Raw genomic sequence first — 67,624 nt, 5'->3', positions numbered from 1 at the left:
TAATAATATAATAAGAAAATGATATATTTATACAAGTACATAAAAATATCTATACATATATGTAAATAATAACAATAATATAAAAAAAGTAATAATAGTGAAAATAATAAAAAAATATGGTATTAAGAGTATACATGTAAAAATATAATATTAAAAGTATATACATAATAAAATATAGAAATATAAAAAATACATGTAAATAACATATATAAGAAATATATTCATAATATAGTATTAAAACATGTACATAATATATACGTATTAGAAAATAAAAAAAACTACTATTAATAATACTACATAAACATGTACATATGTATTCAAGATATATACACATATAATAAAACATATACTAGTAATAATAATAATAATAATATAATAATAATAATAACATAATAATAACATAAAGTAATGAAAATAAACAAAAGGTACTAAAATCGAATTAAGAACAGAGTTCTGGGGTGGATTTAAAAGAGGAATAAAGAGAAGATGGTTTATTTGAATGCGCGTGCAACCTGGAGGGACCAAGGGCGCAATATCTCCAACTATTATAACACCACGCTTGGCCGAGGACTAAATTGAAAGGCGCAATAAAGTCCAGGGCCGAATTAAAGGTAAAAAATATCTGATTGTAAATGCACGAAAAAGCGGAAGGGCTAAATGCGCAAATAGCCCTTCTGTTTTAAAAAACACGCGGATCTAATTGGAGCGGGTCGGGTCGACCCGACCCGGGGCCAAAACGGCGCCGTTTTTGGTTAAAGGGGGGACCAAAACGCACCGTTTTGGTCCCCTACAAAAGATAAATATTTTAAAAAAATCATTTGAGAGGGGAGAAGAGAAAAAAAAAAGAGAGAGAGAAAGGGAAAGGAAGAAGGAATCCCGGCCAGAGGGGCACCGGTCCGGTAGCCGGAAGTTCAAAAGGTAATTTTTTTTTTTGAAAATTTTATTTTTATGTTAATATGTTATATATATATAGGTAAAAAAAGGTCTGAAAACGAAATTAAAAATAGAAAAAAATAAAAAATCACCTTAATGTTTGATGCCTGTGTTTTGACTACTAGATTAATGCTATTCTTCTGTTTTCCTTGTATATTTTTTTGAATCTGCTTGTATATTAGAATCCTTGGTATTGAGACAAAATCCCTTTTTTATTGATGAAAAATCCTCCCCCCCTTTTACAACTTCTCATTCGGGCTTTATAACCCTTTTACATCCATTTTTATATTATTTCTATTTTGTCTTTTTTATGGATTGCAGAGGATGGGCACGGACGGTGGATTGTGTGATGGCTCAGCACGCGCGGGGCGTGGTGGCCGACTTGGTGGAGCAGTGTCAGGCGCACATGGGGCAACGGCGCCAGAAACCCTAGGGTTTCTGGCTTTCCAAAATTTTTTAGAGTCTTGGGCCTATCGGACTTCACTGTTTTGGGCTGGTGTTGGGTTTTAACTGTTTAGGTTAGTTTGGGTTTTGGTTGTAACTGGGTTTTGAGTATTTGTATTTGGGCCTGGGTAATTTAAATGGGTCATTTGGTTTTGATTGTAAACAGGCCAAAATTGGCCTACAACAGGTTGTATTTTATATTTTTATTATATATTTAAACTTTAAATAAAATTATCGTCTAGGTTTGTGTTTTGTTCATTGGTGGATCAAATCAATAAACTATGAAGTTTAGTATTCATATAGACAAAAAAAAAAAGAAGTTGCGAAAACATCAACAATAGTCTTTGTGAAATGTTCAATGAAGGAAGTGTCATGATGACGATTAGGTACAGTGCCGGAATTAAGGGGTTTGCCTCCTTAAAATAGAAAAAAAAATTCTATTTAGGTATTTATAAAATTTTAAATTAGTAATGATAAATTTATATTTTAATCTCTTCAAAAAATAATAAAAAATTAATTTAATCTTTTAAAAATTATAAATATATAAACAATTAAAATAATAAAAACTTGTTATAAAAATATATAATTTAATTCTTTCCAAAAATATTTTTTTAGCTCTGTCACTGGTCAGGTATATGTGAAAATATATAATGCAAAGCTTGGAACAGAAGCATGAAAACTAAGCAACGATGACCATAATTTTTGTATAATCGTTTTTACATGGCAACTAGTATTACTATTGTCAACCCTAGCTAGGATGGTTTTACTTTCGCCGTTAATTTTTATGGCGTTCAAATATTCTTCATTATCGGATTATCTACTTGAATATTTTAGAATTAAACGATTGAACCAAAAATATGTTTATATTTATAAATAAATAAAATTATTCGTTCAATATTTAAAACATTTTAAATATCTTAAATTAGTAAAAGTAAAATTATATTTTGTCTTCTTAAAAATAATAAAAATTTGATTTAATCTTTTAAAAACTATTAAAGTATAAACTATTAAAATGATAAAATTTTATTTTTACTATGGTAAAAATTACAATTTAATTTTACCCCTAAAAATATTTTCACTTATTTTTTTTATGACTTTGGTAATTTTATTTGTCCTAAATAAATAAGGATGAAATTAAATAAAAATATAAAGATCGAGTAGCAAATCTATTATATGTTTTATACATAAAATATCAATATAAAGTATTTCACATCATAATTTTAATGGAGTGACAATTTTGCTTCCTATTTGAATGACCGAAAAGGAATGGTCGTGTTTTTTGGCATAACATACTTGCTACAAGTTCTTCTTTATTGAATCCCGTCCAATATCCACACTTGCATTGGTATCAAAGCAAGGTTAACTTAAAACTAATAATTTTGATCTTCTCTAAAAAGGATAATTTAGAGAGAAGTGTTTTCAAGCTATGGCAAATAAAATATTGTTAAAATCTTCTACTTCTTCAACTTCCCTTTCAATGCCTAATATTCCCTTAAAGTCTCATTCTGCAAAAAAAAAATATTTCTTCTTTGTATGAAATAGACTATCTTAAGGAGGAAGATAAAGTTCAACCAATAGATCTTCTTACAGTAAATCCTTACTCTGCTTATAGAAAATCTCCTTTTTCTCCTATCAGATCTATAAAGTCTTTAATTCATAACACCTCTAAGTGAGTAAAGGAGTATATCTAAGCTTCTCGATTTGATAGTTATCCTATTTCCGCCTCTTTTTCTGAATAGTTTGTTACTCTTGAAATTCCATCAGAATTTCCTAGAGAATGGATGAAACCAGGGTACTCTCATTTCATTTTGGAGCAATTCGTCTTGCATTAAATTATCATGGAGCAGAAGGCAAGCTCATTGTAGTAAGAATTGTTTTGTTAGATTCCAGATATTCGGAATATCAACATGCTTGTATTTCTACATTGAAGCTACCTTAAACTCTGGCCTTGTTATGGTTACTCTTTTTCTAAATTTCCCTATAGCACTAGCAAACCCAAATCTGCTTGAAGCTCTTAAAGTTCAAATCCAGATTGTTGGAGTACCTCAAGTACCATCTGCAATTGTTGCCACCTTGCACTATATTGGACATGATTCAAGAAAGAACTTGTAGCAGGTTTGCTATGCCAAAAAACACGACTATTCCATTTCGGTCATTCAAACAGACACTGCCTTTTAGCTACAAGTGCTTAATTTAATAAACTTCCACAATCCTCAACAATATTGACATCTTTGACCAGAGTTTTAACATTTCTGATGTGCAGGATCCATATATATATATGGCAAGTACAAAGCATACTCTATTTTAACTCATATTTGACTCATAAGCTCAACCTCGTCTAGAAGTAAATTCAGCGAGAAAGCAAGAGAGTTTAGAAAACCGTAGATAAAACACACTGATATTTTATTAGATAGAAAATTTGATGACCCTACAAGATAAAAAACATCTCTTTTTATAGATGAAGGAGATGAGAAACAACCAAAATAGTTACAATGCAAATACTAATAAAGCAAAATAGCACACAATCATAAAAGCAAAAGCAAAAGTAAAAAAACACAAGTAACAGTAAAGATTCTTAATAGCACATACTCGTGACACATAAAGTAAGAGCAAAAGTAAAGATTCTTCAGAGTGCTTTAGCTGTTGGCATTGGAATGAGGAAATTGTGCACTGTCTAGAGAGCTTTCACTGTGATCATCTTTATACATATCTTCATCTTCAAACTTATCTTATTGTTCATCTTGAATCCTTATCTTGTTAAGATTAATTTGACTTGCAATACCAATAATAGTCTTGAGGCTATTCTGATGGATCTGGAATATTCTCATAATATTCTTGGATAGCCTTCAAAATTTCTCTATGATAAAGTTTATGTTGAACTGACCAAGTATCCTATGGAACAGTGACATCTGAAGGAAGGCATATTTCAAATGGGATAATCTTTTTAAGTTAACAAATAAATTTATAAAATTTTCCATAATGAAGATTAGAATTTTTGATATCATCAGAAGGACTAGGAAAAATTTTTAGCTGAGTTGATTTCCCACGTTCCATGAAATATTGGGGCTTGTAATCATTATAGGGACCGAAAAATGAAAAATATCTAAATTATAGTATAGGAATTATTATGGTACTTTTCCCCATTGCTTGCATCACATTAATTAAGGCGAAAGAAAGTCACGTGCACAAAGAAGAGTAAAATCTCATCAAATGCTTCCACGTGGAAGAATCTCGGAAGGACTTGCACTGTATTATTGTAGGACCATTTGGTGAATTGCCAATTCATCATGCTCATCATGGGTTCTGCCTAGAAAAGATTTATTATAAATAAATATTTTATTAATGCGTTGTCCGCGCTCATTCCCTGTGCGTGAGGTAAAATAAAATAATACCCCCCAAAATAATTCTGGGTCCCACCAAGTTGGGTACGTGTATGGCTTGGATTTTATCAAGTCCCTTTCATACCGGACCAACCTCGAAGAACCCGAGAAACTCATCAACGGCTAGTATCTCCTCAACGGCTACATCAAATAATTGGATCCAACGGTCAACATCGAATCGGCGGCTGCCGCCCAAACGTTTGTCTTCCGGGTATTGTCGGTAAATTAGGAGTAAATAGTAACATTTTAGTTATTAAAATAAAATAGCCGTTGGAGCTATATCGCTTCTATAAAAAAGAGGCAGAGTTTTAACGTTCATGAAAGTTTGCCACAGAAAAATTACTAACCAAAAAAAAAAAGAAAAAAAAAATCCAAAAACCTCCCCTTACATACAAAGGGATCTTTCAGATCCGTTTAGAATCTCTCATCAATATTTTCTCTGGATGAAGATATATTTTGTATGTATTACTTGATCAGCTTTAAAAAAAAAAAACTTGTTTCCTCCTTTTCTGCTCTTGGCATTTTCTTTGTAAACATATGCTTTTAAATACTTATTCCTTGAGAAAATCTGTAAAGCTCTGTGAAATATAGACTTTTAAAGGTTTTGGTTTTAGGCTTTTGATCATAATATTTCAAAGATCATCGCCTGTTTTTCTTTGTAAAATTTTTGCTAAAAAAAATTTGTTCCTCGTTTTCCACATAGATACCTTTATTTTTTCAAGTTTCAGTGGAAACAAAGAGGTTTTAAAAGAGAAAAAGAAAACCCAATATTATGGAAGCAATTTTCATATCATCTTCAGGTGAGAAATCATTTTCTCCTTACAAGCAACTCAGGAATATTCCAAAGAGAAATGTCGGAGCTAACTTCGTTTCGAATCCAAATGAAAACTTAGCTCCAACATACACCATCAATGGAGGAGGAGGAGGAGGACGAGGCGTTTTGTTTGCTCCGCCACCGTCTCTCTCCTTTTCTTATCCTCCTTCAGGTTCTCTTCTCAATCCAATATTCTATCAGCAGATGCAGCAGCGGCAACCCCCTCTCCTTCCATTTCCATCCCCTAATAAACCTCCCCATAGCTCTCTTCCTTCTCGAACCCGAAGCCTCTCTTCCTCTCCTTCTAACAGGAAAAACCACAGACCCAGAGATCAATCCCTCACACCCAAGAGGTCGAAATCAAAACAACTCATCCCTGGGAAAATAGAGGACCATCCAAATAAAGATCATTTGAAGCCAACAGAAGCAACAAAAACACAGGCCATAAGTAATTCTCCCCTCACGGCATCGGTTAACCCGTTAGGACCAGACCCGAGTGATCTCCCTAAGGTTTTAAAGCCATCGTACATAGCAACAGGTAGCGTCGCCAAAGATTTGGAGAAGTTTTCAGGTTCCGTCTTTACACTCTCTCCACCGCCTAGCAGCTTGCCTTTGCCCAAGTTCTCGCTTAGACCGAAGCTCGGATGCAACGCTGAAGCCGCTGAGTTCGATGTGGGAGCCACTGACAATCTCCGACGGCTCCTACGTCTCCATTGAGTAAACGAAAGCTTGTGTCGGTTTTAGTTCGTGGTGCAGTTTGAACTTTGAAGGGTCCTTCGCTTAAAGGGCCTTATTAAATTTAAGGGTATGCTTTCCTCAATCGACTAGCAGTTTTCTATTTTCCGTCTTCTCGTTTCTCTACTTGGTACTATTATTATTTCATGGGAAATATTGTGATCACCTCCTGTTTTTTTTTTTTCCTGAAATGAGGTGCACGAAAGGAAAAAAAGAAGAAGAAGAAGGGTCTTCGTCTTAGATTGTTGATGATTTTTCTTCTTTTTATATCAATGGTTGTGTGTAATATATATGTGTTTGTAATTTAGATCCGCATATTGTGATCACCACCTTGTTTTTGGAATGGGGTGAGCATAATTATACTGGCGGATGATTGTATGGTTGATTTCTAGTAGAAAATTGCCAAAATTATTGTTGTTGTTATTATTATGAAAATCAATACTCCTACTACTAGTATAAATTCTTACATACCTGTAGGCTAGTATTTTGTAACGAGAATTTTGTTTTTTAAAATTAAAAAACGATTAATTAGAATTGAGGCCTGATTTACGTAAAGGATCCCAGTTGGTGACAATATCAATTAGCTGGACGGCATGAACAATGAGTAATAATTTTCAAACCATATAATTCCGGTAATAAAGGTGGAATAAATCTGTAGAAAATTTTAATAAAGGTAGAATAATAAATCTGTAGATTTTAATGACCAAGCAATCCAGTTTAACATGATGTTTGTTGAAGTAGGAGCTTATAAATTGGAAAGGGTAATGGTAAAAATGATGGAATAGCAAGAGGGGCTGGCCAAGTCGCATCCGTTGACTGCTCAGATCCGATTTTTCAGCTGGTCTGATATTGGAGTCGTTAGCACCTTTTTCTCTTGTGAACTGCTTTGGCAATGGCTTCCAAGAGAAGGGTTCCTTCTGCTTGCCACGTGGTCTGATATTGCTAGAAATTAAGGCTTATGCCTAAAAGAGAGTGCTGGTGCGGAGTTCAAGCCATTTGGAGTTCAATGAAAGCGTGGTTAGTGGGCTTCAGCCCGTTTCTGCGGGTCTAGCAATGGGATAATGGATAATGGATAATGGATAATGGCATATTTAGGTAAAAACTATATTTTAAAGTAAATAAAAAAATAAAAAATCATCATTCCGGGAGATAACTCTTTACTTAACGCAAATTTCAGTTACCATGCAGTGGTAAACCCTATAGTCAACCAACAAAGAACTATCCAATTTGATGATAGCCATGACAACTATTCTCGGTTCCTTACTTATGGAGGTGGCTTTTACTTTCTTTTCTGTTCAAGTTATTTCACAGATTCGCCCCAACATTTTTCTGAAATTGATCGTCTTTTATGATAATAAAAAAACAAGCGTTTTCATTTTTGCAGTGGGATCTAGCAACAGCAAACCTTGCCCTGCCATTGCTAAAGCCCCTGCATTGACAAGAACTGCCAAGTAGTTATAAAACAGTAGGTTGGTGTGTTCTTGTTCTGATGATATCCAACTACATTCTTTAATTAGGAAGATCCCAACTCTGGTTTCAAATAGTAAAAAAAAAAGCCATGTCAATTAATGATGGTTTGACAGTTTTCCGAATTCAGGTTTGAAAAGGAGGCACTCAGCTTTCTGGAGGGCAGAATCAGAGTTCATAGTTCAGCAGGCAGTAGATGGTGTCAAATCAAATAACAATTATTGTGCTACATCGAGACGTTGAAACCATCATTGTTTTGAAGAATGGTCAAGTTGTTGAAAGTGGAAGCCTCATGAATTTGATATCTAAGAAGGAGAATATGCCGCTCTTGTGAGATTTCAAATATCAGAAAACATTGCAAATTCAAGCTCTATGTGTCGTTTATATGCTTCTTGAAGTTCTAGCCTTTGACAAACTCCCAGAAGTCAATATTTTGGGCAGGATTCAAGGTCAATTACAATGAAAGAATGGTCTCAGAAAACCTTTGGTGCTAGTCCATCAATATGGGAGCTGCTAAAACTAAATGTGCCAGAATGGCCCTATGCACTGGCTTAGCTCGATCGGTGTAATTTCATGAGGCATGGGAGCTCCACTCTTTGCCTATGGAATCACGCATGTCTTGACTGCATTGTGCTCACTACTCACTCTCCTGATGATTCCCAAATTATGAAATTAGAGGTTGAAAGGGCCGCTTTTATATTTGATGGTCTGCCTATTCTTACCATTCCAATATTTCTGCTGCAACACTTCATACACCATGGGAGAGCACTTTTTACATTCCTCCCATTTTAGTTCTCCTATTCAGAATATGTTCCTTCAAGTGCAGCTACCCTTCCTAATCCTATTAAGGTTCAAAAAAGCTGCTGATGCAACTATAAATGCTTTGGCTGATCGGTTGTCCACAATTCTGCAGAATGTAGCAGCTACAATGATAGCATTTGTAATTGCATTCACTTTAAGCTGCCACATGGGCCTCATTTCCCAGGCTTGGCTCCAAAAATGTAAAATTGTTGCATGTTCTCTCTAAAAATTGTGAAGTTATAAATTAACACAAAATTATATTTTGGTCCCAAAAAAAATAAAAAAGACTTTGCCCCTGCGCTCCTAGGTGCTTCCACAACCAAGTTAAAAAGCAGCTTAATTGCAATTAAGCTGTTTCAATAGTATGCCTATGAACGGCACAGTAGTCATCCTTGTATTTCATTTTTCATCTCAAGATTGGAGCAACAATTTCAATTATGCGTATGAAGCATTCGTCAACGGTCGTACTGTTGCAGAATCCGGTGTTGAAGACCGGATCTCATTTTTGGGTGAGTATGGGTTGATGGTAATGATATTAAAGTCACTAAAAATGGAGATCATTAGGGTCGAAAACGAGTTCAGCATTGTGCTTGACCACAATATACAAAAACATCAAGTGTGGGAAAGGAGGAAGCATCAGAAATAGTGATACTGAAAGCAGCCAAGGGCAAGGCTCATCCATTCATCCGCAAAATGCCACAAGGAAACTACAAACCACCTTATTACTATCTGTTTTAAACAACGAAAATCTCGAAATTTCCACCAACTCCATTTCTTCTTGATAATGCCACTAACCAAAGGTTCTTGATCTAGCTTGTTTCAAGTTTATAATCTTTTTATTTTATTTTAAGTAAATTATTTATATTTTTTAAATTTAACAGAAATATCTTTTAAAATAATAATATGAAAGAGGTAAATATATAAACAAATTTGAGTAAAATTTAGAAATTATATGCCCTCCAGATCCATCAACACATCCACTCTGAAGTGATGATTCTCTGCTGTTTCATTAATGATATCTTAAATGCCCCTAAACTGACACCCCTAGAAAGCAAACTAGCTGGAATTAAAATTTGAATGAAAAATATTTTAAAAAATTAAGAAAATTGAAGATGAAGTTAAGAAAAAGGCTACTACGAAAAGAGAAGAAAAGAAAAGTAGGGCAGTAAAGATTTTCCCCCCATAACAATGATCCAAATTGGGTGCAGAAATTTAAAAATTGAAACAGGCTTTGCTTCGCTTTATTCAAAATTTAATAACTGTTTGGATATAATTAATGTTACGTCATTTCCTATTACTATTTTTATATTGAGATTATCAATCATTGGCGAGAACAGATTGCAAAAAGTTAAAAAGAAATGGTATTTTTTAAAAATGGAAAAAGGATAATAATACGTGGAAGATGATGAGAGGCTTAGGTGGCGAGGTCAGCTTAGCATTCAGTTCAAACTTAAACCGCATTTGCTTCCCCTTCTCCATCTCCTCTCATTTTGCCATTTTTCCCTTTTCTTTCTCCATTTCCTCTGTCATTCACTTGCTTCAACTTTCCAATCTATCTCTTTCCTTATGATTTGATTCGTGGACATAAGCGATGAAGCCTGTAGATCTCACTCTTCGTTCCATAGCTACCACCACCACCACCACTGCGTGAACCCCCATCTGAGCCCAGAACCTTTGAAGAAGGATTTCAATATTCCCTACCCTTTAATTCTCACGGCGGACGAAAATGAGCGCCTCGAGATTCATAAAGTGCGTCACCGTCGGCGATGGAGCCGTCGGAAAGACCTGCTTGCTGATTTCCTACACCAGCAACACTTTCCCTACGGTCAGCTTTCTCCCTTTTTTTTTCGGATCTTTGATGGATAATGATCGCATGATTCATCAGGCATTTCCTTTTTTATGATTTTTCTTTTTGGTTCTCAGATAGATAAAGAAAATAAGATTTAAAAAAAAAAACCCCCTGAATAAATAACGTTTCATTTGTTGCATAAATGAAAGAAGAATTATTAAAAATGGTTGTCTTTCATAAATGCTGCTATAATTGGGCTTAATGTCGTACATTGTAGACAGATCAGCTATAACCAGATCTTTTCATAGTTAATTGAAACCAAAGTTGGGGGCGATTGCGCTATGTCAGGGTCAGATCATCTTTTAATACCCATTTTCTTATTCATAACTGTTTGCTTTAACAATTGCTTTGTTAACAGGACTATGTCCCGACTGTTTTCGACAATTTCAGTGCAAATGTCGTCGTCGATGGCAGCACTGTCAACTTAGGTTTATGGGACACTGCTGGTAATTTGGAAATGGCTTCTGAAATTCCCTTTTTCATATATTATTAGTAAATCCTTGTTATTTTTAGATTTTGGTCTGAAATTAATTGCCTTTGGAGCAACAGGTCAGGAGGATTACAATAGACTACGACCACTGAGCTATCGTGGGGCTGATGTGTTTATTCTTGCATTTTCTCTCATCAGCAAGGCCAGTTATGAAAACGTTGCCAAGAAGGTTTAACCATTGAATAATTTTGTCTCTTGAGATAATAACTTTGTTGCTGATCACGTGTTTTCTTGCTTCCCATTTCAGTGGATTCCTGAACTAAAGCATTATGCCCCTGGTGTTCCGATAGTTCTTGTTGGAACTAAGCTTGGTATCATTGTTTCTCCCCCAGATAATTGTCTTTGTAAATTGTTATTGGGTTGATTCTACTAGTGGCCGAAAATCTTTTCAAATAGAAGAGGAGTGTCCTTTTTATGCTAACGGTTTTGAAATTCTTGCCATTTCATGATTTTTTCTTATGTTTTCAACTCTTTAATGCTGCAGATCTCCGAGATGATCAACAATTCTTAACAGACCATCCTAACGCAGTGCCCATTTCTACAGCTCAGGTACATATTTATAGATACATTAAATTTTTTTTTCTTTCAAGGATAATAACATGTTCCACTTAATTTTTAAAAGTATTTGTCTTGGATAACTTATTTTTTTCCTCAAGGGAGAGGAATTAAAGAAACAGATTGCGGCTCCTGCATACATTGAGTGTAGCTCAAAAACACAGCAGGTTCAATATTTTCTACGTCGTCTTCATTATCTTTGAATTGAAAATTTATGTTTAATTCTAATGGAATCTTGTGCAACGTGCAGAATGTGAAGGCAGTGTTTGATGCAGCCATTAAGGTAGTGCTGCAGCCTCCGAATAAAAATAAGAAGAAAAAGTCAGGTGGTTGCTCAATATTATGATCAGATGAAGATTCTTCAAGTCTGAAAAAGATGGAACCAACTGCCAGCTTCTCGCTGCTCGTATCTCTATATCAATTTTACTCTTATTTTTTTTCTAGTTCAAGGAAAACAGCAAGCCATCATGTTTAGCATCAAGTCTTAACCTGACTTTCTATGGACTTTCTGTGAAAGCATCAGGTGATTTTGTTTCGTGTTTTTACTTAGATGACAAGTATTCCTTGTTAACATGCTCGCTTCTTCTGCTTTTCATGTTTAAACTTCACTCATGTTTTAACCAGATGTGAGGAAGATCCTAGTAGCAATAACTGGTTTCTTGCATTCTTTCTTTTTTTCTTTTTCTTTTTCCTTTTTTAATTTAAAGCATTTTTATTTAATTATATGCTCTATTGATGCTTCCAGTCATAGATTTAAGTGTTATGTGATTTTTAATATGTACAAATACCAAATCGAGCAAATCCTATCACCATTAGCCTTGTATCTTCTAATATCCACCCGTCACGAAAACACCCCCCTAACGATTTGATTTAATGTGATAGAATAAAAATAACTTTTTTGAACGGCTATCATCCTTTGCTTCCTGTAAATTATGGATCATCTTAGTCTGATCAAATTTATTGGTTGCTGGGAAGGAATTAAGCTAACATCTACTCTTTATTAATTTTTTAATTCAAAATTTTAAATTGCAAAAACTAACTTGTTAGAGAATTCATATTTTAACATCCCTAAAGCCAGAAGGTGAAAAATAAACCATATTGTTCTTTAAACAGCCTCTAGAAAGGGAAAAACTATTTGCTTTCAAAATTTTTCAAACTTAAATAGTAAATATAAAATAAAACCTTGCTCGACGCCTTCCTTTTTTTAGATTTAGAGAAGGAAACAAGTAACAGAACTCGAGAATAAAGACCATTTCATAAGGCGTTTAGTTCGATAGTAAAATCAAAATACTCTCCAACTTCAACCATCAACTAAGCAAAACTAAACAACATGGTTGCCCCTCCTCACAACGATAATTCTTTACATTCCCAAAAATTTACTTACAATTTAATGGATTCAAATTTGGCACCCATTACACCTCCTCTTTGTTTCTGGAATTGAATGTAACGCAAGGTACTGGCAAGGAAAGCATCTGAGGTTGCAGAATCACTCTGCATCTCTGTATTGATTAATTCTATCAGGTGTTGGATCGCAGCAGCGGTGATTTGTTTATTTCCTTTTTCAAAGTAATAGAGGTACCTGAACCAAGTTCCACCAAAATACATGTTTATATTGTAAAGATTAAGCTATTTGGTATCAGAAAGGTTCGATCTTGTACAGCTCTAAGCACTGACTTGTTCAATATCTCAACAAAGAGCGTGAGTGGCCCACTGCTATCTCGTGCAATACTAGCCATCTGTTGAGCAGCATTTGCGATCCTCAATGCTCGCTTTAGGCACAGCAGGACCCTGCAACCTCCCTTAAAGTTTTTAGTTCTAACTATTGAAAGGAATTTATTGTTTATTAAAAAGGATAATAAATAAACCTGAAGGGTTAGTGTGGACATGCTGAAAGAATAATGTTTTCAAGCTAAATCAGGGTAAGTTTTCAGGTCAAACCTCTCCCCATCCCTAATGCCGTCCTGACCATCAACCCAAAAAAGATGTGAACATGCGTAAACAGCTCTGCACTGATCGGGCTTCTTCAATAGTCGAGCTGAATACTGACCAAAGTAGCACATAATTAAATTTGGTATAAACAGATCAATAAAGCACAATGATCGGAGAAGAGGTAAGCATTATTACTCCTGTGGTCTTGTGTGTCAAAGTATCTCGGTTCTCGACATTAAATACATTCATCCTCTGTAGAGCCCCAATTATCAGATGAATTGCAGTCACTTGGGCTTTGGAGTTCTAAGAGCAACAAACACTCGACAGAAATTAGAAGACAAGAATGTGAATAATTTCATGGCTCTTTTATTGAAACATTAGCTGATGAGACTGAAATTACCGCAATTTCTTCTTCGTACAATACAAACACTTGAGTGAAAAATTCATAAGCAACATACTCAAGATCACAGCCATTAGCTGCCTGATAGTCACCAGGAAAAAGACAGGACAAAATAGAGGTTAGAAGGTTCAAACTAAAGTTTAAGGTTTTCATACAAAACTAAAGATTCTGCAATACTGTTCATGATGCATGAATTGCCATTATCATAATGATAGAATACCATCAAATTTAAGCCATTATGAGGGGAGATTAGAAATGACAACACCCTCTTAGCATCTAAAACGAAAATATAGATCCATAATGTATGGAATCGATAAAACAAGACCCTAAAACAAGAAATATCAACCATGACCCTAAACCTTGTCACATGTAAAGCTGATTCTTCTTGTATGCACCTGCTTACATCAGATATTTCGTACTCCTTACAAGCAGGCATTGTAAATCTCTGTGTGTCATTGCCCCAATACCAATTAGAAAAAAAGGCATGTTGTTGCTCTTAAAATGTAATCAAAATTTATTATTATACAAAGGAATTCTTGAGATTCAATTAATTATTTAATGAATGACTTTTTTGCTATAGTTGTATAATCAAGACCCAAGATTATATCTTCATTAAAAGAATAAAAAAAAAAGGAACGAAGATTACCTTAGCACATTGTAGGTACAACCTTAAAGCAAGTTCAGGTGATGGAACAGCTGAAAGTGCTTCAATCATCTGAAGGAAGAGTTCTTAAAGTGATTTTTTGCAGGATAATATAGGTTTTTTTTTTTTTTTTGTGGGGGGAGAGGGGGGGGGGGAGAATATGACCACAGCATAAACAATGATAAATCCCTAAACTGCAAAGAAACCTGACTCAAGAGCTGAAAAATTTTCTTTGGTGTTGCTGGCACTTCTTCTCCCACTATGTCTCCCTCCTGACCTTGCATTTGCCTAACCAACTGCACACAAGCACCACAATATGTCTGAATTATGTTCACTACCAATATTATCAAGTGTTATATATATATAATTTTTTCCTTCCCTTTTGGCCTTCAGTTTCAATAAAACCTGAACTACTACATATATAAATCACACCAGATCTTTAGTTGTGGAAAGGGGGTGGGGGAATGAGAGGGAAGGATCTAAGAACAAATACAATGATTATGCTCCAAAAACCAACTGCCTGCATGTATAGTCTTTTAGAATTTTATCAATAAGCATTTAATACTTCCTCGTTGTAGATAGAAATAAGATGAGACATAGGAACATAACAATATGGAAAAGGAAGAAACCTACCCGAAGTGCAGAAAAAACAAGTGAAGGAACTGTAAAGGGTAGGCGTTTTGGTCCCCCAGCCATGGTATGCTTCCAAACAATACATATAATCTGAAAGGAAGTCAATTATAATAATCATTCAGGGGATAAAGGTTTTGAATTGGTTATAAACAAGGTAAATGAAAACACTGTAATTAAACATAACATTATCCCAACTATGGTACAGCGGTGATGTTCTATGGGAAATGAACAGGCATTAAACCTAACTCAAAGAAGATGGTGAAGTTCCCATTTTTCTATCCCTCAAGAATATCCACTTACATATTGTTCTGAAAAATGTCACAGAAATTAGCATAAAAAGAAATATTAGAAAAGCATACCTTCAACATTTCCTCCGGTTCATTATTATATAGCATGTGAATTAGCTTAGCAACAGAATTTTGCTCATCTTTGAAATCCTCTTCATCAAGCTATGGCAGATACGTAACACATGAAGAGAATAAGAAAGAAGAACCATAAGTTGATAACTTATTCACACTCTCAAAAAACATGACACACAAATAAGCAAGAGAGGAAAGAAATAATTGAATATGGATCTGGAAACAGAGTAATAGAAACTTATTCACATTCTCAAAAAACATGACACACAAATAAGCAAGAGAGGAAAGAAATAATTGAATATGGATCTGGAAACAGAGTAATAGAAACTTATTCACATTCTCAAAAAACATGACACACAAATAAGCAAGAGAGGAAAGAAATAATTGAATATGGATCTGGAAACAGAGTAATAGAAACTTATTCACATTCTCAAAAACATGACACACAAAATAAGCAAGAGAGGAAAGAAATAATTGAATATGGATCTGGAAACAGAGTAATAGAAGTTATATAATTCAAATATTTCAATCTTAATAGAATATCAGGAAATTTATAGTTTCAGTATGCACCTCATCCGTAGCACCATCCAGGTCCTTAATGAGTCCCTTTATTAATTCAAACAACACCTCAACCTACAAAAAGCAATGTTACTTTCTTCAAGAAAAGAACTTGATACAAGGAGAGAAACAGAGAAGAATAAAGAGGCATGCCTTGTCCGCAGTTGATATGCATGTATTATTCTTCATAATGCTTTCAATGATAACCATTGCCATGACTTTATTTGTTCCATTATCAAGATGGTCCATTACTCGTGGATAATTAGAAAGTGTCAAGGCTGTTACTGTATCATTGTATTTCTCCAATGGAGCACTCAAAAGAGCAACCAATTGTTTTGTTGCCCATCTATCTTCAAGTTTTGGTATGCTCGACAGCTTCTTAACACAGGCTCCCTGTAACAAATGACCGACAATAAACAATGACCAATATTACTCTGACATGTTCATTGTTCCCAAATGCTGAAAAATAGCATGGCTGAAGTACAGCACTAAAGGAGAAAATTTTTAAACAGATCCCCAGATGAAACATACCAGTACTTGATCCACATAATCAAGCCGATCAGGATGAACACGAAGAGTAAAGGTAAGAAGAGAGACGTACAAAGTTATAGCTCCAACAGCAGGCATGTCTACCTGCATTTCTATGACCTGCCATTGAATCATACCCAATCAGCTAGCAGAAAATGACTCACTATTCCACATTAAATGCATTAAAATAAAGGAATGTGTTTACTGGTAGGCAAATGAAAAAGGGGCAAGATAGGAGTCAACATCCGCAGTTAAGTTCAGGGGGCCACCATCTGACTTCATTATGTCAAAGCATTTACATTCTTTAACAGAATCATTCCTTTATAACATTGGAATAAGTTTCAAGGTACTATGCAACTTCAGGGTGAGAATAATAGTTGTTTTACCTTCTCAATTGCATTGCTCAATTTAGTGAAGGCTTCAACTTGTAGAAATTCAGTTAATACCTGATGTAGAAAAGGTCTGTCAGCAACTTGCAAATGCAGGAAGAGTAAAAGTTGTTATACTGATAACTTACATCAGCACTTGAAGCAGCATACTTTGACAGTCTGTCCATTAGTGGAGACAAAACTGTCTTGATGTCAACTGTTGGCTGTGATATAAAAGAAGAAAAATGTATTCATCAAGCTTAGTGCCTCATAATAAAAAAGACTATAAAACAAAATGAAAGCCAAAATGGTTCTAATGAACAAGGTCCTCCCATACAGGAGGAGGTCACACACTAAGAGACCCAGTCTCTACCAGGCTACTCTACAATGAATGCTCACTTTATAGGACATGGGGAAAGTTTAGGTACATAGGTCTTGTTAGAAAAACAATAGTGGGAACTCCTATAGAAACAATCAGGTTATCCAGCACATAAGATAAATTGTGTTGAGAGATGTTAGGATAGGTGGCCTAGTGGGAAGGGCAAGGCACAAGTTAAAATAAGATCATTTCCATTACCCACCTGGACCTGGGGGAAAGCTGCCAATAACATCTCAAGAGTCTGCAAGTGATACTCATCAGGGAACACCTGAATTATGCAATCCATCAAATAATATTGGGAAAGATCATCTTTGCAATTTACAACCTGCAAAATAACCAGATAAAATCCTTTAATGCTACGGACCTCTCAATTTTATATTAAAGAGAGAAAAAGAACAGAGGAAAAAGAAGTAAAATTACCTGCTCTAAGACTCTTGGAAGAACTGTTTCTTTGTAAATCTCAAGGTCCACCCCTTCTATCTGACTGAGAACATGGAGATTTTTTCCTACCTAATGAGAAAGTTCAATACAGAAGCATGAATTCCCCTAGAATGTGCATCAAGCACACTGATGCAGAGTTTAGCCAATTGAAAATTTTAGATTATTGATATTACAAGTTCTTGAAGTGCGCTCCTTTCTTTTTCCCGCTTCTCTCTAACTCTACCAGGTCCCTGCAGACCAGAAATTGGAATTGAAGTCTTCAACTCAGGATGACCAAAGAGTATGAATGAATCACAAGCACCATGACACCTGCATGGCCAAAATTTATGCTCTCATGATATATTTTCACTTCTAGGCATGCATTTACTTTGGTGCATTGCATATTTGAAAAAAGCTTGATAACAGACATTCAACAAACCTCGAGCTGCATTCGCACCCAAAGTTTATTCATCTCAGTGAAATTTTCCAGTATAAATTCCACAGCATCCATCACAGTTTCAGCATCTCTGCAGGAAGACATAATCATGTCCTGGCAAGTGGTTAATTGTCTTTGAAGCAAATACAGCACTACCATAGAGATACAACATATATTCCTTGGCCCAAAAGACAGCCAAAACAAAACAGGTTTCTAAGTGTTAACAGAGTTCAAACAATGGAATAGTGCAAAAGCTACATTTAACTAGTTCATTGTCTTCAAAGTTTTGAATAGAGAAATATGAATTTCAGCCATCTAATGTAAAAAAGCAGCCAAAATACTGAAAGGAGAAAATAATGAACAAGGACCACAATATCTTGGGAAGTGGTTCAACAACATTGAAATATCAATTCCCATCAGCAAAGACAAAGACAATGAATCAGTCATCTTATGAAATGAAACTCATTTCGAGAGGAAGGAAAAGAAAAGCTAATCAAGAGATCTCACCCCTCATAATCAGAACCAATATCTAGTAACTTGTCTCGACTGATTTGAGCAAGGTAACTCCTTAAAAAAAGTCCACGTATGGGATGTTGAACTCCATGACACATTTCCACAAGATCTTGAAGAAGTTCCTTGGCAGGAGCCTCCTTAGATTTGATATAGACAGATCCTACCGTGCATAGGAGATACCTGATAGATTTCCAAAATGACAATGGAGGTCTAACATCTGAGAATAGCCATATTCATAAGACAATTTAACTATTTGGAGCTTAATTATATGAACCAGAATGTCAAAGTTTCTTCCATATAAGAACTAGAGTCCAATTTTAGTGTAAGGGTACTACAGTTACGGGAAAAAATTGTAGCTACAAAGAATGGAAATGCATGCCTTGAAATGCCAAAAATTTGGAAATGATATATATATTATACGAATAATCACTTACAATCTAGGCAAAATATTGCCAGCATGTTGAACTAGCTCATACAGATCAACCACAGAGACACCGTGTTTGCTTTCATCTTTGAAGAACATCTCCAATATCCTCAATTCATCAAAAGCTCGCATATCTGGAATCCCAATAGCAAATACATAAAATTACATAAACAGACTGAAAATTCAAACACACTCAACTGCATCAATCAAAAGAAAAAAAAAGGAAAAAGTAGAATTACAAAGTTCGTAATATTTTTGAGGAGAGAGTTTGGAGGTCCGGAGCTCTGATAACATCTGAGCCGAGTACTTGAGAGCATCTCTAAGATTATTGGAATCCTGAAATAAGATAGATCCAAGTTAGTACCAATGGAAGAGGATTGGAGATCATGATGAGCTCAAATTCAAGTTGAGACAGTGAAATTTAGGAGATACCAAAGCTCGATGCAAGTAAAAAGCGTTGTGCTGAATACCAGCGATCCCTTCCGCCAGCCATTTCTCTTCGTCCTCTGCTCCGATTAACAACATTCTATCCCCCTGACTCTCTCTTCCTCCTCCGGTATAGTTGCTCGAGACCTTCAACGCGAGCGTGACCAACGTCCGCTCGGTCTTCTTACTTGAGCGGAAAAGAGAAGAAAAGACTAAGGGTTGATTCCTTTTAGACTAAGGGTGGGTTTGGAATGCGTTTAGCTTACTTTTTATTTCAAGCTACAATATTGATACAGTATCTCCGCTGTTTTTACACTAACTGCAAGCGAGTGACCGGTTGAAGATTCAAGGCACTGAGGGGGGAAATAACCGATTGGAGCCCAATTGAGTTAAGCCCTAGACCATTAACAATGGGCTTTTCGGAAAGACATCTGGCTATTGATACGTCTTTGTTAGCGGGACTATGTTAAAATTTTCAATTATTTTGTAAACTGTTTCAAGATCGTATTAGAAAAATGAGTACTTCAATTTGATAATTTCCTTTTAAAAAAATCAACATATTTTATTAATCACTAATCAAGAAACATAATATGGTTGAACATCTCAAATCTTAATGTAATCAAAATACAGAACATTTTAGCAAACTTAAAAGCTTCTTTGTTTGAATTTTGGAGGCATTAGATTTAATGTTCTCACGCTCATGTAGAAAATTCTTAAATTCAAGAATTACGCAACCAAATACGGATTAAATTTCCCTCATGTAGCGGATTAAAAATGATACTTCTTCAGCATCTGGCATTACTCATCCCTCTACTCTCAAAACTTTGAATCACCCACCTTAATGTCTCTATTAACATCCATGAATAGAAACCCAAAGATCTGAAGGTTTATATTTTTACAATATAAATTTTAATATTATTTATTATTATGTGTGCAACAGAAAATTAGTTATAAAATGAAATCAATAAGAAATACATAGCTTGTTTAATGAATTTACTTCTCGAGAAAAAATTCCATCTTTTTATAATATTTATTTTAGATATATAATTATTAACATAGTCTAAAATTAACATTTTATATTTAGAAAAATGAAAAGAGAAAAGGAAAACACTTTATGTAAAGGTAAACAATGCCAAAATTTTCTTCGATTAATCTAGTTCACGACTCCTATTATATTATTATAATTCAATTTGATTTTTTTCAAATCAAGTGAAATAGAATTAAAATTGAGTCGAATCAGGTAAAATTGTTCGAATTAAGTTAAAAAAAATTAAACATATCAAATAAAAATAATTATTTTAATGTTAGAGCACATGAATTTACTAATATATATTTAAAATATTTTTAGATAAAAAATTAAATAAATTATTATTTTAAAATTTTAAAAAATAAATCTTTAGGAATTTTTATATTTTTTAAAAAATTCAAAATTTAATATTTTTTATAAATATTTTAAATTTTAAAAATTACTACCAATTTACTTATTTTTAAAATTAACAAAAACCAAAAAAATATTTATACTAATCTATTATTCAAATTATAAAATTCAACACAAGTCAAATCATTCAAATACAAATAGTTTAACTCAGAAATTTAAATTTATTAACTTTTTAATCAAATTGAGATTTACTAACCTTATTAAAAATAAACACGAAACATATACAATTCAAATGTCAGAAAAGAAAGCAGAGAGTATCTTCGGTGGAAATTCTGTTTCCAATTAGAAATTTTATAAAATGATACATGTTAGTGTTTGGCCAACAAACAAAATTGTGTCACAGGTCGGGATTGTAGCCCAATCCCGGCTCTCTGCTCTTCAATACAACTTTATGAAACTGATTAAAACAATTAGGGTCGAGGAAAAAACTACCCCTCCACTAAGTGCTGTTGTCAGATTGCTATAACAATCAAAATGGAATGGTATAAGGCAGTGCATAAGTATCAGCCTCCGAAACAAACTGAGCACTTGGCCATGAAGTTGCACAACCACGACAAGTAGTAACACCACTGTCAACTTTAGATGTTTTAGCGGCCGTTTGTCCTTGCTGCTTGACCTTAAAAAGCCAGTTATCACCGTTGTCATCACTTAGCTCAACGAGAGGTGGCATCCAACCCTCGATCAAGCTTTCATATGGAAATGCAGCATTCTGCATCTCACTGTCACGCACTGAAGTTTCGGAAGAGGGAATTTGTGATCTCCTTTCATCATTGTGCCATAGATTTTGTTCAGGCACATGAGTAACTGTATTAGCTTTTATACTCCGAGATGAACATTGCTCTTGAGTGGAATCCGACCTCACAGAGGTAGAGACTGTTTCTTCACTAAGAGATGCAGCAGATTGACAAGGCTTTTTCAAGGTAAACCATATCTTTACGGCATTACCTGTTCATTGAAAAATATAACAATTAAAATCCCAAATACCTGTACATATATTCCTCTAACAAACCAATAAGCAAGCAGAACCTCTCTGATTAATCAATGAAAAAAACTTACCATTAACCCTGCATTCACTAGAGAATAAAGTTTCCCTTTTCCTCTTGTTGCTGTTTTGGCTGCCATCAGATGTGTAGCAAACAGGTGGCCCATGTTCTTCGGTAAGATCACTATTCTCCAATTGGTCATATTTATAGACATTTAGGGAATCATCATGCTTAAATTTCTTGGCGAGACCATGCGTTTTATCCTTTCTTTCTCTTTCCTTCTTTTTCTGCTTCTTCTCACTTCTCTTGTGTATTTTCTGTTCTGTTTTGGACGGTACCTTCTCATTCTCGAGCTTTATTGCACAACACAGTATGAAATTTAGATGAAACGGATGACCAAAGAATCATGATTTTTAACCTTGGAAGTTTGGGAATTTTTAAATTGATATAGCGTTCTATCAGAGATCAATCAGAAATTGAATTCAAACACGCTGGACAAACAGGGCCCACAAGTAATAAACTCTCGTCCCAGTTAAAAGAGTATAAAATTACGGAGATTTTCAATCACATCCATATAAATAAATCAAAATCAAATCCAAGGATTCAGACTTATCTACAAATTTATTTAGACACCTGGAAGTGCTATTTGTACAAATCTTTCTAATTCATAATTACAGAGTAACAACAGTCAGTCAAGCGATTCCTTTAATATAACTTAACTTATTCCAATTGAAAAAAAAAACCACAAACCCAAATCATATTCAACGAACCTTAATGGATTCCGCAAACCCCTGCCTTAAATATCCTGGGGGCGGGTAAGGAAAGCACCGAGACATTATCGGATTTTTCTTTTCGAAATCCCAAGAACTTCCACGAGAAATTTATGAATCAGTAACAAAAGATTGTTCAGTATACGAAAAAACTTATGAACTAAAAAATAATAGATCTCTTACAGAACTCTCCCTTCTAGAAAGAAACCTAAAAACCAAGAGGACTACGGCTAGGGTTTTTTTTTTTTTTGACTGACGGCTGAGGTTTTTGAAATCTCATAAAACATGAGAAAAGAGGACGGCTATATATAGTGTGAAAAATTAGTGATCGACCGATGATACCCTCCCCGCTTGGCCTGCATTACAAGCCTCTTCGTTGAAATTTTTAATGGTCTATTTGGTCGTTTTGGTAATCCAATTTCAGTCACGTATTCAAATTGGAATTGACTTTTCCTTTTAGACTTTTAGCCTTTAGTATCATCAAGCGATGTCGTTTTGTTTCGTGGACATAGCAAATGCCACGTAGACCAAACTTAAACCCTAAACCTTAGTGGTTTAAGTGTTTAACTAAGAACAGGGGGAATTCGAGAAGTTCTGGAAACTAGAACATACATCGACATCGCAATTTAGATTTGCAACCATGAGAAGAGTCAACGGACTCGCTACTGTCGGCAGAGCCTTAACCTGTGGCGGCGCCGTTGAGAAACGGCTGGCTCAAGCGGCGTTGATGAGTACATGCTCTTCTTCATCGTCAAATTCTCATATTTTCTCGCAGAAACTCGCTGATCGATTAGGGCTCTCGCGTCCTTCCCTCGTGCGCAGGGTTGCGGGGACTATGTTGTTTTCTGTGGCAGCATCTTCTATGGCTCAAGATGCTCTTGCTAAGGAGAAGCCTCGCTCTGAAAAGTTCCTTCCCAAGGAAGTCGTTCTCTACCAGTATGAAGCTTGCCCTTTTTGTAACAAGGTTAAAGGTAAATAAAATCACTCTGTCTCGGAGCGAATCCAACATTAAGATATTATCCTCGTTTCCTGGATTTTTTTTTTCCTTTGATTTCTTAATAGAAATGAGTTTCTTGTGAAGAATAAGTTCAAAAAATGGAGGGTGGACTTCAGTTTAAAATAAGCATGAACATAAAGTTAGCTTTTTTATTTTGAATTATACAAATTGTGTAATTATGGTCATATCCTTTTGTTAAGCTTTCTAACTATTTTGACGGTTTAATTGGCCGTAATATCTAAAATGACACATTTTCATAGTTTCAGGCTTATTTTATCAACATGCCTTGTAAAATTTGAGTGTGAGAAAAAGGATCGCTAGACGACTTGGGTTTTAACTTCGTTTTTCTTTTCATTTCCCTTTTCTTTTCTGATGAATATATAAAGCTTTATTTGATTGATGATTGTAAAGGGGTCTAGACAGTTGAGATAGTGATAACATACTGAATTGTGGTGTTGATCAGATAGCTTAGTTGGTATGAAGTCTTGGAACTAAAGCATATCAATACGTGTGATTTTGTTATGTTGTTTAGGAATAAATGAACTTCTTAAGTTTCTTGTAATCGGTGGAATATGTGTTTTGCTTTGTTCAGAATCTTAAAGAGTGACAGGCCATCCATTTTGCACGTGATTATTTATTAGTCAGACACTGTAATGGTTTACCATAAACTCATGCTGAAATGAAGTGAAGTGAATTTAATTTTCATTTGATCCCCAACATTTTATTAACTGCCCCTCTTTTTTTCTTTCTTTCCTTTCCTTTTTTCTGCACAATTTATTTGAGTTATTTTATTTCCCTTCAATTTTTTTTTCTGTAATTCATTTGATTGAACCTATTGTTCTTTATTACAGCATTTTTGGATTATTATAGCATTCCATATAAAATTGTGGAAGTCAATCCCATCAGCAAAAAGGAGATAAAGTGGTCTGATTATAAGAAGGTGCCTATACTTAAAGTTGACGGTGAACAGATGGTTGATTCTTCTGGTTATTTGCTCTCTCTCGAGTCTCAATCAATTGTCTACTGTGTTTTGATAGTTACATATATTTTCACCTTATAAGTTAACATTAGCATTCTTTATTTGTGTTCCAGATATAATCGATAAGCTTTTTCATAGGATCAACCCCGATAGCTCCATTCGTGATGGTGAAGAGAAGAAATGGCGTGAGTATGTTCCCATACATCTCTGATTGTTTATCATATTAGATTACAAAAGTTGCTACTGTTTTATTCAGAGGACTTCTGTGAAGATTGCCAATTATTTGTGAGAGGAAGAGTCTATCAAATTTTTAGACAAAATTCATGTTACTCCTATTTTGAAGAATTTTCTCATCATTGTTGATTTACCATCAATATGGAGTCAGGCTTTCATTATAATTTATGGTGATACTGTAATGTAGGTGGGTGGATAATCACTTGGTGCATGTTTTATCACCAAATATATATCGAAGTACTTCTGAGGCACTTGAATCATTTGATTATATCACCACTCATGGTAAGATAAACTTTTCCTCTACATTCAAAGATTTATTTGTATTTAATATAGATGGAAGATATATTAGACTTTTATATTTGTGCTACCATTTTTGGTTGTAAGTGTTATTTTATATCTTTCACAAATTTTAGTTGCTGGGAATAAAGATTAACTATGTGGAATGTATGGAAGGATATTTACAGCTATCGGCAGTTTGATGTTATTGACTCTAGGTTTATAATTAATTTTGAATGAAGTCAGCACTTTGTTAATTCATGGTTGTTGTTGCACAAATTTTAGTTGCTGGGAATAAAGATTAACTATGTGGAATGGATGGAAGGATATTTACAGCTATCGGCAGTTTGGTGTTATTGACTCTAGGTTTATAATTAACTTGGAATGAAGTCAGCACTTTGTTAATTCATGGTTGTTGTTGAGATTGATGGGCAATGCTTTGCTTTGCAGGTTTTGGTATTTGAACCTCATTTAGCATCATGTTGTTTTCTACTATTTTAAATAAATATTTTTTCTTGTCAATGTCGGTCATGCTGGGTAGTGGGTTCTCTTTAGTCGATTACTTGTACTGCTATTATTTGTTTAAATTGTAGGGAACGTAATATTTTTTTTGTGCATCTTGCTCTAAAAACTTTTAAAATCATGAGAGAAAGGATGGTATTCTGCTATTCATCTTTAATTTATGTTGTTTTCTGATAAATGTAGGCAATTTCAGTTTCACAGAGAGGTTGGTAGCGAAGTATGCTGGGGCAGCAGCTATGTATTTTGTCTCAAAGAAACTGAAGAAGAAGCACAACATTACTGATGAGAGAGCAGCCTTGTATGAAGCTGCTGAAACGTGGGTGGATGCTTTGAACGGCCGGCATTATCTTGGTGTGTTTTAGTTAACAGTGATATGCAGTCTAGTGTGTTTTTGGCAAAATATATGAAATGTTTTATTCACGAACCATTAACATCTCAGTGTAATCTCTATTAGCAGGTGGTTCAAAACCCAATTTGGCCGACCTTGCTGTTTTTGGTGTTCTAAGGCCTATCCGATATCTAACATCCGGTAAAGATATGGTGGAACATACACGTATCGGTGAATGGTATGGTCGGATGGAAAATGCTGTGGGAGAGTCTGCTAGAATTAAGGAGTAAGAGAACAATTTTGGGTGCTAGAATAGAAGTCCCAGCACAATCAACCCAAATTTGTGAGTAGAGTGTTTGAAAATAATAATGCTAGAAAGTGAAACTTCCCATTGCATAGGCAAGAGTGTGACTCGGCTTAAGATTACTTCTATATTATTAAAAAATTGGTGCTGTATGGTTAATTTTACAGTTCTCATAAACAGCTCTAACTAAAAACCAGAATTTCCTACTGTAGTTCATGTTCGTACCTCTTGTCCATCTCCTAGAACGATTGCTATTTTGCGTAATTATGTGGCTTTTTGGTGGTGACTGGTGAAATATCAAATAAAATGCGAGCATTTTACCCTAGTTGTTTTTTGGTTTTTCACTGGGAATTTTTGTGTTATGTAGATCCATTAAGTGGGTACATATTGATCATGAATTTTAAATTTGTTTCATATCTGGATTGAGGATCGTACCCTATTTAAAAGATTGAGATCCTTAAAAGTTTTATTTAGATATTAGGTTCGTATCATTTTGGGGCTTATCAATTATTATTCAATACATGGTATTTATAAGGATAGGCAATATTTAAGATTTAGTTTAAGTATTTATAAAGTTAAAATTCGATAATTTAAAAATATTAATTTAGTTATTATTGTAGTTTAATTTTTTTTTTGAAAAATATAAAATAATAAGGCCCAGAAAAAAATTTAAAAAAAAAAATCTAAAATCGGTTTAAACCGTAACATATGAACAATATTTGGTTCACAGGTTACAATGGCGAACGACATTAAACTATATTTTATTTAAAAAACTTTTTTTGTTAAAATAAATATTATTTTAATATTGTTACTATTTAATTTGTTTTCAAAAAATAATAAATAAAATTTATTTGGTTATTTTTTATTTACTTGAAACGTTATTTCTTTAGAAATATTAATACTATAAAACATTATCAATTAACATGAAAACCCATAAAACAAATCTTATTTTATAAAATAAAATTTTAAAAAAAATTTACTATGAAATAAATCAAGAACCAAAAAAAATCATCACAAATAATTAAAAAAATAAAAATATTTTAATTGAATTTAACCATGTTAGGAAAACAAAATTTGGGTGTAATTATTTGTAATTGTGATAACATATTTGAATAGTTATCGTAATTTGTGAATCTCACTTACTTGAATGTAATTGGAGCACCTTAATTATATTTTTCAATTTTTTAGAAAGCTATGTGATGATAAAAAATTTAATTGTATATATTTTATAAAAATCTAATTGTAAAAAATTATTATTATAACATAATTTGAGTAATTACACTCGAATTTAATTTTAAAAAAAAATTATTTGTATATATTTTATAAAAATTAAATGATAAGCATGAACACATATGCGTGTTTGAAATGATTATGACAAAAAAAATTATATTTTAATCTTAAAAATATATTATGAAAAAATTTTGTATGTTTTATAAAGTTATAACAAAAAAAATATTATTTTAGAATGAAAAAAATAATTTACATGTTATAAAAGTATATTTATGTGTCAATATTATATTTATAATAGTGATATACTTATTCATAAGAAAATGTCTTATAGTTTTTTTATCATAATTTATTTATAAAATATAACTTTTTAAAATTATTTATAAAATATTTATAAGAAATGTTATGAAAGTTATTGGACAATTTATAAAAGTTTATTTATAAAAGTTATATATTATAAAATTTATTTATTTTTACTTAATTTACGTACCGCAATGAGAGATATAACATAAGTCTTTATTCAAAATAATTTTTTATAATTAAAGTTATAAATTATTTGATCTGTGAACCTAAATACAATAGGTTTTCTAGCACCATATTGTAGAATATGATACCATTTGAGAGAATGTTTCCAAATAAAAGAACAATAGACAATTCATAGACTCTTTAAATTGATACATTCAATGCTTTGAAATATGATTAATAAGACATTTACCGTTTTAAAAAAATATTTCCCATATTAACATCCCATGATTATAATATATAAAAAAGAAGGTTGGATCGTACTAGCATGTAGTATATTTCGCAACTTAAATCATAGGTGAAATTGAGATGATTTATATTTTGAAAAGTACATAAAATAAAGAGATTTTAATAATATTAATGATGCATATTTAAATTCAGACGATAAAGAATTCGATCAAAAACCAACGAATAATGATAAAGAGCATAGGTTAAACATTAAAGATGGAATAACCAACCAAATATACGTTAAAACAATTAGATAAAATTGCATATGATATTTATCAGTAATCGTATTATCAACTGTGTTTTTAAACTAAATAATACATATGATGATTTGATTTTAATATTTGTTACTTATTTAAAAATTATTTTCATCATATTAATAATTTTTATAATAATTAATATTTTAAAAAATATAAATTATGTAACAATAAAATCACATGTTTTACTATCAGCATAAATAATTAGGATGAAATTAAAATTCTTTATATTTAGAAGAAAATATAATTACACATTCATTAAATGAATAATATTAAAATCGGTGGCCCAATTAAGTCTCCAGGTTCAAATCTCCAATTAGCAGCCAGGTGACTATTGAGGGTTAGAAGCTTCATCAGCCCAAACGGCCCAACAATGTCGGCATCAAGCATTGGCGTGGCATAGCAGGCTCGAATATTATCATCTAACGGCTGGCCACCTATTATTTCGCTTGAGTTAACCCTATAAGATCTTGCCACGCGTCTAGCATATACCCAAATCTCAATACATTTATGCACATATAATTTTCCCCATTCCCGACTCCTCATCGACTTTGACTCTGCAACCAATAGAAGATAGGAATCGAAGAACTAAGGCCATAGCAATTCTCTTTCGGCAAACACAGAAGAATTTTGGTTAGATCAACGATGCAACAAGGAGATTACAGCTCCTATTATCAATATCCTTACCTTTCAAACCCCAACTCCAACCCCAACCCTAACCCTAACCCCAACCCCAATCCAGTACCCTCCGAATTTCACCAAGCACCTTACGCATCTGCACCACCTTTTAGCTCCGGTTATGCCTCCTCTGATTACTCCGTTTATCCCCCAAATTACCCTCCGTATTCCCAAAATCTTGATGCTGCCCCTCCCACTGCTTCCGCTTATACTCCTCCGCCCTCAGCCACAACCACTCCACCGGCTCCGGCCATAGCTCCACAATCGTCTTTCAATCAACAACCCATGGCGCCACCCTCGGCGACCGCGGCTCCTTCTTTTCCGCCATATGATTCACATGTTCCCTATCAGCCTCCGGCCTCCCAGCCTCCTTATTTCCAGCAGTATGATCAGCATCAGACGGCTTCCAGCTACGGTCCTGCTCCTCCAAACCCCAACCCTAACCCCACGCCTAATCCGTCTTACTATTCAAATCCGTACGGCCAAGTTGGATCGTCGGTATCAGCTGTCCATCCTGCTTATGAAAACGCTTACGACAATTCCATGAAATTCGATCACGGCGGTGGCAGTTATTTCGACGATAAATACGGAGGAGGATATAATCTCAACAGATCCGATTTAGGATCCGATCTCTATGGAAAGCGATCGGATAGCTATTCACGATACGGTGATGATGGTGGGTATGGTGACGGGGTTTATGCTTATGAAGGAGGAAAGGCGGAGCCTTATGGGGCACGTGGTACAGCCCCAAAATCGTCGACTTGGGTTCAATTCGATGATTATGGGCGATCTATTAATATCCCTTCTGGGAAGGACTCGTCTGGTGGGTCAGGTTCAGCCGCTGGTAAGATTTTGAGGGCGGTGCCGAAGGATGACACCCAGCAAGATGTAAAGAGCGGTGTCCAGAAATTTCGTGTTAAGTTGTTGTCTGAAAGTGGAGCACACGGGCCCATGGACGTACTTTGCCAGGTAACTTTTAGTTAAACGTCGTCGGACTTGATTCACATTTGGCTGGAGAGATGAAGTTTCTTCTATTTGATTTAAACAATATTGGTTGTATTGTTGAATTATGTGTAAACGTAAACTGGATGGTTAAAATGCTTTGAAGGTTCTTCAAATTTTGTCTGATAAGTCCTTCAGTGCTGTATGATTTATCATCATTATAGTTCATCTTTCTATCATTGATGGATAATTGTGTCTGCTAGCCCCTTATTTGTTTATCCAGTACTTCGAACTCGTGATATAGTTTATTTTATTTGGTGACAGATTGGTTTAGATGGTATTCGTATGCTTGAGCCTAGCAGCAGTCGAATATTGAGAATATATCCTCTTGAGAACATCACAAGATGTGAAGTGAGTTGCCTAGTATTTTTATTTTCTTTCTCCTCCCTCCCTACTCCTCTCATCCCGGTGTTTTTCTCTTTGGTTTTCTTTCTTTTAATGACGTGGTCATTGTAATAAAAAGTATTTTTTCTTGTAACCTAGGTGTTGGACTCATCCACCTTTGCATTCTGGTCCAAAAGCTCTGTTGACATTGAACCAAGACGGATCAGGTTGCAGTCAAACAGTTACACTACCAATACCCTTCTGGATATTGTAACAGCTGCAACTGTACAGGTGGGTCTCAGAGAGTTATAATTTTCTTATTTTCTTGTGAGAATTAACTGTTTAATTTGAATGACTTAATGCTATCATCTTTGTCTACTTTTTTTTTCCTGTTTTAGCAAGTACTTGGTATATTCTTGATCCTTATCCAAGGTATTTCAACTTTTCAGTTAGAAGTAGTCGTTGCTTTATATCATGGAGTTGTTTTTATGATTCTTAGCACTATTCAGCATTGTCATATAGAGTTGTATTCTGACGGATTCAGCATTGTTGCACATGGACTAAAGCCTGAATGCGGACTTCATTTATTTGCAGAAATACACGTACACATACATGCGCAAAACCAGCTAATTTGTGTTCAGGAATCAGGAGGAACAAATTGAAATACAATTGTGTATTGTTTGTTGTAGCTTAAGAAAATATAACCTGCTAGAGTAAATTTGTATTTCTTGATACTGCCATTAGGAATTTGAAGTGCCCATCGGAAGAGAGTGCAATGGCAAGATATGTAATTCATTTGTATCACTCAAAATTTTTAAATAATGAGCCTTTAAGTCATGTTAAAGATATGGAAGATTGTCATTCTGCTGTGGTGCTTATTGGCAGTAAGCATATTCTGACGGATTCAGCATTGTTGCAAATGGATGAAAACCTACTCAAAAGACTGAATGCAGACTTGGTTATTAATTCATTTATTTGCAGAAATACATGTACACATGGGTGCAGAAAATTAGCTAATTTGTGTTCAGTAATCATTAGGAACAAAGTGAAGTACAGTTGTGCAGTGTTTGTTATAGCTTAAGAAAATATAATCTGCTAGAATAATTATGTTTCTTTTGATACTACCATTAGGATTTTGAAGTGCCTATCAGAAGAGAGTGCAATGTTAAGATATGTGATTCATTTGCATCACTAAAAAATTCTTAAATAATGAGCCTTTCAGTCTTGTTAAAGATATGGAAGATTGTTATTCTGCTGTGGTGCCTGTAGGCTGTATGCATGCTCAAAATGTTTTCTTCTTTACTATCTTGATCCTCATGCATGTATAACTTGATTCTTTTTTTTTTTTTGTCCTCTGATCGGCACATCAGACATGCATGCACTTTTGCATGTGTTTAGATGACTTTACTCTCCTACATTTTGATTGCAGATCAAGGAGATGGGTTGGAAAAGTCGGCCTCCTGAATCTGCCAAGGCTGCTGAACAACCTGCAGAAAAGAAGAGAGGATTTGTTGATTGGATGAACATTATAAAACCTGGTGCTGAGGAGAAAGATCACTGGGTAAAGATTAGAGTTCCACAGACGTATATTGCATGTCAAGTAACAAAAATCACATCTGAAAAGTTCATAATATGCTTATTTTATATCCTTTTTCTGGTTAGGTGCCTGATGAAGCTGTTTCAAAATGCACTGCTTGTGCAACAGATTTTGGGGCTTTTGTGCGGAAGGTACGTCAGTCCCCATGTTTGGAAAAGATTTTCAGCTTGCCTTATTTGACATTTAAGTTTAATGCGTTCTGTCCTTTTTCTTTTCAGCACCACTGCAGGAACTGCGGGGATATTTTCTGTGACAAATGTACCCATGGTAGAATTGCTCTAACTGCTGATGAGAGTGCTCCACAAGTTAGGGTTTGTGACCGATGCATGGTATGCTTATCAATCTGTTTCTCACCTTTCCTAACAAAATAGTTTCTGTTTTTATTTCTCATGTTTATAGTTTTCAGAACTTAGCATACGAGTGTTAGGCATTGGTTTGTGGTAAGAGTCCAGGATGACAAGGACCTATTATACAGATCGTACACTGTCTTGGTTGAACATGTAGAGTCCTTGTATTTCTAGTGTGTCCTTTACTTAAAGCCTCTGACCAAATGGAAGAGTCATTAAGGATATCTGTTGTCCTGTGGTTTAACCTTGAACTATTATTCTCTTCCCCTTTATAGCTTTTATTTGAAGTCTTTAGAGGCATCTGGTAAGTGGTTGAGGCAACTGAACTTGATTAGGCTGTTCAAGGGAAGGTTGAATACCTGGAAAGCATGAACGTATTTTTCATAGTTGTTTGCTGAATTATGAAAGAATGACTTTCTTTTTAGTTTTCTTGGGAAAGGAATTGTCATATGTAATATTCCTATCAGTCTTAGTACTTGTCCTCCTGCTGTAGGCTGAAGTGACTCAGAGGCTGAATAATGCTAAGGAAATAGCAAGTAAACCTACTGTATTGCAGAGCCACGAGGATCTTGCTAGGAAGCTTCAGGTATACATCGTTTTGGAACTATATGATTTTTAATGTTGATCATAAATTAATTTGTGTCAATCTGACTAAATTACTTATTTGAATTGTCCAATTGTGATCTCTTATGACAGGAAGAGATGGGGAGAAGTCGCAGAGCATCATCAGGTAACTACTTGTACCTTAGAGTGTTGTATGATACTGTGAAATGAGTTACTTGCAGAGCATGTATATTATCGTATTAGTAACATAAAATGGAAGAGCGCATAAATGTATTGAGCTCAGGGTTTTGCTTGAATAATGTGAGAAGACGGGGCTGGATCAGTTGTTTTTCACATTTAATAAATGGGGACATCTAAAGTTATGTTGAACTTTCTTAAACGGTTTCATTTTGATAGGCTCCATGTCTGATGGCTCTGGTAGGCGGATGAAGGAAGTTGCCTGTCCTACATGCACAGTTCATTTGCAGGTCTGTAATCCATGCAGAGCACCATTTCGTGATTGCAAGCTTACCGTTAAGTGTTATTATAAATTGGCTGAATTCGAGATTATTTTGCAGGTTCAAGTTCCAAGCTCAGGTTCTGAGACCATTGAATGTGGGGTGTGCCAGCATCCTTTTCTCGTTAGTGCCCATTGATCAATGCGCTTTTGTCACCAGTGAATTGCTCTTTTTCTCTATTAATTTCTTGTTGAGGTCGTGTTTATAATAAACTAATACGGATGAGCTCTCTATTATCTCTTTTGTCATCTCTTCAAGTTATTGTGAATATGGAACTTATCTCTTGATCTTTAATCAAGTCTTTTGTGTAAAATTTACGGACCGTTTTTATCTATAGTGATTGCAATGAGTGTTTCCCAGCGCCACGGTTGCGCTTGCTTTATGTTTCTGCAATTGTTGGGTGCAAGCGGAAGAATATATATACACACTTAACATTGAATACTGATAATGATTATTCTACCCCAACAATAGCCCACGACTGGTGCTTGAAACCTTGAACAAAGCCATTGAAAAATAGTTCCGGACGTAGGAATCACTTTAAGGCTAGGGCTCATACTATTTTCATTATTCATCATTACTGATATTCAACATTGTAAGAAGCACCGGCCTTCTATATCCAACTGCACAGCTGCTAAGTCTAGTATTTTTATCATGCTACGTGAGAATTGAGAAGTTGACACGGTAATTCCGCTGTAGTTCCAAAAGAAATTCAATTTTTGCCACTTTAGAAAATTGATACCAGTTAATTGGCATTGTTGCAAAATACTTGTATATTGCTTGTAGTTGTGGACTGCAGCATCCTCTAAAATTTCACTGCCTTTAAGCCACAATTCCGCATCTGTAGATAATTCAAAGATTTGGCCATAAATGTGTGTATTATACATTGACATTATTGTCAAAAATCAACATTAAAGATGGTGTTCCTTCAAATTTTTTGTTGACCAATATGATAGAAAGGAGCAGATGAGAGATCTCAACAACTGCTTGGTTTGGTTGGTAACAACTGAATGCTCTATAATTAATTCTCTTCAATTTTATAAACATTTGCAAGATTCCGTTCCTTCTTCCAAAAAGGCAGCCATAACTTTTAATGGCATTACTTGCATTTAACAAACGCTAGGTTAATGACGATACTCATGGTTTAGTTAGAGAGATTATGTTTAAGTTAAAGTTCCCAACTCTAAAATTAAATGGTTTAAATTCGGAGAATCATTCTATTTCTAGCCTCTTAGGTCTATTATCATAAATCAAATTAAAGAAGATGTATAGGAATCGAAAGGAATTAAAGATTAAACACTAAACTCTAATGTAACGTACATGTAATGTTTTAGGGATCAATGAATATTATCCAATTAATTAAGATTTTATATTTGATACATTGATATTGTATATTAACTCATCATTAAAATGAAATGAAATATATTTATTTTTTAAAATATTTGTAATATATTATTATCTGACTATTAGTATTAAATATAAATTCTTAGTTGTTGATATTGGCTGATAGAGTGGGTAAATGAACCAAGGAAAAGGAAGAAATTTGAGGAAACTACAAGATTAACACAATGACTTAAGGAATTTGAAAACTGAGATGATATGGTAAGTGAAAGCATATATATATCTAGACAAATGTAAAAGTACCTTGAGTTATGTGATCTTATGTGATAAAATTGTTCTCTTAAACCACGTGTGAACTAACCAAACTTTCATAATCTATGCGATAATGAGTCAACGTGTCTTGGCTAATGATGCAGGGTGGAATTTCTGCTACTAGTGGAGTAATACGCATTTGGCGTAATGTGAATGAAATAAGGGAGAGACGAGTTAATCAAATAAAATTGGCAATTGTGGCAAATCAGTCACCTAAGCTCCCAAGCAAGAGATACTGTCGTCTTAAAGAAGATAACTGTGGCTTGTCTTTCATGCTTTTTTCACCTATCCATGTGACCTCTTCTTCATCAAAGCTTAGCTCTTTCCTCAACTTGTACAATTGCTTCCTACCATTCTCTCCACCTGTCACGAATCTGTTGGCAGAGTTCCTTTCGTGGCTCTGGTTCTCTTAAACGCCCATCAAATAGAAATTATATAGTTTAATAATCAATCAAAAATATTATTGTTTAATACAAAATGTGATGTAATCACCACAATAATGCATTGCACTTAAGATGGAAAGATTAATCCGTAACTAATAAGAAACCCAAAACATTTCCTGCATATCTAAGCTATAAGATTTAACGTATAATTAGTGTAAATCAAACTGGCAGTGAGTATGCAACAATAGCTTTTTAACTCTAATTCTATCCAAGTTTTATTTATTCATCTAATAATTTCAAGAAATAAAAAATATTTCAAAGACTTGTAAACAATTCCAACCAACTTCATTCCCAGGTGTGGTGTTGAGCTTTAAAATAATTCAAATTTTAATTGACTTTTGGTTTCAAAGTTTACAACTTAAAATCAATCCAAAACTAGATTTAGTTGAAAATTTAAGAGATATTTGTGGTTTATATGTAGGATTAGGATCATAATTGCCAGCGGGGTTGGGCAATTTACAAACTAATTGTGGCAGTTGGAGGTTGTGATTGCGACTTTTCTTTGCCTTATTAGGAATCCTTTAATTTGCAATTTTTTTTGTACATCTGTCTTAACTTGGATAATAAATAAAATTATCTGTCAAATTTTAACAAAGAAAAATGCATTACGCACGTCTCATCATTTTCATTCACTACCATTTTGGGTATATATGATCAATGAAATTTATTTCAGAATAGTTGACTTGTTTAAACTTTTCAAAATTTTAAAGTAGGGAAGTGTAGTAAAAATATGGAGTTTTAGTTCGGTTGGTATTGACATTGTTATCGGTGTAGAAAGACGTGAATTTAATTGTTTTGAAATGTGTTTGTACTCCTATTTAGAGATTGAGACTTGAGAGAGGGTTATTAGTAATTCTAAGTATTATATAATAAATAAATAAAATATTAAAAATATATATATGATATGTTTGGGGGAATTATGTTGTTGTTGTTTTTTTTTTAAGAATTTAAGGTTTAGTATTTAAGGTTAGAGTTTAGGGTTTAGAGTATTGTATTTAAAGTTAGATAATTTTTTTCTTTAATGAACACAAAATAAATAAACCTTAAATTATACATAATAAATTAGATGAGAAAAGAGTTAAAAAATGTGAGGAACCATGGACAAGGTCCAAATGTCGTTCATGTTTGCAATGCATATATATATATATATATATGCGTGTTCTACAATATTCTTTCACTTTAGAAAAAGAAAAAAGATTCATGAAAGAAAAAGAGGGTGAAAGATGGCAGTAGATCCATGACCAAAATAAAGAGAAAGCTGGGAAATTGAACGTAGAACTGGAACGTGTAGCTTGGGTAGGTTACACAAATTTTATTTACGTGATACCAAGCATTATCTTCTTCCAAAAAGAAAAGCATTATCTAATTTGTAATAAATGTTTATTCACCTTCTAACACCATCTCTACCTTTTTGTTTTAATGGTTTATAGGAAGGTAGAAATATGAATATAAATTACATTACAAGTTTTTCTTTATTTTATTTCAATAAATATTTTTTGGCATAAACTTTTACATTTTTCTGTTAATTTGTCAATTAATCTTTTTAATTAAATTTGAATTTTAAATTTTTTAAAAGAGTTAAATTTGATAATCAACATTTCAAAAAATAAATAAATCAAATGATTGTTTTTTTAATAAAATATTGATGTTAAATTTAGATATGACAATTTGCATGACAACTTACACATTAAATTTTTAACAAAAATATTACTTTTTTTTGAATTTTTATATTTTATATTTATAAATTTTAAATTATTTGTTAAATAATTTAAATAAATTAATATTTTAGTCTACATATCTATTAAAAAAACAATTTAATCTTTTTTAAAGATTAATGATTAAATTTAACTAAAAAAATAGTAAAAATTAAATTACTAAAAAAATGTAAAATGTTGATTATATTAAAAAAATTTATCACTATAACACGAATTTCGCTGATGGCGTATAGATACAAATTTAATATTTACATTCCTTTACATACTAGTAATATAGTGTTAATGGTACAATGCCTTCTAAACAACATTTCTTAAAATAGCAGCCGCGACCACCCAAAAACATTAATCATAAAATAGAAAAATAAATAAAGTAAGTAAAATTGGCTGTGCTTTATGAAATAAAATCTTTCCTCTTTAATTTATGATCTGCTTAGCATTCAATGAAATCCTGTGATACAGTATTAATATAATACCCTATTTAGTAAACTGTGAGAAGTCTTTTTTATGTATTAAAAAATTATTTTTTAATGATGAAATGTAGCGTGATGATTGCTCAATTTATTTTTTAATTATATTGTCGGGTTCGATTCTTATTAACGAGAATAAAATATATTTTGTAGTTAGCAGTTTATCTTTTTAGAAAACACTCTATTAATCACTATGGAATTGATGAATACCCTAATTTCAATAAACATAATTTTTTTCCTTGTAATTTGAGTTTGGCACCTCTCACATTCTTTGCTTTACTCAAAATTTCAATCCTCACAACTTAGGTTTTTTTTCTTTTCTTTTGGTCATTAAATTTTCCATTATCTAATTAAGAGATTTTTTAAAAATTTACTGGAGCAGTTTAAAATCTTCTTAACTTTTTAGTAATATCTCAAAATAAAATCTTAAGAAAACACACCTTTAAAATCCCTTGGAAAAACATTAGGTCCAGATAAAAAATCCGAGAGTATTAAATTATTATATTTAACTTTCCAATTAATCCATGATGTTTTTATTTTTCTCTTCTTTGGGTTAATTAATTTTCAGTTCAAGAATTGGGAATTAAAGATAGATTGCCAGCATATTTGGATCCAGACTTGAAACCCCAAGATCTCCCAACAGGAGTATCATTTGCTTCTGGTGGCTCTGGATATGATCCTATGACTCCAAACTAGCGGTACACAATATTTCTTCTTAATTAAAACTTCCTTTTGTTCTACCCTTTTTCATTCTTATAGTTCTTACACAGGGTTCTTTTTTTACCTTGATTTCTCCCAAAATCAGTCCGTAATATCGATGGCGGACCAGTTAAATCTCTTTAAAGAATACATAGCGAAGCTGAAACAACTTGTCGGAGAAGAGAAAAAAAATTTCATCATAGCTAACAGCTTATATCTTGTCGTAGCCGGCAGTGATGACATTGCCAATACCTACTTTGTTCTAGGTGCCAGGAAAATGCAGTACGATGTTCCTGCTTATACTGATTTAATGCTGAACTCGGCTACTGAATTTTTAAAGGTATTTGAATCTTCATGGCAATTTTCTTTGGCAACAACATGTTTTAGGCATGAATTTGTTGTGAATATAATAATATTGCAAGGAACTATATGGTTTGGGAGCAAGAAGAATAGCGGTTTTTAGTGCACCACCAATCGGCTGTGTGCCATCACAAAGAACTTTAGCAGGAGGAACGGAAACGCATTGCGCAAATGAGTACAATGTAGCAGCTAGGTTGTTCAATAAAAAGCTATCTGCAGAGTTGAATACCCTTCGAACAAGCATTCCTGGTGGGAAATTTGTGTACGTAGATATCTACAAACCCCTCCTTGATCTCATTGACAACCCTCAAAAACATGGTAATTAAAAAGCTTACCTTTTAGACCCTAGACTATATTCTTTTGTTACACATGGAAAAACTATTTTAAAATTTTGGGATTTTCAGGCTTTAAATTTGCAGACGTAGGATGCTGTGGAACAGGGAACCTTGAAGTGGCAGTCTTGTGTAATAAATGGATTCCATCTACTTGTACAGATGCCTCAAAATATATATTTTGGGACAGTTATCATCCAACGGAGAAGGCATCCAGAGCCCTAATAATCCCACTTCTTCCCAAATATGTGAACAAATTCTTGTGAGCCAAATTCCTAATTATGAAGACAACCAACTAAGCTCTCTATTCCAACCAAATTCCTAATTACCGTGTGATATCAAGACTGGTGTTTTGATATATATATATATTTAAAAAATATTTAATTACCATATATTTGACTCATAATTATATTAATTATATTTTTAATTATGTTTTTAAAAGCTCACTGTACTCTATAATATCTCCATCAATAATATCATTTGGGTTACCTAAGATTGCTTCACATATACAACTCCCTCTCTTTATATTGGCTAAAATTAAGTCAGTATTTAATATAGTAAATAAATACATAATATGGTTGAGAGTTTGGATAACTTGAAAATAAAAGCAAAGACCAAATCAGGCATTGTTGCTTTCGTATTTCTTGTTCCAATGGACCATTGGCCTACACCAAGACTTCCACTCCCACCCCATGTCCCATCGGTTATCAAGTTCGTCATCTTTAGATGTTAAGAACACAAGTATGAATATTATGAGCCAAATATAAATATATATATATAACATAATTAATAAATGGATTACAAGTTAAAACGTTTATCATATGTCATTTTTAATATAATTAAAAATCACATGACAACCTTATAATCTTGATTACAAAATTGGTTTATACCATTATCACTAATAATTTATATATAAAAATAGATCCTCAAAAAATGTATTTATTTTACTCGTTTGTGATACTTCATGTAACTATTGATACTAATTATCGTTGGATCTCACAGTCTAATCTAATTTATAGTAAACAAAATAGAAACAGCAAAACAATTTGATTTTTGATAAGCATCCCTTATTATTTCACCAACTAATAACTGTGTTTCATAATTGAATAATCATGCATTTATTATTTTCTTTTAATATTTAAAGTTTAATTTTCGTTAGTGTATATATATATATGTCAAAATACACTATTTTTTAGCAGATTAAAGTGGTTGAAATTGAAATGAATTTATGAAAGATGGAAAATTGCTGTAATATGCACAAAAAGTTGCTTTAGAAATTAAAGTAAAATATATGTAATTAATTTATCCATTGACGTTTTAGTGGCGAAATTTGGGGAGGGATTTTATGAACCCAAGGTGGCCACGCTTTTTCTTATCATCAAATGGACCGTCTCTGACAAGAGCCCGAAGTGGTTGATCCAACTTGTCGATCGTACGGCAGTCCCATCCAATTCACGTATGGATTGACAAAGATTATTACCTCCTTGATGCTAGGGGGATCTAAATTCTGCCATTTTTCTATTTATCTGTAAAGTTCACATGAGTCTAAACTTCAAAGCAGATTCATCATTGCCTGATGAAGATCATACAGATTCATCATTGCTTGATGAAGATCATACAACTAAATATTTAAGTCTCCATCGTTGCTATTATAATTAACTGCTGCTTACGCCAAAGCTGGGGTCTTCTCAAGAAAATCAACTGAAAAATTATACTTTAGCTGTGCAGTGATTAATCTTTCATCATATTTGGGACATTCTAATTATTTGTTAGACAAATTTTTACTGCTACAACAATTTTTTTTTTATTTCACAAGGTAATTTCCACTAAAGCGAACTAAGTAAATAGTTTTTCACGTTTTATAAGTTCATTAATAGATAGAGATAGACGCTGGCCATTACAATATTGCTACCAAATTGCACATGAAATAGTTAAATTGGTGAAAGAAAGGATCTCTATATTTACTGATTTTACTGTGGGATATTTATTGTTATTCCAGTTGAACAGTTGGGAATTAAGGGCGTATTGCCAGCATATTTAGACCCATTATTGCAGCCTCAAGATTTACTAACGGGTGTAAGCTTTGCTACTGGAGGATCAGGATATGATCCATTAAAGCCCAAATTACAGGTCCCAGCACTTACAATTTCCACCAAAACAAAGATATTCTTCTTCAAACTTATATCTCATTTTCCTCTCTTTTATCTCTGGTGAATCAGCTGGTTTCATCAATCTCGGATCAACTGCTGCAGTTCAAAGAATACAAAGAAAAGTTGACATCAATTGCATGAGAAGAAGGAACAAAATCCATGTTGGCTACAAGTTTATACATAGTTGTATCAGGGTAAAATTATCATTTTTTTTTTTACTTTTAAGCTGTGAATTTTTGTTTGTGACTTCACCAAATTTAAAATCTTTAACATATTTCAGGGTTTGAGATTGTGGACAAAGGCTGCTGTGGCACTGGCACCGTTGAGGTGTCAATATTATGTAATCAAATAGCAAAGAAATTTTGTTAATCATTAACAAAAAAAAAAACCATCTAGTTTTTATTTACAATAGCTGATTTTAGATGGATTGAATTGGCCTGATGGGCTGTCTTATATTACTGGCGAGGTTAACATTGCTGGCTGGTATGGCAGATAATGGCATCTTTCAGAGCGGCCCAGTTCTAAATAATGAGAATGATTTTACACCGGAAGAAGGGGAGGAAGTTCGTGGCCAGAATCAGTGAGCCTTCGAGTGAACAATCTCAATTGAATTGAACATAGCTTTCTTCCTTTATTTCGTTTTCTTTTTTTCAATATGCATGGGGTTGTTCTTCTTCTCTGTTTTTACTGGCCTTCTTCAGCTCTTATGTTTCGTCCGGTCGTTTTAATTTTAATATTTTCTTCTTAGTTAATTGTCAGCCTGTATTTCTGGATGCGATTTTGCTACATTGAAGTGGAACATGTCGGAAAACAGAGATCCTGCTTAAAGTCAAGTTAAAGAGCTTCGATTCATGTTTATTACAGTGCAACTCAGAACTTGTCGATCCTGCTATTTTTTATCCAACGCTACGCTACCACTTTTACTGCTTATAGCAAATGTATTTCTGACTTTGTATTTTCCGTTCGACCATGTTATGGATCCAAATACATCTTTTTTGAGCGGATTTGCGGCTGAGAAATTCACTTGATACGATAACTTTTCATCAAATTTACTGAAGTGCAGTTTATCTGGGACCACTTGAACATCAAGACCTGCAGGTGCATCAATGCTTATGTTATACACTGTTTTAGCATCTTCCATTTTGACATTTCCGGCAACGTTTGTAAGGGTTCTGTTCACTCTCCTGCCTGCTTTTTCATCAAAATTGGAAATTGCTATTGATGGATAATTGATGTTGGATATAAGATCAATGCTTGACTCCTCTGGGCATGTAAACCCATCTGGGATAGTGTTGGCCATAATTTTTATCGTAGCTATATTATAACCATGGTAGCATAGGAAATTCAGGTAGTCAATAGCAGTAGTCTCGTAAACTAGACCAGGTTGCAATGGTCCTGTGGTGATTACTTCTCCTGCACCAAAATCATAAGGCGTTGCTGCTGTACCTTTCTCGGTCGTAATTGGGGCTTTCATATTATTTGTTTGAACCGCTGTAAATTGGTTGAAAGCAGTCATTGACTCATAGCTCAGTCAAAAGTTCCAGAAGTTACCATGTAAATGCAAGCCCAGATTTGCATTTTGAGTTCCTCACCTGTTGTCATAATGGCTGACCTGATTGCGGAGGGACTCCATGTAGGGTTTCTTGATTTAACTGCCGCGGCAATCCCGGAAACATGAGGACATGCCATGGAAGTTCCTGAGAACACATTATACAGTGGCGGGTCTTTGCCTTTTAGTGTCTGAACCGTGTCATTCCCTATCCATGCTGCAAGAATATTCACTCCAGGTGCTGCGATATCAGGCTGTGACATGCAACCCATTTGGTATAGCTTTATCAATATTAGCTTAGAGAAGAAACAAAGTGCTGTGAAACAAGACAGAAGGATTTGCCTTGAGAATATTCTTTGGGATGGTGGAAGGGCCTCCAGATGAGAAATATGCTATAGTAGGTGCCGGTTTATAATTTGCTGGTGCTGTCGTAGGCAAGATCGTGGCAACTGGATTTCTACAAATCTCAAAACAGGCAAATGGTAAGTAGATTGAATCATTGAATTAAATTCAATCTTGAGTTCCATTTGAGATGAGTAGCTGTATTACTTTGTTGAGTTGATGTAGGAGAGAACCTTAGCACCATCTTTTGAACTGATCAGAGTCATTGGAAATGTACCGAAATTGAATGCGACGCCTCTTAATTCATCGTCAATCAAGATTACCCCAATACCTCCAAGTTTCTTCACTTCATCTTGTTTATTTATCTGTGGATACAATGAATCTTCATTGTCACAGACAACAATCTTTCCTTTGATAATTTCTTGGTCCATCGAATTTGGTTCGCAGTTCCTGAACAACAGAACACGGAATAACCGATCATTTAGTGTGCAAATTGCTTGAACAAATTTGCTTCAATTATTAGCCACCTTGTTGCATTTTCGTCTACTCCACTTTTCTTGGCTGATTTTGCATATATAATTGGGTACACAGGAGAATTTTGAATGTTGGCGAAATTAATACCTGTGCCCTGCATATCAGTAAGAAGATGCATGACAAATCCGACAACATCAGAAGTCCAGAAAAGGGTCCAAGGAGAATGTGATTACCTTAATTACTTTATTGTTCCCCAGGACAACATCAGACTCAAAAACCCGGTCAATCGTGCTAGCGGCTACAGTTAAGATCCAAGGTGCAGAGTTCACAACCGAACCAGGGTTCGGTCCATCGTTTCCCGCGGAGCAAACCACAGTAATCCCATTCTGCACCGAAGGGAATGCTCCAAGGGCAATGGGATCGTTTATAAATTCTTGCTCTAGAAATGACGATGATCCAAAGGACAGTGATAGCACATCAACCCCGTCAGCAATCGCATCATCAAATGCTGCTAATACAGTGGATCCATGGCTTCCGTTTTGAGAGGGAAATACTTGATATATAGCTAATCTTGACCCCGGGGATCCACCCTTGGCAGTTACAGCCGCCAGTCCATAGTAAGATACATCCTTGACCTCAACTCCCGCCGCAGTGTACGCCACATGAGTGCCGTGCCCCATCATATCCCTTGGCGTACGGACTTGATTTCGCCAGCACCGTACGATCTTGCTCCAATTATCTTTCTGTTGCAAAACAAACCTTAATTGCGACAACAATAAAACTGTGGTAATAGTTTAGTCATATGGGTAAGAGGATACTTGTTGCAGTTGAAGGTGCTGGAATCATGTCCGTTGGCGCAAGTACCGTTCCATCTTAACGGAATTGGACCCATGGTCTCGTCATTAAAACTCTCCGACTCTGGCCAAATTCCTATTTCCTTGAATTGCTTCAAGTTAGTAAATATAAATTTTAAAAGTGAAAATTGCCATGCGAATTGCGTGATAGCAAACATTAAAACAACAAAAATGAGGCATCGTGATGTGATACTCATTTCTACATATGGGTGTAAAGTTTCACCTGTATCTAGGATGCCAATGATGGCATCCATTGAGTTTGAATCTGAGCTCGGATTTGATTCAATCATCACCGAAGTTTCATACTTCAAGAAATCCCATGATCGGGTAGTATGGAGTTGTAACACAGGGTCGGGGAAGACTCATACAACTCCTGGTTTCTCAGCAATTGAACGAGCCTCTTCAGCTGATAGATGTGCTGCAAACCCAGAGAAACCATTTTTGTAGTTGTGTATCAGGGCATCCTGTTTCCTGAGCACATGATGAAGCATCAATGGCAAAGGGGATGGGACCCGTAACAAATTCAAATATAAAATAAAAATAAAAAAAAAGAGGGTAGAAAGTATGTATTCACCGTTCTAACAATGAATTTAGGAGTTGAGCATGATCATCCTTTAATGAACCCTTAAGCGAAGCCGGTGCGCCCATGTAAACAATGTAAACACCATCGTTGTGTGCGGCAGCTGCTCCAGGTTCCGGAAACAGAGAGACACAGAAGAAAAAAGACGTCAAACTGAAAATAAAGGTAATAAGGGGCTTCATGGTATTGTCAACTGAGAATCTGAAAGTGGCTCAAAATGGGTTTTATCCACCTAGTCTAGTGAAGAACTGGAAGTCGTGTATGCACGCACTTGGAACCAGCAAATAGTTTTATCCACCCAAAGTGCGTTGGTAAGCAGGGGCCAGGGGCCCTGATTGGTTTGGGAATTAAGAGCTCAATAGTAGAGGGAGATAATATACTTCTATATATAGTCAGCATCTAAAATAGTAAAGGTGTTTGTCCTACTCGTAACTGTTTCTAGACGATGAATTTTAAAAAGAAAACATGGTATCGTGATCAATTTTCTTTATTCAGTTTAATTGCTCACCAGGAAAAACATTTCTTTTTTGCTTTTTATGTCCATTTTATGTTCGAAGTGTAGTAATATCCCTTCCAAAGTTTAAACCAACAACCTCAATTTATAGGAATAAAACATATCTTTTATGAGAAAAGATCAAACAATTTTGAAAGATATTAGCACCTACAACCTCTGTTTATAAGGATGATGTCATTTAATTTCATATAAACATCTTTAAAATCACTTTGTAAACAAATAAACTTGTTAAATTTTATTAAAAATTTTATTACATGTGTATATATAAATATAAAAATACATTCAATAAATAGTAAAGCCAAATTAGTCATATATGTCAATTTTTTTTTAAAATTTAGAGAAATAGGCAGATTTTAGAGAGAGTGTGAAAGTAGATCTTACATAAATGATAAAAAAGCATGTCCATTTGGACGTATTTTCCTTTAAATCTCATTTTTTTTTACTTTTTTAATGTATTTAAATTTTTTTGTTAGATGGTTAAATGTTAATAGTTTTTGCCTTTAAATCTTAAGTTCGATTTCTTTCTCACTCACATTTATATTTTTTATTTGATATTGTTATAAGTTTTTATATTTTTTAATTAATGTTTCTAACATCAACTCCTTTGCTTAAATAGTTAAATAATAACAATTTTATCCTTGAATCTTAGACTCAATTCCTCCTCTCCTAAACATATTTATAATTTTTATTTCATGTTTTTTAATTAAAAAAAATATATTTTTTAAATTTTTATTTTAAATTATCTTTTTAATTAATATATCTTTTATTCATAAAATAAAATAATAAATATGTAATTATATAATAAAATTATTTGAAATTAATAATTATTTTATATATAATATAAACATCAGTTAATTCTAATAAAAATATCTTTTGATGTATTTTTCTTTATAATATTTATATGTCAAATATTTATTTTCTCTATGTATATTGTGGGTATGGTGATTTTTAATATTATAAGATGAAATAATTATTTCAAATTAATTATTATTTTTATATGTAAAATATTTCAAATGTCATTATTTTTTCATCTATATTGTGGGTATGATAGGTCAAATATTTTTATTAATTATTTCAAATATCATTATGTTTATATGTGAAACATTTTAAATACATAAACAAAATATATAATACTGGAATTTACTACACTCATGATATGGATTGAAAAATAAACATTACACATATAAAATTTACATTTAGTAAAAATAATGATAATTGAAAAAATAATTTGATATTATTAATAAAAGTATATTAATTAAAAAGATGAATTAAAAATAAAAAAATTGAAAACAATATATTTATTAATTAAAAAAGCATGAAATAAAAATTACAAATGTGTTTAGAGGATGAGGAATTAAACCTAAGATTCAAAGATAAAATCATTATTATTTAACCAAGGGAGATAATATGTTAAAAACATTAATTAAAAATAAAAATAAAAACTTAAAACAACATAAAATAAAAATACAAATATAGGTGGGAGATGAATTGAACCTAAAATTCAAAGACAAAACCATTAACATTTAACCAAAGAAATTATGTTAAACAAGTCAAAATATGAGATACAAAGGGAAAAGCATGTCCAACTAGGCGCACTTTTCTGCCACCTGTGCAGAAAGCGCTTTCACACTATCTCTCAAAAATCTATTTATTTCCTTAAATTTTCAAAAACCTTTTTCTTTGGTATATATGAGGTGAAATTATAATTTTTTTTAGGGAGACTAAAATTAAATTGTAATTTTTATGATACTAAAAATATAATTTTACTATTTTAATAACTTATATCTTTATAAATATTAAAAAATTAAATCAAATTTTTATATTTTTAGAAAGGTAAAAGTGAAAATTTTCTAATTATTTTAAAATTTTAAAAATTTTAGAGTGTTGAGCACCTGTGAACCTCCCTAGTATCGACGTGTGTAACATATAAACAATCTCATGCAGGCAGCCACATTAAAGTATATAAATATATGTATACGCTAAACCTATAAATGCAAAAGATTCATTCCCGAAGCTGCATCCCTTCCCTTTCTTTCCATTTTCCTGTTTTTCCTTTTTGGCCCTCTAACTACTTTGCTTCTGCTTTTTAAATCTCCAAGCCAAGTTCCCTTTTTCTCCTTTTACTATTTTTCTGTTTGCTGCTTATTTAGCGTGGCCCCGAATTTTGAGGGTTCCCTTGGAGATCGGTTATATGGTTGATGATCGGTTGCCAAAATCGACTTTTGTTATTGTTTTATTATTGCTAGAAATTTTATTATACATGTACGAACAAGAAAATAACAAATTTAAAATATAAATATTTAAAAATAATATATAATAAATGATAAAATGAATAGTTTAAAATTAATTAATAATAACATATTAATTACACCCCTATGAACTTTCATGACTAAATTAGCAGATAAGTTGAAACTAAAGACTAATAAAAAATTTTATCTTTTTCCAGTTTTCCTTAATTCGATTCAATTTTAGATCTATAAGAAAATTCGGTTCAATTTATTAATTTCAAACCGTTTATAATATCCCCTATTATGCACGAGTCAGTTCAATTTTATCTTTCAAATTCTTTCTAAAATTTTAGATTTTATTCAATTTAGTCCTCAAAATCGAAATTGTCATAACTTTCAATTTTAAGTTTTGATTTCGAAGTCGATCTCCATTTCATCCTTCTACGGCTCTCTATTATCTATATTTATAAAAAATTAATATCAATTTTGAAATTTATGCACTTTAGTCACTATATTCAGAAACTAACAATTATACTTTACAAACTAGTCATTTTTTATTTCTAAGCTTAAAATTTAATAATTTAGTATCAATTTCATCAAGCATTAATCAATGAAAACTTTTAGAAACTTTAACAATTTTACAAATTGATACATAAACTAGCTAAATTAAATTTCCATTACTTAAAAAACATAAAAATTCTAAATAAATAAAAACTAAATTCAGCATACCTAATTTTGACAAAAAGTTCGAGCTTCCAAAACCATTTTTCCTTTCCTTTGTTCGTGAGTTTTGAAGAAGAGAGCATGAAATGTTTATGTTTATTTTAACTTATGTCTTTTATACATTAATCAATAGTTAATTAATCTCATTTAATTTAATTAATCTTTACTTAATTAAGCTAAACGCAATTAACAAATTTGGGTGGAATACAATGGTCACTCACAGCCGTTTGGTGAATTAAAAAGGGTTCAATTATTCAATTGATCTTTTGGTTAGTTATTGTACCTTAATTAACTATTAAATTAACAAAATTAAAGGACCAAATATTAATTAAATTTTATACTAACCTAAAAAATATTAGATAATAATATTTACGGAATAGGGTTTTAAAATCATCGTTTCCAACACTACTAAAAGACGGGCTATTATAGTTTATTTCATTAAAAATAACTTTTAAAAAACAGTTTCAGGAAAATTTGTCAAACATCAAAAAATGTTTTACGAATAATCATCGAAACACCAAAAATATCAACTTGTTCAGAAAATCAATCAATCTTTTAGAAACTATTTTCCAAAAGCTACTTTCAGTGAAATTTGATTCTAAATATTTCTACTCAATTTTTAACACGAAATTTGTGTGTACAATCCTTTTAATAGTAGTCACCATTTATAATAACATTTCATTATAATAGTCAAATTTATTGTAAAATCATTTTTTTATGATTTATTTGTATCTTCCATTATAGCTTTTCATCTATAAAATTAACAACCATAAAGTATAAAGTACAACTTTTTACTATGTTAGTCCCTGTATCAACCTATTATCTCAAAATTTGGTAAAATTAACAATAGCTACATTTTTTTTACTATATTAATTCTCTATAACAATCTATTATTTTAAAATATAGTAAAGTTAGTTGTACTACTAAGTTGTTAATATATTGTTTCAATAAAATATTTAAATTATATATAAACTTATATTAATCATTTTTATTAAATAATAATATTTAACAAAATGAAATTTATGATTGTAAGAATACGATCTAAATGTGACTAATTAATATTATTAAAATATTATAGTTTTTATATTTATATATATATCCTGATTTTGGTAACAATATTTTTTTCTTGCAACTCGGCAAAAATTTTGGACATGACAACTTTGGTAATCAAATATCTAGTCTTCGGGATTTAATCCTATTTTCCTGATTACAAATTTAATTATGTTTTTAGGTGTAGAATTTTTAAATTAATGAATTTGACATCCAATCAAAATAAAAATAAAAAAATTTAAACCAAACGACTATTAAACTGTTGTAAATTAGAATGAATAAATTTTTTTTTTAGAAAATATTGTGTTAGTAAATTTCACTCAAAATTGGATTATACCAACATAATATTAGACATCTATTTATGGCGTAGTTTGCTGCAAATTATTAGACATTAGATAGTAAGGACTGTATATTTCACATTCAGCTAACATGCTAGCTTTAGGCGGTTATGATTCAATTAAATTACGCATATACGATAGTCCACCCAAATAAATTACTATGAAATTACTACAAGAAACTAGTAGCGAATACTATAACTATTAGCTTCTTCTTACCGAAAAAAAATCCCACCCAATAAAAACCCACATTTGAATTTGAAAAGGTATAATAGATACAACCATTTCTCCAATTAATATGTCTGTTCCTTTTTTCCTTTCATGTTTCATATTGTTATACTATATGATGTATTATTTTTGAATTTTTAGTCTTTTAATAATATCGTGGGTGTTTGTTTTTAAAAATGTAATGTGATTTAATATTGTTGATTATATGATATATTATTTAAATGTATTCAAAATTTTATATTAAGTTATTTATTTGAAAATACATAAAACAACGTTTCATTCAGAAAAGGACAAAGTTTGAAGGAAAAAAAGGAGCTCATCATCAAGACAGTCAAATTGCAATAATCGATGGCTTGTCATCTGTGTTTCCTGGAGCAACAACTATGTCACATCAAATAATTAGGCCAACTTGCGATGAAATTATAACTAATGACTAAAGCAACCAACAGTATTGTTGCGAGTAAAAAACCATGTCACTCAACAATAACTCAAATCGAAATATATTTCAAAAATTTCACAACTTTACTATTTAACTATGAATTCTTAACCAGCATTAAATTATGAATTATAATTCGCAATTAGTACAAAACTTGTTATATTTGAAGTGCTTCGCCATTCCTGAATTTCTATAATAAAGAATGCAAAAACTTCAGTAATTTGTGGGTGAGAGTTATCCTTTCTTATTTTTATTTTTTGTTATATGTTCTTAAATCTAAAATTTAAGATTTAATTTTTATATTTTAATAAAAATAGCTAATTCTTAATGCTAAATTTATCTTCTTTCATCTCCACTTTGTTTCTGACCAATCCCTTCTATTAATTTAAATTTAAATAAAAAAAATACTAACCATGTAAGGAAACATAAACTCTTCCAAAACATTAGAAACACAAAACAGAAGCAACAGAAGGGATATTGGCAGATATTTCAAAGGCCATGGGGCCGCCAGCCTTCATCCACTTGCATGGGATTGTGCAATCCAAACGCAGGCTTTTTTATTAAAATAAATTAAAAAAAAAGGAATTATTTATCAAAATAGATTGTCTGTCCAATTATATACGAAAATGGGCTGTTTTGTTCATTCGCGCCTATTTGACAGGTACAAATAATTATTTTATATTAAATTTTTTTTTGTTTTTTAAATAAAATATTATTTTTTTATTTTTATTAAAAATATTTAAATATATATATGGGTAAAAATATGGTTTAACGGGTCAAAATTCGGGTAAAAAGGAATCGAGCCTATCGGATAGGCGCGATTAATCGCGCCTGGTAGATAGGCGCAAATGGACAGCCCGAACAGTGCACCTCCAGCTGCTGCATGCTGCCCACGGCGCTGGCCCTGCTGCCCGAACAGTCCCTCCCTGCAGCCTCTGTAATTTATAAATTTATTCTCAAATTTTTACTTTATGTGAATCGAACCAACTCATTCAAATTCAATAAAAATAATAATTATGTTCAAAAATTCTTATTTCATATTTTTCCGCATTCAATTTACAAAGTCTACCACCATGTAATTATAGTCAGCAATATTTCTAATATTTTTATTTTTTTCTAGATAAGGGCACATCTTTATTACATCAAAAAATAGATAAATAAACCATCAAAATTAAGTCTGATTATTGAAGAAGCATAATATCGACTCACATATTTAAACAAATATCGAGCCCGTAAAGAATGATTATTATTTTTATTTATTTGAAAATCAAGTTAAAATTTATACAAACCTATTTTTTTTAAACTTTAGCATATACATAGAATATGATTGGGACCATAAAAGAAACAATACGATTGGTAACTTTCACCTGCTACAAAATTTAGAATATTGATATTGTATTCACCAAAATTTAGAATATTGATATTGTATTCACCAATTATAGGAGCATAACAAATACTTCATTTATATGCCGTCTAATTAAAAACCTCTAAATTTATTTTAGTAAAAAAACCAGCATCCACCAAATCATTTGATGTGTTCATTTGATAATCGGGGTATATATAGGGGAAAAGGTAAGCTTGTGTGAGCCCCACCACAACCATTTGCGCCTCTGAGGTAGGCACAATCATTTGCGCCTCAAAGAAAGGCTCGATTAGTCGCGCCTCTCAAGTAGGCACAACTTGTATTAGTATTTATACGCTGGTTATATTGACCCGAAAATATTTTTTTAATATTTTTTTAATATAAAAAACAAAAAAAATATTTTTTTAATATAAAATAATCATTCGCGCCTGTCAGATAGGCGCGAATGAAAAAAACACCCCATTTTGGTAAATAATCTGGCTGACAACCTATTTTGGTAAATAAATTTTTTTTAATTTATTTTAATAAAAAACCCCAAACGCATAGCTTCTTTTGTGGAAAAAAAAATTCTTTGATCATAGCTAATTATAATCATCAAACAGTGATTTTGTACCAAATGGGAAAATAGAAGTCAGTAACAGTATATGAACAGGTTGAACAAGAAGTGCGGGCGGGCAATCCATTAGCCGCTGACCTGAGGGCTAGGTCTCTCCGTAGGGCCGAATTTGATTGGGAGAAAGAGCATTGAAACTTGAAATGGGGAGAGGGGCAATAAACAAAAGTTGATAAGGTTAGAAAAAAAGGGAATAGACAATCATGTAGCATCTTGATTAGGAAAATAGCTATGCTTATGCTTCTTTCTATTTAAATGTTTATTTGTTTCTTTTTCCATCTAACCGCTTTATTCTCATTGGTAGGAGACAAAAGCAATCAGAAAACGAGAAACCATACATTCTCAAGTGGAATTATATTAGAGATAGAACCAAACAAAAAACCGTAACACCCACCATTTGCCCATTGGGGACCCTAAAATATAGAAACTAGAGGTTTGTTTGTGCTTTTATTTTATGCATATTTTGAGAGAGATGGATGTGTAAGAGCGCAGTCTCTATGGACTTAAAAGAAGAAATGGCTGCCTTTACTTCTCAGAATGGAGCTGTTGACGTTCTACTTAGAGTATTCTTTTTTGGAACCTGATCTCGAGCTGCCAATATCTGCAAAACCAAACCATGACCCAAATGCATATATATCAACCAACTGTATTCCGCTTTTGGACAAGCACAAGTTGAATGAGTTACTATTTACCACTTCATTTCTGTACATGTATACATATATATAAGCCTAATTGATACATCACCTTCTCTTGCTGCCTTCTAAGCTTAGCATTTTCTTCCTGTAAATGAGCAACTTCAAGCTCCAACTCGCTAGTGTATGCCTGAGACACTCAAACATCAAAGGAACTCATAAAAGAATGTCAAATGAAGCACTTATCACACCAGTAATGTCTAAATTTGCAAAAATAGGTCAGGTGAGGTGTCTGGGAAAGAACAGTGGAAGGGATTCACCTGTTTTCTAGCTCTAGACCGAGCAGCTGACTCTCTGTTCTTCATCATGCGTTTACGCCGCCGATCGTTGGAGTTTTCGCTACTTTCAGGAGCCCTTTTTGTGCAAAAAGAAGGGAAAGCTTCAGGAGAACTGAAACCACGAAAACCAGAATTGTGAGAAGAAGAAAAAGATGGAGCCGCAGGAACACCGGCACGAGCGTTGACCTCTAGGTTTGGCCTTATGGGGTCAGCACTCTCTGTGCATCGGCAGGCCGACCCGAACCCAGATTTTAAGCTCAATATTGTGCCGGGGACAAAAGGGGCAGGTCCTTCAGTAGAAGATGTGTCATTGGAGGAGACACCTGATGTTCTTGGAGTTGGAGGTTCTTTATTGATGGGTGTAGCCAAAAAGTCCAGAAGGATCATGCTTGGAAAGTTCGGGTTCTTGGTTCTGGTGGAGAGGATGGAATCAACAGGGTGGTCACTTAGAGAAGCCAGACTAATATCTTTCCACACTTCCTCCATGGATCTTCTAGCTAACAGGTTATGGATTTTGGGAGATGGTGATGAACAGGGGGTGCAGAGAAGGAGGATTTTTGAAGATGAACACTAGAGCACCAGGTAGCTGCTACTATTACCGTGTAAAACCGGTCAGGCCAACATGAAGATTAAAAAGAGAGGCAAAGAGAATAGGGATACGGAGGAAATCAGACTGAAGAGATGTCACGTCTATTGGCCTGGCCTATATGGTGTGAGCCTTTGAGGCATTCAAAAACAAAATGTACGATGGATAGAGAGCAAATAAATTAACTCCATTGAATATTCCAAAAAAAAAAGGAAAAAAGGTTTTGACTTATAATGTAGAAAGTACTGACTTTTCACAGTGTCCACCGAACCACCCCCGAAAAAAAGAGAGGAAAAAAAAGGAAATCAATAATATAAAGCATCTGGGGAGTGGGAGCATTGAGCAAGTGAGGACTGCTCAAAATCGCCACTTGCCATAAGGCCTTTGCAGAACTTTCGTATGGTCCGGCTGATACAAGATCTTCGGCATTGGTTTCATGTGGCTTTTGGTGGGGGATCCGACTGAGATGCTTTGCTACTTGTTTTTTTCCCTTTTTTGATCTCTTGAATCTCAAAGCCATAAAGCAAGGACCACGTTTGTAAAACATGATGCTTTGAAATCTACATTCCTTTTATTCCTCCATCACCTCCCCTCCCCCCCGGTGTTTTGTTTAATGGATTAATTTACCGCCGATTGAATTTCACTAACTGACCTTCATTTCTCTCATTGAGTCGAAAACCCTCTGCAGCTTTTTCAAAACAAAAAAATGAATTAGTTGGGTTAGCATTCAAGGTGATCCTTGGTACCAGACAACCATACCTACAACTACTTAATGTGGAATTTAAGGAACATCATAAATATTAAAAAATAAAAAAAACTTAGATTTGACAGATAAGTAAAATTATCTTCCCGGTGGTGTATTCTTTTCGTCATATCACTTTGTCTGTGTCGAAAATGTTAAAGTTTGCAGGGCTAACATAAAACTAAGGTATCTTTCCTCTATCCTTAGTTGCGTGACCACTGATAATTGTTACCGGATGCAATACTACGTATCCAATAAAAAATATAAAAGTTTTATCACTTAAAAATAAAAAATTTTATATAAATTTTTAGGTGATAATATGTTATAATATGGTAATGTCACATTCAATGTTTTAATACATGATTGAAATATTAATTATTGATTTAACCAATTTGATCGATTCAACTGGTCGATCAATAATAATTTATTAAAAATTCTTAAAAATCTAAAATAATTAAAATTTATCGACTTTTTTTTCTTGATTTTCAATTTTTATCAAATTCAAGCAGTTTTCGGGTCAATGGGTTCAATCCCTTTATTCGGACCTGTATATCGATCAATTTTTAGTTTGTTTGATGCCATATTGTTCCTGTAACACTGGTCATAATATCAAATCTTGATTGAACAGAATCCAAGTTGAGGGGCTAAAATGGATCTAGTTTTCAAGTTCAAAGATCAATGTGGATAAAAAAAAAGTGTAAATATTAAAGTAGACCTAATTACCAAGTTAAATAGCCAAAAGTTATATTATACCAATCAAAAAAGAAAAAAACAATCATACGTGTATATATACTAATTTCTTATATTGCGTGATACATGAGTTTAATTATCAAATAAAATAGGCATAATGATTTATTGGGCTCTCCAACGTTACAGAAAAGTCATTTTAGCCTTCATTTAATTGTATTTTTGTCTTTTATAGCCATTGAACTTATATTTTTTTGTCAAATCATCCCAAATGGATGGAAATTTAATATTTGTTAACTTTGCTGATGTGGCATACACGTGGATTGCCACATAAATGACATGTCAACATTTAATTAATTTTTAAAGTTTAAAAAATATTATATACTTTTTAAATAATTTCAATGATCTTTAATTTTTAAAAATATTTTTTTATTTTTTTTAAATTTAAAATAATAAAAAATTAATTAAGTGTTAGTGTGCCATCCACGTGTATGCTACGTCAGTAAAATTAATAAACATCAGCTTTTTCATTAATTTTAGGGGTGATTTGACAAAAAAATACAAGCTTAAATGCTAAAAAAGACATAAAATTAAATAGAAGGCTAAAGTGACTTTTTTTATAAAATTGAAAAGTCAAATAAATTATTATGCCGTTAAAATATATTATATTTATTTCTTTAAATTTTAGAATCTTTATAGTTTGTGTTGTAATCAATATAAATTAAGGATAAAATTTAATATTTTAAATAAATTGAAATTAATTACTATTTATAATAATATAATTAAAATCAATAATGATATAGTATTTAAAATTTTAAAAAGAAAAAAAGTTTATTATTTAAAAATATCATATAAAAATATAATGTTAATTTAAAATTAACAATCTTTTATAGTAAAAAAAATTAAATAAGCATTAACAGATACTAATGTTGTTAATTTATTGATTACAAAACGTTTTGGGAAAATTATTAAAATAATATAAAAATAAATAATTTATTACTGAAGATTAAAATTATTTACCAAGATCATATATTTGCTACAGTAAAAAAAATGGGTTTACCAAAGGCCAAATCGAAAGGGTTGGTGGATTGGTGCGGTTTGAGCCTTAAAAATCTTGATTGACATGTCATTTTCAAGTTAAGTGCGCAGGCAAATTGTGTTAAAAATATTGATTAGCGACATCACTTGGCAAATGGGGTGCCCCTCCGGTTTACCAATGACCTTTACAGTTGACATTGATGATGAAGGAAACGAATATTTTACTGATAGCAGCAGGAAATACCAAAGAATATAGGTTTCTGATGATAAATTTTATTGAATCACAAGAACGTTCAATTGCCGCCTACTTTCTGGGACATGATGGGGGATGGATTTAAGTGTGTTGGAATTTATTTAAAGGGAAGAGAGGTTATAAATTATATAAAAAATATTAATCGTGGAATTTTTAATAAATAAAAGCTTCAATAAAAACTAGTGATAATGGCGAATTTTTGTTTTATCATTAATGGTATATATTAGTATCGGTATATTTTAGTGTATCATTTTGAGTTTGATATTTTTAAGTTTTTTTTTATATATTTATAGTTTAATTTTGAATAAATTATATACCATATATACATGTAAATATAAATCAATTGTATTTATATAAATATTCAATAATGCAGTTTAAACATTATATTTGAATTTTAAGTATAACAAAAATAAAAAAGTCAAAACTTAAAACATTAAAATTTTGCATCACGTACCAATACAAATTGATATTGATTAAAACACCAAAATTTTAATTGAAAAGGAATCTAAAGTCCTTGATACCAATTGAGGATGGAAAGGATATATAAAAAGAATATAACACCAACTAGCATCGCTTCTGGTCCCCTTTGATTCTTGACTTCCCTACTTGCAACCTCATTTTTTATGTTTTTGTCCATATTTATCCTTTTATGGTTTCGCTAATAGCCATAGAATAATGGGGAGTAAAGGAACCGGGCCTGGGCCCCTTCAACGTTCCTCTTCCTCTGTGTTGCGTTTTGTAGCTGTTTGATGTTAGGAAGCTCTTCACAGGCGACAGTTATTTCCAATGAGGAGAGATGGTCAAGGTTGTTCTGAGCCCTCGTTGATCTCTGTTAGTTGGCATCGTTTTAACGGCTTTTGGCCCGTCACTTTGTTTGTGCTTATGTTTTTTAGTGGTTGATTTTGTTTTCAAGTTTTCATCAATCAGCTAAAATGGAGGATTTTGGAGTAGATGAATGATCTTTTCATCATTTTTAACTGCTTAGTAGACTTAGTAAGTACCTGTCTATTCAATACATAATAAATAATATTTTTATTTATAAAGTATATAAAATATCAATAGTAAAATATTTTTTAAACTCTCAATCGAAATCAAATCTAATTTAAATATATGTATAATTTATTTAAAAACTACATTAAAAATTTCGACACTCAATTACTTACCTATAAATCTTGCTAAAACCACGTCCACTTTTATATGACATTTTTAATATGATTTTTATTTTTTATTGAAAATACAGAAAAAAAAACTTAATTTTTAATTTTTAATCAAATTTTATGTATTTTTAATGAGAATAGACTAAATTGACAAAAGAATTATAAATATTGAGGGTTAAAAATGTTATTTTAATTTTTTGTTTTGCTTCAGTAGCAAGTTTGACGACAAATTTTAATGAAGAGATTAAGATTTTTAAATAAAAAAAAAGCACAAAAACTTATCTCTCAAGATTAAAGTATAATATATTCAAATCATAGTAAAATGAATAGACTATACTTTAAGTTACTAAACTATTAGTAAGTATACCTTTGATAATTTAACTTCATAAAAGTTACAAAATGTTCACTAGACAATTCAAAACTTTTCATTTAATGCCTTAAGCTATTGGAAAATTTTTATTTTAAGTCACTAGGCTGTTGTGTTTTTTTCTTCTAAAAAGTTTGATTAATGAACACTAAACGATGATTCAATTATTGATATGGTGAATCAATACTTATCAACAAGTATTTGGTTTTTAAAACAATGTAATTTTTTTGGGTGCCGCCATTGTTATTGGCAGAATTTTTGACTTAAAGGTAAATTCTTGAGGGATATATTTGGATAATTTAAATAAGAAATTTATATAGTGTTTTAAGTATATTATTTTTCTAAAAAAATAAAAATTGAAAAAAAATTATATTTATTATATTTATATTTTTAGGAGCTATTTAAATTTAATTTTAAAAGATGAAAAATTTAATAAGCAAATAGAGAAATAGTTTCACCCTTTTTTTATCAAATTTAAAAGGATAATTATTTCATTAAGTACATAAATGCTTTATATAATTATACTTCAGTCTAACACTGTCATTGACGTCACCAACATCTACTATTTATTTATATACATAATTTTTAAAATAGGTGATTTTTATAAATAATCGAAAGTTTTGAGATATTTTTATAGAAAAGCCAGAAAATGGCCACCACTAACAAGCCAGTGAAAAGACATCCCATTAAAATAACAGAAGGTGGTTGAAGTTTCATAGCAGCGTTAAGTGGAGAAGAATGAAATGCACTCAACTACCATCTTTTGTCCGTTTTCAGCCGATTGACTTCCTCGACTAATCCACGAAGTTACACTCCCCTTGCACTTCAATTACCCCCATCTTTCATACCAAGGGACCTTTTCCTTTCTTTCCCCCCACCATGATAGCTAAGAAGGAAATAAATAATAGTTATTGGTAGGTAGGCAATTGTCCATATTACCCAACTCTGTTATTAACTACCTCACGCTCTCTATAAATGCTGTACCTTCACTACTCTCTGATATCCGTGTTTCCGATTTACATTCAATACTATAAAGCTTTGAGCTTTTATTTTTTCTTCTCATCACTTGTTTATTTTTCAGTCTTCTCTTCTCCCTCTCATGGCTTTAGAAACCCCTAACCACACTCAGACGGTAGCAGGATGGGCGGCTTATGATTCCTCCGGTAAAATCGCCCCTTACATCTTCAAACGAAGGTACACTACATATATATGGCATGAATATCATTAGTTAGTTTAATTTCACTCATTACAATCTTTTAGCTACTTTGAGTTATTTACCGTTACTGACCCTGGAAGAGGTGAAAAATATAAACAGGGAAAATGGCGTCAACGATGTGACCATTCAAGTGATGTATTGTGGGGTCTGCCACACTGACCTCCACCATGTTAAGGACGACTGGGGTATCACCATGTATCCTGTTGTTCCTGGGTAAAGCTTCTTGGCCTTCTCTCTTTAATTTTATTCAGGAAGGAGGGTTGTTGATGAATTATTTAAAGCAACAAAATTCTTTAACGATGTTACCAAATAACCCAAAAAAAAAAAATAATTGTGCATATTAAATTTAAATTAATTTTTAAATTAATAATAATGTGAGTGATGCAATAATAATTAACAATATGATAAGTAGTTAAATATTATTTTAAAATATAAAATATATAATCAAACTTGAGAAATAAAAAAGATGAAAAATAAAGAGGGGTTAATATTGCAATATTCTCATCCTTTTTATTAGGCGAGTTTGGGCCTTTGTTGGCCGGCACATTTTTTTTAAAAGAAATATATGTGTGTCGGTCATTTACTGTCGGAAACCCCCAAAATTATTTTTTTAACAGAAAAAATAGTAATGCTGGACATCTAGTCTCTATAATCTAATTTTATTGCTAGTTTCAGGTAATTTAAATAATTGTTTTTGAATCAATGTCATTTATGTAATTAATTATTTTTTTAGGTTATTTGAGTAAAATAGCTTATCTTACCTAATCAACTTTTCTTAAAGCATTATTTATAAATGATAAAAAAATATTTAAAAAGGTTATATATATTTTTTATAATTAAATTTAATTGATAAAGTGGAAACAAAGAAATTAAATTGAACCTGAAATATTTGTGTCCTGAGTAAGGCTTCGAAACAAGAATCAAAATCGAAATTGTTTGATTTGGATAGTCACTGATTTTTAAGGTTTTGTTACCTGCGGGTTTGGCTCAACATATTCGAGTTTGGATATTGAAATTAGAGAAATCCGATTTATGTTTTAGAGTTGAACGAGTTGGGTGGTGAGAGTTTTGAGTATGAAATGATATGTATTGAGAGATTTATGTTACATATATGCAGGCATGAAATAACGGGTGTGATAACCAAGGTTGGAAGCGACGTGAAGAATTTCAAACTAGGGGACAGGGTGGGGGTTGGTTGCTTGGCAGCATCCTGTTTAGAGTGTGAATTCTGTAAAAACTCGCAGGAGAACTACTGCGATCAGATCCAGTTCACCTACAATGGTATTTTCTGGGATGGTACCATTACTTATGGTGGATATTCCGATATGCTAGTTGCAGATCACAGGTCAGAAACTCATCTTTCGCCATATAAATATATAAAATATAGTTTGTTTTTAGCAAAATGACTTGTTTATGGAGCGTAGGCTAAGGTTGGGGATATTTATTTATGCAGGTACGTGGTCCACGTGCCGGATAACCTGCCAATGGATGCAGCAGCCCCACTATTGTGTGCTGGGATAACAGTTTTTAGCCCCATGAAAGATTGCCAACTGCTGGAGTCACCTGGGAAAAAAGTGGGAATAGTTGGCCTGGGGGGTCTGGGTCACGTTGCTGTTAAAATGGCAAAGGCATTTGGTCATCAAGTAACCGTCATCAGCACTTCTCCGTCAAAAGAAAATGAGGCTAAACAGCGTTTGGGCGCTGATTATTTCCTAGTTAGCACAGATGCTAAGCAAATGCAGGTTGGCAACTCTCTAATTTGCTTTTTCGAAGAGGCATTTCATTAGATAAAATCTTTCTGAATCTGTTGGATTAATGTGATATATATATAACAGGGAGGTAAGAGGTCGCTAGATGTTATTTTGGACACTGTCTCAGCTAAACACTCACTCGGACCAATCTTGGAACTGCTCAAAGTAAATGGGACTTTGGTAGTTGTGGGGGCACCCGACAGGCCAATTGAGCTTCCTTCTTTTCCATTAATATTTGGTACGGTCTGACCTTCCAGTGTAAGACTACAATATGAGGAGTGACAAGGACAATGAAATAAACAACGTTTCATGTTTCTTCTTTTACAGGAAAGAGAGCAGTAAAGGGAAGCATGACAGGGGGTATGAAAGAGACGCAAGAAATGATGGATGTGTGTGGGAAGCACAACATCACGTGCGATGTAGAGCTTATCAAGCCAGATAAAATCAACGAAGCTTTGGACCGCCTTGCCAGAAACGATGTCAGATACCGTTTTGTTATCGACATTGCCGGAACCTCTAAGCTTTGAAGATGGAATCAGTGATCCCTTGCATGTTCCTTGGCAATCGATTCATCTATATCTATTTGTTTTACTCTTTACTACAACCAGTTGTTTTATTGGTCGTCATCTTCAATCTTCATTAAGTGGTGGTGTTGTAACATTACATAAATCGAGTTTTTCATCACTTTTTTTTGGTTATTTCGTGTATTAAATTAGAAGAATCATGCTATCTTCTCCTTGAAACGACTCTGCGATGAGCAGAAAAGGGAATTCTGCTTGAGCAATTTTATAATTTCGAGCATAATTAGTATTTTAATAAATTAATAATTAATTTCAATGTTATTGTTAAGACTCAATAATTCTATCATTTGAAGAACCGTCATAAGCTAAGCTATAAAATATATATATTTGGAAATTTTTTATTATTTTGTTGATTTTTTATTTTTATTTTTAATTAAGTTGTCTTAAAACTTTTGAAAATACTCATTGATGTTATTGATTTTTAAAAGTTCTAGACTTAATTGAATAAGCAGCTCTTAAAATATATGGCTTTTTTGAGTTAGGTAGTTAAACTTCTCTTTTTTATCGAACTACTATAATTTCAACAATTGTGAGTGCAATTGTTATCTTCTTTAGAAAAAACACTTAAACCAATCGAGGGTTGACACATAATAAAAAATTAATTTTCCCTTAATTTGACTAGAAAATTGTAAAACAAAAAGAAAAGAAATAAATTAATATTAAATAAAAATTAATTAAAAGTATCATTCTCTCTCTCAATCTTCATCTTCCCATTTAATCTTCCTAGAATTTACTATTCGCTAATGGAAAAGTTTGGTAAACCGATTTGCAGATTAAGATTTATCTATGAAAACATATCATTTCAAAACCTAAAATTTTTAACTCTAAAAAAAAATTTGAAAACCACTCGTCGAGAATTTGAATGATATAAACCTGATTTGCCAAAATCTTATCAGAAACAAAACCAAAAGAAGATAAAGGCCAAAACTGCCACTAAAGTGAAATTTTTTGGTAAAAATATCATGGAAACACTTATACTAAGAGTCAAATTGTATTTTACTCCTCTACTAAAATAAGCAAATTAATCCTTTTACGTTAGATCAAATAGCAAATTGGTCATTCTGTTAAAAATTATATTCATTTCTATTATTAAAAACTTGTTATTGTACATCAACATGATATGCACGTGGCATGCCGCGTGTAACTGTTTAGTCATTCCATCTTCCATGCCAGATTTTAACAATAGAAATGAATGAAAATTTTAACTAAAAGGACTAGTTTACTTTTTGATTTAACATATAAGGACTAACTTGCTCAATTTTTTTAAGTAAAGAAGGCAAAATGTAATTTAACTCATAATATAGAGATCTCTATAATAGTTTTATTGAGTTTTCCTTCAAGGAAATTGATCATTGTGGCAGGTGTAGTATATACATCATGATAGAAAGCAGACGCAAAATAAATTTCCTTTTTTTCTTTTTCAAATTAAGTTTAGGAAATATTTTTTTTGAAAAGTAAATTCATTAATTCATTCAATGAATGAAACCATAAAATTCAGGAAAAAGATAACAAACACTCGTCGTAGATGGTAAAGGATAAGCTTCATTAATACAATAAAGGCTTTAGCCTCATCATCAATAGAACATCATGACACGTTGGCAATTGGCTTTGTCACAAATCAAGCACGGTATATCTAGAGTGATTGCAAGCACTTAATACGATAAGTAAATCAACCTCAGATGATCCAAAGTGGCGTGCAAAAATCAACAAAAGAGTTGAGCATTCACCAAATTAGAGAGGACGACAATAAAATCATACCTAAAATCACTTGTAAAACTAAGGTTACATGCATAAGCAAAACTTAAAAACGTGCTATAAGCGCAGACAAAAACTTTTAAAACTGAAAACTTATTAAATAATAGAAAACCAAACAAAAAACATATAAAACTTAAGATAACACAAGTCCCGGGAGGAAAAAGCTCAATCCAAGAATCCTCTTTTTTCTATAGCAGAACTAAACTGAAGTTTCTTCAGAATGCCCATTCAAACCAAAGCGGATGTATACGGAAGAGTCATAACATAAAAAAACAGTTTTTTTTGTCCACAAAAATAGTTTTTTATGCATCTGTAAATGTAAAACCGCTCAACTTAATTCAGTAACAAAATAAGCAAGAAATCGAAATAGACTCCTGAAATAATTTATTATTCTGAAATACTCGCAAAACAGAAAAAAAAATTAAGAAGCTGATGAAGAGTCACCTACTTTCCAAGAAAAACTATTGGTGACTGATAGAATTTGAGTGAACGATAGACATGACCATCTTTCCACAACTTGTGAACATAACAAATGTACTCACAAAATAGATTTGTAAATTGAAAAGAGAGAAGACATTTGGAATGGATGAGAATAAAAAAAAAAGAGTTAGTAGGAGGGAAAAAAAGGTGGGCTATAGCCAGTTTAGAGATTGACACTGTCGCTGAGCAAAACAAAAAATAAGCAAACGGCTTAGAGAAAAAGAAATTTTTTTTAGGATTTTTCAAAAATGTTTTTGAAAAAGAAATTATAAGAAGAAAAAAAAAAGGAAGACGAGTGGGTGAGCAATTGGGATTTTAATTAATGAAAGATAGGGGAGATTTAATTTAAGTTAATTTAATTTATTTCACATTTTTAGTTGAATTAAGGGAAAATGAATTTTTAATTACATGTCGATTCTTAATTGGATGAAGTGTTTTTTTAACAGTGATAAGGGTTGGGACTTATAATGATTACATAATTATACTTTAGCTGGTTGGTTGAAATAAAAATTTTAAGTACCTAATTTAAAAAATTATATATAATTTTAGAGTTAAACCCCTAAAACTTAGTCACAATATAGATATATAAAAGGAATTATAAATTTAGAATATAATTGGGTGTTTAAAAATAATATATAATAAATAATAAAATTAATAGTTTAAAATTAATTAGTAATAAATAAAAAATAGATTAAATTGTTAATTTGATAAATTTTAAATTAATACCAACACAATCAAAATGGCAACTACAACATCATTTGGAATCACAAAAGAAATTGGCGATTGGGTTTATAAAAATTGAAGCCAGCAAAATATCTGGAAACTTTGATTTACTAAAATAATGATAAGGTGGGCCAAAAACCAACCTAAAATTATGTGGCCTACACTTGATGATCTCGTGTTTGATATCTTAAATCTTTGATTTGTCAATATCCAAATTAATGATGATGGTGATTGGTGAGAAGTGGAAGCAAGAATTAGAGGGCTAAAGCAATCATAGGTTTCAATTATTAGTTAATTATTTGGCCAAAGTTTGTTATCAGTATATTTATTTGTTTTTTATTCCTATCATATTATACTATTAATCGATTTACATCCTATAATTGTACTGGATCCTCTTCAATTTATTTAGTCCTTAAAACTTTTTATACAAATACCAATAATTGTATTCAAGCTTACAGTCCTTAATAAACCCAATTCGGTTTGCATCTTCAATTAGCAAATATATATATATATATATATATATATTTTCCTCTTTGAATTATCTTTATTTTTTAAAATCAACTTCAAATCTCAAACCTATAATTTTTTGCAATGAAATAGAATGGCAGAAGATGGAAAAGGATATAATTTGTAATATTAAATCAAATTCCTAAAAAGAAATATCATTTGTATAATTTTCTATGATGAAAATAATTTTTATTTAATTGCATTCCTTTTTTCTATTTTTTATGAAATGAAAATTTATCTTATTTTCAACAATCAATTAATCAATAACAACACCTATTAATAAAAATTTAAAAATCTATCACATGTGTATGTGTTACGGGATTGCACTTTAATTTAGCAAATTGAACTACGTGACCTTAGGTAGCAAATTTACTCCCAATTTAATTAAGTTAGTCTGAACCCTTGAAATGTGAAAATCTCGATAAAAATTTTCTAAAACATTAAAGTTATACAAAAGCAAGAAGTATAATTTTAAATTAATTAATAATATATGAAATATGTACGATATTAAAATAAAAAAAATTAAATTAAATTATGAATAAAATAAAATTTAAACATGTTAAAAATATTAAATACATTGCAATTATTTATCATAATGCTGTTTTAAATCTTAAATTAATATCGAGTTAACCCATTATGCTAACTTAATAAATAACATTGTCAATATTTAATTTTATCACACCCATGATTTGAATAAAAAAGAAAACTATATTCAATAATAAATATATAGGTAGAGCACCTCATGAAGCCTATGCCAATCAGATGGCAGGCCACCTCGATCATTAAAGTTGCTTATATTTAACCAAGGTAATTTATAAACATTCGCAGCAGATTTCAGATTTTCCCAAAATAGTTTGCGTTCACTGAATTTAGGGCTAACATAAACTAGAGATAAAAGTGACATGAATTTCTTGCTCAGTGTCGCAAAGACGCTCAATAGTGACAACCGATGAGAGGCATAAGAGCTAGATGCCTCATTTATGGTGAATAGTAGCGTGTCACTCCACGCATCAAAAAGGAGTTTATCCACTCATGGTGCTTGGCCCTTTTACAATTACATACCAGAATGATCATTGATTTCAGGTAGGGGAAAGGCTTGGATAACGATCAACCCTCAGTAAGAGGTAGAAAATGAATGCTTCAACGGGAGAGAGAAAAACAAAAGTCAAAATTTGTTGTCACTTGTCACAACAAATATGAACTTTCGAAGGACGTACTTTTAAATAATGTCATTTATGTTTATTTGTTTCGATGCCTTTGCATGGATCACTTTCTGATGTATATGTACAGCTAATGATATCATCAATACCTCTTCGTAATCTTTTTGTATTTTGGAATTAATGATTAGTGGTTTTAAAAATTACACTTGTTAAAATTCTAGAAACCTTCAGCTTGAAACAATAATCAAATAATGCTCGCCATCTTCAAAATAAAGTTTCCAGAAACACGTTATATGTATAAAACATCCGTGCGAGGGACGTTATCGTGCAACAAAAGCTATATATATAACTATTTCTGCCTCTGTTTAAACTGCAACCTTAGCTTCTGTGTTCTTTTTCTTCTTTACTTTTTGCTCCCTTCAAGCCATCAAACTCTGTATATCGGCTAAAGCAACCAATCACAACCTAATGCATTGAAAGCACTGTTTTGGCGAGAAAGTTTTACGTTGAAAGCCGCTTGATGTTCCAGAATATGTCCCGAGGGAAAAATATGATTCAGACGAAGCTAAAATCAGGTCAGTGTTCAATTCCATTTGAAAATCGTAGGATCAGTTGATCTATATCTATATTTTCTTTCTGATCATATGCATTAACATGAATGCAATTTGAGATCAAATCTGGAAAACAAATATTGAAAAAGGGTTCTCTCCCTTTTTCTAATTTTTTTGCTCTTCTTTTATATGTTTTCACATGTTGTTTTAGCTCTCAAGATATATTCTAGGAGATGAAAACTTAATTGGATTTCTGGGTATTGTATGTTATCTCAGGCAGATCAAAGACGGAGCGTGGCGGTGGAAGTTACTTGGAAGAGAAGGCAAACGTCAATGAAGAGTACAAGGAAGTTTTTAGAACAAAGTCTTATCTAGAAACGTGGACAGAAGTTCACGGCCAGTTGGAAAATACTAGCTTTGATAGACTTTCTCCATCATCT

The 67,624-nt window shown here is 32.5% G+C and overlaps 11 protein-coding genes and 1 long non-coding RNA gene across 22 annotated transcripts in view; 8 read left to right on the top strand and 4 right to left on the bottom strand.

The window, feature by feature from the left end:
- Positions 1–5,042: 5,042 nt before the first annotated feature.
- LOC107958213 (splicing factor, proline- and glutamine-rich) lies at positions 5,043–6,729 on the top strand. The gene has a single exon (XM_016893902.2). It carries the CDS (start codon positions 5,530–5,532, stop codon positions 6,286–6,288), a length of 759 nt encoding a protein of 252 aa, XP_016749391.1. The 5' UTR covers positions 5,043–5,529; the 3' UTR covers positions 6,289–6,729.
- Positions 6,730–9,884: 3,155 nt separating this feature from the next.
- Positions 9,885–12,132, top strand: LOC107958212 (rac-like GTP-binding protein RAC1). The gene is made up of 7 exons (XM_016893901.2): positions 9,885–10,399; positions 10,782–10,869; positions 10,973–11,082; positions 11,161–11,224; positions 11,398–11,462; positions 11,570–11,635; positions 11,719–12,132. Exons 1-7 carry the CDS (start codon positions 10,301–10,303, stop codon positions 11,812–11,814), a joined length of 588 nt encoding a protein of 195 aa, XP_016749390.2. The 5' UTR covers positions 9,885–10,300; the 3' UTR covers positions 11,815–12,132.
- Positions 12,133–12,695: 563 nt separating this feature from the next.
- On the bottom strand, positions 12,696–19,766 carry LOC107958211 (vacuolar protein sorting-associated protein 35B). Of its 4 annotated transcripts, XM_016893899.2 has the most exons (22): positions 19,491–19,762; positions 19,298–19,394; positions 19,069–19,192; positions 18,629–18,814; positions 18,125–18,212; positions 17,880–17,936; positions 17,686–17,775; positions 17,468–17,590; positions 17,036–17,110; positions 16,905–16,964; positions 16,522–16,638; positions 16,144–16,383; positions 16,003–16,065; positions 15,433–15,522; positions 15,074–15,163; positions 14,647–14,736; positions 14,444–14,512; positions 13,798–13,878; positions 13,593–13,700; positions 13,407–13,510; positions 13,143–13,256; positions 12,696–13,047 (listed from the first exon to the last, which is right to left on the bottom strand). In XM_016893899.2, exons 1-22 carry the CDS (start codon positions 19,581–19,583, stop codon positions 12,849–12,851), a joined length of 2,358 nt encoding a protein of 785 aa, XP_016749388.1. In that variant the 5' UTR covers positions 19,584–19,762; the 3' UTR covers positions 12,696–12,848. The 4 variants fall into 4 exon arrangements, with proteins under 4 accessions (XP_016749388.1, XP_040969694.1, XP_040969695.1 ...); XM_016893900.2 differs by lacking the exon at positions 12,696–13,047 and having other exon boundaries at positions 13,138–13,256; positions 13,334–13,510; positions 19,491–19,766; XM_041113760.1 differs by lacking the exons at positions 19,069–19,192; positions 19,298–19,394; positions 19,491–19,762 and having other exon boundaries at positions 18,125–18,235; positions 18,629–18,764.
- Positions 19,767–21,181: 1,415 nt separating this feature from the next.
- On the bottom strand, positions 21,182–22,958 carry LOC107958210 (uncharacterized). Its single transcript, XM_041113759.1, has 3 exons — positions 22,676–22,958; positions 21,979–22,258; positions 21,182–21,867 (listed from the first exon to the last, which is right to left on the bottom strand). The coding sequence occupies exons 1-3, from the start codon at positions 22,739–22,741 to the stop codon at positions 21,392–21,394; spliced, it is 822 nt and encodes a 273-aa protein (XP_040969693.1). The 5' UTR covers positions 22,742–22,958; the 3' UTR covers positions 21,182–21,391.
- Positions 22,959–23,169: 211 nt separating this feature from the next.
- Positions 23,170–26,640, top strand: LOC107958209 (prostaglandin E synthase 2). Of its 2 annotated transcripts, none has more exons than XM_016893896.2 (6): positions 23,170–23,646; positions 24,524–24,658; positions 24,765–24,840; positions 25,073–25,167; positions 25,867–26,034; positions 26,141–26,640. In XM_016893896.2, exons 1-6 carry the CDS (start codon positions 23,316–23,318, stop codon positions 26,299–26,301), a joined length of 966 nt encoding a protein of 321 aa, XP_016749385.1. In that variant the 5' UTR covers positions 23,170–23,315; the 3' UTR covers positions 26,302–26,640. The 2 variants fall into 2 exon arrangements, with proteins under 2 accessions (XP_016749385.1, XP_040969691.1); XM_041113757.1 differs by having other exon boundaries at positions 23,183–23,646; positions 26,138–26,640.
- Positions 26,641–29,002: 2,362 nt separating this feature from the next.
- LOC107958208 (protein FREE1) lies at positions 29,003–33,868 on the top strand. Its single transcript, XM_016893895.2, has 10 exons — positions 29,003–30,193; positions 30,491–30,577; positions 30,710–30,841; positions 31,980–32,111; positions 32,213–32,278; positions 32,366–32,476; positions 32,988–33,080; positions 33,191–33,224; positions 33,455–33,525; positions 33,616–33,868. The coding sequence occupies exons 1-10, from the start codon at positions 29,192–29,194 to the stop codon at positions 33,691–33,693; spliced, it is 1,806 nt and encodes a 601-aa protein (XP_016749384.1). The 5' UTR covers positions 29,003–29,191; the 3' UTR covers positions 33,694–33,868.
- Positions 33,869–38,307: 4,439 nt separating this feature from the next.
- On the top strand, positions 38,308–39,707 carry LOC107961302 (GDSL esterase/lipase EXL3). 2 transcript variants are annotated; one of them, XM_041113756.1, is made up of 4 exons: positions 38,308–38,528; positions 38,636–38,869; positions 38,952–39,207; positions 39,294–39,707. In XM_041113756.1, the coding sequence occupies exons 2-4, from the start codon at positions 38,648–38,650 to the stop codon at positions 39,485–39,487; spliced, it is 672 nt and encodes a 223-aa protein (XP_040969690.1). In that variant the 5' UTR covers positions 38,308–38,528; positions 38,636–38,647; the 3' UTR covers positions 39,488–39,707. The 2 variants fall into 2 exon arrangements, with proteins under 2 accessions (XP_040969690.1, XP_016752959.1); XM_016897470.2 differs by having other exon boundaries at positions 38,601–38,869.
- A 1,466-nt stretch (positions 39,708–41,173) lies between these two features.
- LOC107958207 (uncharacterized) lies at positions 41,174–43,985 on the top strand. Of its 3 annotated transcripts, XR_001700594.2 has the most exons (4): positions 41,174–41,351; positions 41,441–41,565; positions 41,652–43,402; positions 43,854–43,985. It is a non-coding gene; the product is annotated as an uncharacterized lncRNA (long non-coding RNA). The 3 variants fall into 3 exon arrangements; XR_005927171.1 differs by lacking the exon at positions 41,174–41,351 and having other exon boundaries at positions 41,359–41,565; XR_001700595.2 differs by lacking the exons at positions 41,174–41,351; positions 43,854–43,985 and having other exon boundaries at positions 41,359–41,565; positions 41,652–41,711; positions 41,864–42,058.
- LOC107958205 (CO(2)-response secreted protease) lies at positions 42,195–44,949 on the bottom strand. Of its 2 annotated transcripts, XM_041113754.1 has the most exons (8): positions 44,814–44,949; positions 44,555–44,666; positions 43,970–44,495; positions 43,790–43,890; positions 43,470–43,712; positions 43,263–43,377; positions 42,964–43,174; positions 42,195–42,862 (listed from the first exon to the last, which is right to left on the bottom strand). In XM_041113754.1, exons 1-8 carry the CDS (start codon positions 44,878–44,880, stop codon positions 42,261–42,263), a joined length of 1,977 nt encoding a protein of 658 aa, XP_040969688.1. In that variant the 5' UTR covers positions 44,881–44,949; the 3' UTR covers positions 42,195–42,260. The 2 variants fall into 2 exon arrangements, with proteins under 2 accessions (XP_040969688.1, XP_040969689.1); XM_041113755.1 differs by lacking the exon at positions 44,814–44,949 and having other exon boundaries at positions 43,970–44,479; positions 44,555–44,672.
- A 7,928-nt stretch (positions 44,950–52,877) lies between these two features.
- On the bottom strand, positions 52,878–54,797 carry LOC107905533 (protein FD). Its single transcript, XM_016832193.2, has 3 exons — positions 53,613–54,797; positions 53,405–53,482; positions 52,878–53,261 (listed from the first exon to the last, which is right to left on the bottom strand). Exons 1-3 carry the CDS (start codon positions 54,114–54,116, stop codon positions 53,193–53,195), a joined length of 651 nt encoding a protein of 216 aa, XP_016687682.2. The 5' UTR covers positions 54,117–54,797; the 3' UTR covers positions 52,878–53,192.
- A 4,296-nt stretch (positions 54,798–59,093) lies between these two features.
- LOC107958204 (probable cinnamyl alcohol dehydrogenase 6) lies at positions 59,094–62,269 on the top strand. Of its 3 annotated transcripts, none has more exons than XM_041113753.1 (7): positions 59,094–59,374; positions 59,542–59,654; positions 59,776–59,889; positions 60,794–61,021; positions 61,130–61,418; positions 61,512–61,665; positions 61,755–62,269. In XM_041113753.1, exons 2-7 carry the CDS (start codon positions 59,560–59,562, stop codon positions 61,952–61,954), a joined length of 1,080 nt encoding a protein of 359 aa, XP_040969687.1. In that variant the 5' UTR covers positions 59,094–59,374; positions 59,542–59,559; the 3' UTR covers positions 61,955–62,269. The 3 variants fall into 3 exon arrangements, with proteins under 3 accessions (XP_040969687.1, XP_040969686.1, XP_016749383.1); XM_041113752.1 differs by having other exon boundaries at positions 59,130–59,378; XM_016893894.2 differs by having other exon boundaries at positions 59,132–59,654.
- A 4,664-nt stretch (positions 62,270–66,933) lies between these two features.
- The window catches only part of LOC107961301 (UPF0496 protein At1g20180), a 7,316-nt gene continuing 6,625 nt past the window's right edge, over positions 66,934–67,624 (top strand). Inside the window, exons 1-2 of the mRNA XM_016897468.2 lie at positions 66,934–67,208; positions 67,461–67,624. The exon at positions 67,461–67,624 is cut by the window's right edge and continues 493 nt beyond it. Of these exons, the coding sequence (XP_016752957.1) occupies positions 67,154–67,208; positions 67,461–67,624 (219 nt within the window). The 5' untranslated portion in view covers positions 66,934–67,153. The remainder of the gene's footprint in view (positions 67,209–67,460) is intronic.

Source organism: Gossypium hirsutum, chromosome A05, assembly GCF_007990345.1.
Source record: "Gossypium hirsutum isolate 1008001.06 chromosome A05, Gossypium_hirsutum_v2.1, whole genome shotgun sequence".
NCBI lineage: Eukaryota > Viridiplantae > Streptophyta > Magnoliopsida > Malvales > Malvaceae > Gossypium > Gossypium hirsutum.
Note: the sequence above shows the minus strand (reverse complement) of the source record. Positions and strands in the feature narration are given on the sequence as shown.

Bases quoted from the DNA above. Each gene is read 5' to 3' on its own strand.
- LOC107958210 (XM_041113759.1), bottom strand. From the start codon at position 22,741: ATGTCTCGGTGCTTTCCTTACCCGCCCCCAGGATATTTAAGGCAGGGG. The intron at 22,259-22,675 runs GTTCGTTGAATA...TGTGCAATAAAG, and splicing joins GGTTTGCGGAATCCATTAAG to CTCGAGAATGAGAAGGTACC. The intron at 21,868-21,978 runs GTAAGTTTTTTT...TTCAATGAACAG, and splicing joins TAGTGAATGCAGGGTTAATG to GTAATGCCGTAAAGATATGG.
- LOC107958212 (XM_016893901.2), top strand. From the start codon at position 10,301: ATGAGCGCCTCGAGATTCATAAAGTGCGTCACCGTCGGCGATGGAGCC. The intron at 11,083-11,160 runs GTTTAACCATTG...TTCCCATTTCAG, and splicing joins ATGAAAACGTTGCCAAGAAG to TGGATTCCTGAACTAAAGCA. The intron at 11,636-11,718 runs GTTCAATATTTT...TGCAACGTGCAG, and splicing joins GTAGCTCAAAAACACAGCAG to AATGTGAAGGCAGTGTTTGA.
- LOC107958205 (XM_041113754.1), bottom strand. From the start codon at position 44,880: ATGATTGAATCAAATCCGAGCTCAGATTCAAACTCAATGGATGCCATC. The intron at 44,667-44,813 runs GTGAAACTTTAC...TCAAGGAAATAG, and splicing joins CATTGGCATCCTAGATACAG to GAATTTGGCCAGAGTCGGAG. The intron at 44,496-44,554 runs GTATCCTCTTAC...GTCGCAATTAAG, and splicing joins AGCACCTTCAACTGCAACAA to GTTTGTTTTGCAACAGAAAG.
- LOC107905533 (XM_016832193.2), bottom strand. From the start codon at position 54,116: ATGGAGGAAGTGTGGAAAGATATTAGTCTGGCTTCTCTAAGTGACCAC. The intron at 53,483-53,612 runs GTGAATCCCTTC...TGAGTGTCTCAG, and splicing joins GGTCTAGAGCTAGAAAACAG to GCATACACTAGCGAGTTGGA. The intron at 53,262-53,404 runs GTGATGTATCAA...TTGGTTTTGCAG, and splicing joins TTAGAAGGCAGCAAGAGAAG to ATATTGGCAGCTCGAGATCA.
- LOC107958213 (XM_016893902.2), top strand. From the start codon at position 5,530: ATGGAAGCAATTTTCATATCATCTTCAGGTGAGAAATCATTTTCTCCT.
- LOC107958208 (XM_016893895.2), top strand. From the start codon at position 29,192: ATGCAACAAGGAGATTACAGCTCCTATTATCAATATCCTTACCTTTCA. The intron at 32,279-32,365 runs GTACGTCAGTCC...TTTTCTTTTCAG, and splicing joins TTGGGGCTTTTGTGCGGAAG to CACCACTGCAGGAACTGCGG. The intron at 33,526-33,615 runs GTCTGTAATCCA...ATTATTTTGCAG, and splicing joins CATGCACAGTTCATTTGCAG to GTTCAAGTTCCAAGCTCAGG.
- LOC107958209 (XM_041113757.1), top strand. From the start codon at position 23,316: ATGAGAAGAGTCAACGGACTCGCTACTGTCGGCAGAGCCTTAACCTGT. The intron at 23,647-24,523 runs GTAAATAAAATC...TCTTTATTACAG, and splicing joins TTTTTGTAACAAGGTTAAAG to CATTTTTGGATTATTATAGC. The intron at 26,035-26,137 runs GTGTGTTTTAGT...AATCTCTATTAG, and splicing joins GAACGGCCGGCATTATCTTG to CAGGTGGTTCAAAACCCAAT.
- LOC107961302 (XM_041113756.1), top strand. From the start codon at position 38,648: ATGGCGGACCAGTTAAATCTCTTTAAAGAATACATAGCGAAGCTGAAA. The intron at 38,870-38,951 runs GTATTTGAATCT...TAATATTGCAAG, and splicing joins CGGCTACTGAATTTTTAAAG to GAACTATATGGTTTGGGAGC. The intron at 39,208-39,293 runs GTAATTAAAAAG...TGGGATTTTCAG, and splicing joins TGACAACCCTCAAAAACATG to GCTTTAAATTTGCAGACGTA.
- LOC107958211 (XM_016893899.2), bottom strand. From the start codon at position 19,583: ATGTTGTTAATCGGAGCAGAGGACGAAGAGAAATGGCTGGCGGAAGGG. The intron at 19,395-19,490 runs GTATCTCCTAAA...ATCTTATTTCAG, and splicing joins TTTACTTGCATCGAGCTTTG to GATTCCAATAATCTTAGAGA. The intron at 18,213-18,628 runs GTGAGATCTCTT...GTCTTCCTGCAG, and splicing joins ATTGGTTCTGATTATGAGGG to AGATGCTGAAACTGTGATGG.
- LOC107958204 (XM_041113753.1), top strand. From the start codon at position 59,560: ATGGCTTTAGAAACCCCTAACCACACTCAGACGGTAGCAGGATGGGCG. The intron at 59,655-59,775 runs GTACACTACATA...AAATATAAACAG, and splicing joins CCTTACATCTTCAAACGAAG to GGAAAATGGCGTCAACGATG. The intron at 61,419-61,511 runs GTTGGCAACTCT...TATATATAACAG, and splicing joins CAGATGCTAAGCAAATGCAG to GGAGGTAAGAGGTCGCTAGA.